This window comes from Schistocerca americana, chromosome X, assembly GCF_021461395.2.
Source record: "Schistocerca americana isolate TAMUIC-IGC-003095 chromosome X, iqSchAmer2.1, whole genome shotgun sequence".
Classification (NCBI taxonomy): domain Eukaryota; kingdom Metazoa; phylum Arthropoda; class Insecta; order Orthoptera; family Acrididae; genus Schistocerca; species Schistocerca americana.
This window is the reverse complement of record NC_060130.1, coordinates 912,832,213-912,904,301: the sequence shown is the minus strand read 5'-3', so window position 1 is coordinate 912,904,301 and position 72,089 is coordinate 912,832,213. Positions and strand designations below refer to the sequence as shown.

At 38.0% G+C, this 72,089-nt stretch overlaps 1 protein-coding gene across 1 annotated transcript; it reads right to left on the bottom strand.

The window, feature by feature from the left end:
- Nucleotides 1–13,661: 13,661 nt before the first annotated feature.
- On the bottom strand, nt 13,662–49,881 carry LOC124555496 (RING finger protein 11). The gene is made up of 4 exons (XM_047129421.1): nt 49,717–49,881; nt 49,471–49,621; nt 37,453–37,604; nt 13,662–14,395 (listed from the first exon to the last, which is right to left on the bottom strand). The coding sequence occupies exons 2-4, from the start codon at nt 49,582–49,584 to the stop codon at nt 14,221–14,223; spliced, it is 441 nt and encodes a 146-aa protein (XP_046985377.1). The 5' UTR covers nt 49,585–49,621; nt 49,717–49,881; the 3' UTR covers nt 13,662–14,220.
- Between the last annotated feature and the right edge of the window lie 22,208 nt (nt 49,882–72,089).

Here is a 72,089-nt window from a genome sequence, read left to right as displayed (position 1 = left end):
CTGGACGAAACGTAAGGAGCAGAAAAGTTCTTGAGTCTTGCCGACTCAGCGGAGCAGCGCCTCTGAGGAAGTCCAGCGCAGTCCTGGACGAAACGTAAGGAGCAGAAAAGTTCTTGAGTCTTGCCGACTCAGCGGAGCAGCGCCTCTGAGGAAGTCCAGCGCAGTCCTGGACGAAACGTAAGGAGCAGAAAAGTTCTTGGTCCACGACCTCACATCCCGGAAAGTATATCAACAGCCATGTCAACCGGTCGTGAAAGCCTTCATTCTACAATAGATGTATAAAATTTGGAGGCATTACTATTCAGCATACCCTTGTAATAATGTATGAATCAGTTGATTCTCTTAAAGTCTCAGTGGAGTAGAAAGACGTGGCCACAAATGAATCCTTTGGCCTCCTTTAAGCCGTACTTTATTAGTCGCTATGTCTTTATGATTACTGGCAAAATATAAAAAATTGTGTGTTGCTGGATAATGGATACCTTCCTGGACCATTATGAGTGGTTGTAAGTCTTTATGAAGATTGTTCTATTTCTTGTACTGGTTCTGAGAAGTTTTTTGTTAGTTCTATAGAGAGATATAATCTGAATGAAAAATTTCATTTCATAATAAATACACTGAGAAGCTGTCATTAATGTACAGTAGTAAGTTCTTTGACTAGGCCTTTACAAAATGTTCATGAATTCACACTACAAATGATTTGTCTTAGATGCTTTTCCACCTACAAAAATCTTGATTGTTTTGATCTGTTACCCAAAAATATGAGACTGCTGGAGCAGATCCAAGAAGGGTCATGATCCCACCCAAGTTGTTTTTGTAGAACCCTTTATATTTTTACACATAATGTGTGCCCAGAAAAACTGAACAGTAGTTTTTTTTTTTTAATTATTTGTTCATCTACGTAAGATTTTCTTAAAGTAACTTAGAGACTATGGGAAAAGTTTGTGCTCTTTTTTGTTCGAAATTTATCAATTTGGAGCAAACTTGCTGTCATACGTTTCATAACCACAACACACAAAAAATATCACAGCACAAGCAAAATTATATGGGATCATCATCATCACCAGCACCTTCTCTAATTGTGATTCAGTGATAGTTCATAATCATTTCTTTCACTTTTTCCACAATTTATTTGGTTGATAATGTACTGGGGAGAGGGGCGGGCATCTTCATGGCCATCAAAATGCTTATACCACTCATAAACCCACGGCTTACTCAAAACAGACTCACAAAAGCAGTATCTAACATTAGAAAAACTTTGATGCACTTCATTCCATTCTTACAGAAAAATTTAGTACAATTTCTATGAAACATTTTTATCCAAAAATAAACCATCTTCTCTACTACAAAATCACACGTAACTTTTTTCGACGACTGACAACAGACTAAATACTAGATATGGCTAACATTGTACAGATACTTTTTCAGACATGTTTACCAACTCAACAAAGAAGAAACTGAGCTACTTGGGCTAAAATGCTATAATAGGTTGACTGGGTTTCAAAGAGAATAAACCAGGACTCTAGTGTCTATACCTAACTTCATCACTACACTTATGCTTGCCTTTCTTGGCACTTATCGTGATATTTAGAAATCGATAATAGGGCTATGACAATGCAGCAGCTGAAAAACCCATAGCAAGAATGTATCTCCATTTTGTGAATTGTAAAGGAAAATGTAGGTACACTACACACAAAAAATCCTTTTCTTCAGAAATAAGAAAAACTGATATATACTTCTTTTATTGTGATAGTCTGAGTATACTGTCTGCAGTGTTTAGTCACTTACTAGGGACCTAGGTGCAATTTGTTAATCCTAAAAAGTATGTAATATTACTAACCAGTAATCAGACACAAATGATGCATACATGAAAACCAATATTCAATGATCGCTGCCAACACTTACTGCATCACTCACATTCTTCACCAAATTAACTTCCATATGGCGGCAGTCCCAATATGGGAGACAGTTTTAGTGATGCTCCTTTATATCTTCTTAGGTTTTGGTTTTACTTGTCTCAAGGGCCATAAAGAAGAAGGTCTACATGTTAGAGGTGGGGGTAAGTAACACCTGCTTTTCTTTTCAACATATCTCTTATTCTTTCTTTATACATAAGACGAGTTAAAGGAAATGCGGTAGTCCTATATACGTATTGTGAAAACCAACACCACATTTCTATAAGGTTCTGCTTTTAGGAAACTTGTTTTTCACAAATATTTAAATAAACGAGAAATATTATTGCACACATACTGGAACAATTATTTGTCCCCAAAAGATTTTCTAGGGACACCACTGACATTTATATGAAAACCAGAACTGTCCTGACAAAACGGGAACATCTCATTAGCCTATGCAACAAGCGAAACTGCAAAATTTCCGTTACTTCTGGACACACCTTAACTAAGTCTCAAAAATGAGTTCACAGTCAGAACCCGCAAATCACAGGTAATTCAGTAATCTTCGGCTACACATTGGTGCCAACATTTCTGGGACAGTGCCCATACATTCGAGACTACATTTTCAGTTGAATTCGTAGAGGACCTATGTAAACAGGTCTTACGCAGACATCTTGGACATGCATTGCAACTTTGGGCGTGAATAATTATACTCTGTCATTGCAGAACAGAAAAGAAAATCATTTAAAAGATGATGATGGGCTACAACACTTCACACATGTCAAAATCAGTAAATATTAAATAAGGCATAAGAATGCAGACAAAACATACAACCTCAATATACTTCAGCAGTTGGTGCCCCTCAACTACTTGAGTCTTTTGACCTCTTCTGAGGCGTTAAGTTCATATTAAATACTTCTTCTTCTTCAATTCGACTGTGGTGCAATCGATGCCGAATTTTAGCTGGATGCATTTCCATGCAGAGTGGCTTTGTGGTTCCTCGCAGCAGTGAGATTCCATAAATGTATTTCTTGCTGGTAAAGCTTCAAAACCTCACAAACTTGTCTGTTACTCCACTGCTCCTGAGACATTTTGATTTCAAAATCCCAACTTAGAAGTACAAGTGAAAAACAAATGAATTCAGATTTCGAAACAACAACCAAACCAGAAAACGTTGGTACCAATGCTTGGTCGACGTGTCCCTATTAGCCCCAACAGCCTTTTATGTTTGGTTGAAATACCGACAAGCAACGGAGTAGTACCAATATAGCCAATGTTGGTCTCAACATGTGGACCCATCCTTAGGCAAGACAGAAAGGGCAATTCAAAGAGTATAAAAAAGCCTGCCTTCCCAAAGGTAGGAGAAAATGTCTAAAAGAAACAGCATTCCCTCATTTACAGAGTCTTACCTGCAAAACCATGTTCACAACATTGCATAAATTATGACATCGTCAAAGCTGAATTAATTTGGTGTTATTATAATTCTTAATTAATTGTATCACACTTGTACCAGTACTTCTAAAATTTTTTGATGTATGCTTTTTCTGAATTGCAATTTCTTGGAAATTGTGCTAAATCAATGCAGTATTCACTGATGCAAACAAATTATTATTATTCATATTCTTATTATTATTATTACATTAAAATATTTTATGGATCTACCACTATAAGCCTGTATGACATAATGGAATGAAAGTAAGCACAGAATGACACCCTTTGTATTGCAAACAAAGATTTGTTTATGCATATCTGCAGTTCTGTTTATGCTGCTCCCAATGAAATTTATTATGAAGTCTTCATAACGGGAATTTAGTGTTGTCAACCTTTTCTGTTTGCATGTACTCATATTTTATGTATATGTTGGGAGGAAATCTTTTCCAGATTCTGAACTGCATAATGGGAGGGGATCTTTTTCCAAAGTTTAATGAAAGTGAGCTGGTCAATAACCATTTACAAATGCCCATTAACTTTTGTTAACAGCTCTTTCCACAACTGCATTTGATTTGCTGTTTACATAATGTTTGTATAATTTGCAAAGAAAACAAACTTAGCACCTACTACTGTTACTGTTGGAGGGTTTTGACACACACAATTAAAAGGGCCACAAGATGGAAACTTGTGGCACACCACATTCAATTAGTTTTCCTTTACATTAAGACTGGAACTTCTCACACCCTTTCTTTGCTGTTAGACACATCTTCAACCATGTCACATAATTTCCTGCCAACCTACAATATTCTGATTTACTTATAAAGATGTTGTAATTTATGCAGTCAAATACTTTTGACAGACCACAGAATACACCAAAATACTAAGTAACTGTCTAAGAATTACGTACGTTCTCAGTGTATGTACAAACAGCCATTTCTAGTACCAAAGCCTTTAGGAATCCAAACTGTGATTTCCACACCACAGTTTTCCAATCGTATAGTTCAGTGACAGATTACACAGTGTGAACCTGAACTTTAACACAAAATTTCGAAGATTGATCGTGGATATTTTCAGTGTATTTTGGCATAAGGGACCCACAGTCTCCCATGGCTCTTTGCATAGTAATTGGATTTTATTTGATTCATAACCACATGTACCTTTGTATCTGTATTGCACTGAAAACATCTGCACAACACTGCAAGTGTTGACAAAAGTGCTGTGTGTTTTGTTTGGAAACAAATGTGTTGTATTCACTCATGGCAACTGCTTTTGACAACAGTAAAGCCCAGTTTACTCTTTGGCCTCAAGTTCGCTTTCAGTTTTGCTCCATTCTATCTCAGGTTTGTTTTTCCGGCAGTGTTAATTGTACATTGACAACGACACACAGCAAAATAGGTTCACTGATGAAGAGATGGCAGGTATGTACTGTGTGTATGGGCTCATTCAATGCAATGAAAGAGTATCACAATAACACTATGTTGAGCTGTTGCGGCAATGACAGCAATAATGTCATGGTAAATTTCTAATCTGAAGGCTGTTACATTATTCAGATGGAGATGAAATCAATGAAATGCAGTGACATGGAATTCCACTAGTGAAATCTGTTCTGAAATGTCGAACAAGCAGTATATTGAATGTGTCGTGATACACAAAAATTTGAGCAGCCACACCAAAATCCCTATCTGGATCTTCTGCTCATCATGAGCATTTGCCTTAATCCTCTGAGCACACCCTCGCACCAAGAATCAAATTCTCAAAACCAGAAGTACTAGTGGCCTGTGCTTTAACAATCATTGCATCTTCATGCAACTAAAATATCTCCCAATTTAGATTTAAAAAAAGATACTATACCATCCACAAGTCGTGATTTTGTGTGTGTGTGTGTGTGTGGGGGGGGGGGGGGGGCGCTTTTGGAGGGTGCTCAACATCACGGGCGTTAGCGTCCGCACTAGAAATCTCTCACCGTGTCTTTGTGCCATAGTAACTTACATGCTTTCCTGTGTAAATTATGGTATCATTGCGTTATTGATATTAAGCTGAAATAATTTATTTACAGATTTTGTGAACACACTGCCCCTGTTCGACTTGTTTCCTGGCCTGGAATTTTAAAATCAGCAGTCCTATGGAAAGAGAAGTATACTTGTATTAAAATTAATTACAAATGATACTGAGTGATGTGCAGCATCCTAAGAAAGTGTTTATAAACAGATCAAGTAACCCCCTAACTCAAAACATAAAAACATTAGTTTCTGGTGAGCCATACCATGTCGATAGGTTGTCGTATGTTTTCCGCATGCCATCTTTGTCTCTAATGGAGGGCGTGCTGTTTTGACATAAGCAAGTGGCAGTGCGAGGAGTGAGCCATACAATGGCTGGCGGCAGAGCAGGGAGGGCCCTTCAAGTATGATGTGCTGTGATTTTGAGTCTTGTAAGTTCTCTGTTGGACAAACGGACTTCGGTATTCCAATCGGGGTCGCGTGTCTGAGAATAAGTTTTCATCTCGCTGGCTTCCGAAGATGTGAGATGGCCACAGCTATTCCTATTGCAGAAGTCTGTGGCTGTGGCGCTTTGGTTAAGAGGGAAGTGTGCCATCTTAGAACTATGGTGAGGTACCTTACTTCTGCTGAGGTAATTTGGCGACAGCATGAGGTTCACAAAATTTTCTTTCCTATTGTCTCTCCCAGTGTGCCGCCATTTGCTTATGCGCCTTACCCGTCTTCACAGTTATTATAACCATTAAAATACCGGCTCAATCTTCCCCCTTGCTTAAGCCCCAGTCATGAGTATGCTGAGTTGGAGTTCAAGAGGCCTGCACGTGTTTGTACTAACTGCTTATTATACAAACATAAATTTGTGATTTTCTGTATTTAAAGACATACTGCACTTTTACCTTCCTATATGATAACTTTGTGGACTGTGGTTTAAGTTGCCTCTTTTATTGCTGTGAGTGACTTCGATGCTTGCTAGTTAACTTGTTAATTTTGGTAGAAAAGGATTCATGCCAATTTCTTTGTATTTAAGGTACTTTCTGCTAATGTAATCGAAGTTCGTTTGGCAACTGTGTGCATCCATTCAAATCTCATTGATTTTCTGCCCCGCATGGTGACCTCTTGTTACTTTTGTACCACTGGGCATTGTTTTGAAACTGAATTGCAGTTGACAGGTGAAACTGTGTGTGTGTGTGTGTGTGTGTGTGTGTGTGTGTTTTCAGTAATAAGGCCGTGATTGCGTTTTTGTTATAATACTGGAGGGCTTAGTTTTGGCCCCTTTTTGTATGTGGGTGTGTAATTACACTCGTAAACATATTGTGTTCAGTTCCATGATTGAGAGGCTAAAGATCATTTATGATTAGATTACTTGTTGAATTTAAAGATCCTTTTTCTTGCCACGTACTACCAGCAGTTACTAGCACCGTGCGCAGAATTGTCTCAATTATCTGGGAGGTGTCTATATCAGTTTTACGCTGAATAACTACCTGGGGGCAGCCAGTTGGATTCTGAGGCCATAGGTTGCATTGTCTCTTGATCAACAGTACTCATGTGGACCCAAAAGAAATTGCTTGTTTTATGTATTTTTTGAAGAGAGAGAGAGAGAGAGAGAGAGAGAGAGAGAGAGAGAGAGAGAGAGAGAGAGAGAGAGAGTGTGTGTGTGTGTGTGTGTGTGTGTGTGTGTGTGTGTGTGTGTTTTGGTAACTGAGTGTAAATTTTAAAGTCATTGTTTTAGTAAGTTTTCATTCCTTTGTCCAGCAATGTTGTGAAACATTCTGTGATACCAAGCAATTGTAAATCAGTAAACAGGCTGTCAGAAAATATGTTAAGGTGAATTGCTTAATTGCTTGTGACACAAATTCTTCTTGCTGTAGCTGTTGTTTTGAAGCATCATTCTTCCGTCACATAAGCATGTAAAAAAAGAAAAGAAAAAAAATTCTCTGTGTCCTAATAATTACATAGTATCTCATTATAGGAATTGAAGCTAAGCGATAAGTGATTAATTCTCAAGGAACTACAACAAATTTCTTTTCCTCTGTGTATTGGGTTGCTGAAAATATAGTCCCATAGCTTACCTAATTTATATGGCCCCTCTACATTCTAGCACAGTAACGGCTGGACACTGACACAGTTTTAATATCAGAGAATTGAATTTCGTGGAATCATAGTCCCAGTGTATTATCTGCTACACGCAATTCTTTTTTAAATTGGGTGTTGATGCTTCTTTTAATAGTGTCTATGAACATTTAACCACATGAGAAAAAGATTTTGTATACTCCTGCTGTGGAAGGCAGTGGGTGTTTGACTTTTGCAGTACTCAAATATTCATGCACCTTTCTTGTTTTAATAAACAGTGACTCTTATTAGCACTCTGTACAAATGATCAGTTATTGTATTTGTGAATGAGAACGAAACTTCCCCTTCCACTGCAACTAGCTCTGCAAGTGAAGAGGTTAATGAAATTAAAGAAATTATTCAGATATTTAGGGGAGGCAAAAATTTAATGTCATAGTGGACTAAAATTTTATAGTATCAAATTGAAAGTAAGGAAAAATATTATGAAACATATATGGGGAAAGCAGTGAAAGAGGAGAACCCTTCATTGAATTTAATTCAGAGCATAATTTAATCATTACTAAAATTTCATTTAAAAATCATGAAAGAAGGCTGTACCGCAGAAGAGACATGGATGCACAGGACGGTGTAAAGTAGATTACATAATGGTAAGACAGAGACTTTGAAACTAGATTTTAAATTGCTAAACATTTCCAGGGACAGATGTGGACTCTGGTCATAATTTCTCTGCTGTGAACTGCAAATTAAAGGTGAAGGAATTACAAAAAGCAAGAAAACTAAAGAGACATGAACTGAATAATTTGAAACAGCCAATGGTTGCCAAGAGTTTCAAAGGCAGCAATGGGCAATGATTGACTGAAGCATAGGTAAAGAACGCAATAGAAAATGAACGAGTAGCCATGAGAGATGAAATAGTGAAGGCATCATAGGATCAAATAGACAAAAAGACAAAGCCCAGTAAACTCTTTGGATAATGCACCAGATATTGAATGTAACAGGTGAAAGGACAAGATATAAAAATGCAGCTAATAAAACAGACACAAGGGAATACACACATCTAAAAAAATGACAGAAGGTTAATGTTTAACATCTCGTCAACAACAAGGTCATTAGATGGACAAACAGCTCGGATTAGGAAAGGGTAGGGAAGGAAATCGGCCATGCCCTTTCAAAGGAACCATGTTGGCTGGCATTTGCCTTAAGCGATTTATCAAAATCACGGAAAACCTAATCTGGATGGCCAGATGCAGATCAAAAAGTGAGGCTACACAAGAATGGCTAAAACACAAATGAAAGGGTGTTCAAGCAAGCATAACTAAGACAAATATAAATACTGCCTACACAAAAATTAAAGGGACTCTTGGAGAAAAGAGAAGCCTCTGTATTAATATAATGCGCTCAGTTGGAAACACAGTACTAAGCAAAGAAGGGAATACTGAAGGGTTGAATGAATATATAGAAAGGCTATGAAAGGTATACAAACTTGAAAGCAGTATTAAGAAAGGGAAGGGGAAACAGATAAAGGTAGGATGGGAGATATGATATTGCCCCTGGAGTAGACAACATTCCCTCAGAGCTGCTGATGTCCTTGGGAGAGCCAAACAAAACTATTCCACCTGATGTGTAAGGCATATGAGACAGCCAAAATACTCTCGCACTTCAGAGAAGAATGGAATAATCCCAATTATAAAGAAGGCACACGCTGATATGTGTGAATAACGGACACAAAATATTTACAGAAGAATGGATAAACTGATAGAAGCCAATCCCAGGAAAGGTCCGCTTGGGTTCCACAGAAATTTAGGAACAAGTGAAGCAATATTGTTCTTTATACTTTCCATAGAAGATAGGTTGAAGAAAGGCAAACCTATATTTATAGCATTTGTACATTTAGAGAAAGTTTTAGTCAGTGTTGACAGGAACACGTCCTTTGAAATTCTGAAGGCAGCAGGGATAAAATACAAGGGGCAATAAGTTATCTACAATTTTTGCAGCAACCACACTACAGTATAATACTGAAGGGTACGAAAAAGAAAGCAGTGGCACATTACGTAGGCAATAAAGGATACTGAAGAAAAATTTGGAGAAGAAATTTGAAGTTTATGGGGTAGAAATAAAAACTTTGCAGTTTGCTGATGACACTGTAATTCTATCAGAGACGGCAAAGGACTTTGAAGAACTGATGAACAGAATGGATGTTGTAAAAAAAGGTTATAAGAGAAATAAAAACAAAAGTGAAACAAGATTAATGGTCTGCAGTCAAATTAACTCAGGTGATGCTGAGGGAGTCAGATTAGGAAATGAGATATTAAAGGTAGAAGATGAATTTTGCTATTTAGGTGACTAAATAACTGATGCTGGCCTGACTAGAGGGGCCATAAAATGGAGACAGGCTATAGCATGTAAAGCATTTCTGAAAATGAGGACTTTGCTAACACTTAATATGAATTTAAATCTTAGGAAGTCTTTCTGAAGGTGTTTGTCCAGAGTGTAAAAATGTGAGTGATCAACTGTTATGAAAAGAAGAGAATTGAAGCTTTTGAAATATGGTACTAACCAAGAATGCTGAAGGTTAGATAGACAGATTGAATAACTAATGAAAAGATAGTGAACCAAATTGGGGAAAAATGACATGTACAATACAACTTAACAGAAATAAGGGATTGATTGATAGGGCACATCCTGATGCAAGACAGATTTGTTAGTTTGGTAACTGAGGGAAGTATGGGGGTAAAACTGTAAGAGACCAAGGGATGAATATAGTGGGTAGGTTTAGACAGATGTATGTTGCCGTAGTTACTCTGATACGAAGAGGCCTGCACACGATAGAGTAGTGTGAGAGCTGCATCAAATCAGTCGTTGAACTGAAGACGACGACGACGACGACGACGACGACGACCACCACCACCACCACCACCACCACCACCAACAACAACAAGAAGTGTTTGCATGAGCATGAACACCATACTAAAGAATACAGGAACAATAGTCACCCAGAAAACATGAAATAGCAGTAGCAGATCATGCATTGGGACCAAGGAAACACCAAATTCCATTCTCCAATACTAAAGATTTACATGAAACAATTATTATTATACTAGGATATACAGAGATACTAAAGAAACTCAAATACACAAACAACTCTAGCAGAAAAGGAGGAGGACTGAAATTAGCAAGTGAAGTGCCGTAGTGCTACGCAAAGCAAACAGCTGTACAAACACAATAGCACAAATGGCATGAATCTGCAATCTTCGAAACTGGTACGCAATTGCTAGTTTTAACATATTATGTCTTTATAGTCTCTGAGATCATCATCTGCAATGGGGAACAAAACATTAGGCACAGAAACATGTCAGAAAATGGCCTAATGCCCATAAAACCAATGATAAAAAGAACCATGAGTTCGAATGTTTCCCTAAAACATACAGTAGCAGATGATACTGAATCAACACTTCTGAAGACATGGACTAGAACGTAATACCATGGGGCGCTGATACAAGAGCAGTAATTGTGTTATTCAAACTACTATGCTCAGAATGAATATGATGAGTCCATATTTTTATTTTAATTGAAGTGGCCTATCATTCTGGGTCAGGTCATTAGTGAACATTGGAGATATATACGAATTGTGTGAACAAACACAAACCACACAATATATAGACTTCAGCTCTAGTTGCATAAAAAGAGTATTTGAAATTCACACGTGGCACTATTATGAAAAGGATAGTTACTCACCAAATACACCATATAGCGGAGAAGCTGAGTCCCAGATAGGCACAACGAAAAGACTGTCAAACAAAGCTTTCGGCCAAACAGGCCTTCATAAGAATTAGGCAAAACACACACACACACACACACACACACACACACACACACACACACACACACACACACAGAGAGAGAGAGAGAGAGAGAGAGAGAGAGAGAGAGCGAGCCTCAGACTCTGGTTGCCAAGGCCAGACTGGCCACAGACTGTGGTCTCGTGTGTGTGTGTGTGTGTGTGTGTCTTGCCTAATTCTTATGAAGGCCTGTTTGGCCAAATGCGTTGTTTGACAGTAAAATTATAAAGAATGTAGCAACCAGTTGCAGAAACATAATTTATTTATCTTGTTGCAAATTGATTTTGACTGGTATCAGTCATCATTGGTGCATTTTTCTAACCGATACATGCCATAAGTAGAAGTACTGTCCTTGGCAGATTTCTATCATGAAGTGACATGGTTTTTTGTTGTGTCTATCTATGACTCAGCACCTCCACTATATTGCGAGTAGCAACTATCATTTTCATAATACTGTCATCATACCATCCTGGATTTTTTTCAGAGTTTCAAATTGAGAACATCATTGATTAGCTACAAGAGGACCGTAACATGACAGTTGAGTAACGTAATTTGCATCATTCTGATTGCACAGGAGTAAGGCAAATTTTCTTATGCTTGCTTGCTTGTCATAAACTAGGGCAATTACCATGTTTCATTGAAACCAGTTGTGAATTACTTACAAAATCTTTCTACGCTACTAGTTCTGCAGTGTGAATATTGCAATAATTAAACAGTTGGGGACTGCCCTCCATCCAAGGAAAAAAGGGACATGAAAACCAACTCATGCATGTTGGTGTCAGTTGTCCAAGAAGGTGCTCACACTTGTCACACTGGTTCTGGATGACAGGAGTATAAAAATGCATGCCTCTGCCGGTAGCAATCAAAGCTTATCTCACAATCACTACAGCATGAATTAGCACCAATGTTACATGTACAATGTCAACTAAGAATATCAGTAAATATTAGATAGAAGCTGTGCTAAAAACAATGGTACTGTTCACCAGGATTCCTCTCACAGGCCATTATCATGCAGCATGTCTCTAATCATGTAATGGAAGAGATGTAACTGGAGGGATGAACAACTCCAAGTTGTGCTTTGGGTGTGAGCAGAGTTTGCCTTGTAACTGATGGCCATTTGTGAGTGTGGTGGTGTTCAATCAAGCAATAACATACATGACCAGTGTGCTTTTGTGAATAAAATTGTTGGACCATTGTTTCACTATGTCATTTCTACTAGTGTGTATCAGATGGAATTTTTATTTATCCTTGCCAAGAGGAGTTATCAGCTAGTCCAACTATATGGGGCACTTATCTACAGCAGGAATTGGAACATCAGGTCCATTAACACAATATGACACTGGTAAGACAAGATCTACTGAAAGAGCCATACAGATTTCTCTGTGTGGAATATAAGAAAAAAGTACTGCAGACTGACACTGAACTATTGACTCACCATTTACTCTTTGGAAACAAAACTGTAAAAATAAAAAATGGTCTCAAGACCTCTTTTTTTTTTCAAAGTCATTATCATAATGTAATTTAAGCTATGTGTCATTTTTTCTCAAGATTATAAAATTATGACTTCATCCTGAATCCACTTCTCAGGTACCAATAAAGTCAAATGAAAAATTAAAGTACTCTGCCTCAATTACAGAAGCTTCAGTGTAACAGTCTTCCTTCTAACAGATCAATCATTGTGACAAAGAAATTGTGTGAACTGAGATTTCAATTAATTTGTAAAGCACTCTGTTGCTTGGATACAGTGGAAAGGTATGGCGGTCCTCACCATTAAAGTTAGTTTGAACACTCCAGTTCACTACTAGACCCGGTCCTACTGAAGGTGGTATGCCCTCACTTTCCACCAGTCTTTGGACTGATTTATCCAGCCAGTTAGTGAGGGAGCTACTGTCGAGTACAGCTTGACGGATCTCAGCTGATTTATTTTTGTTCCTGCATTTAAATATAATGACTTGACACACACTTTCCATAAACAGAGAAGGCTACTGTAACCACAATCACTATTCTGCAGAGACTTATGTAACATTTTTCCCTTTCAGTTAATAGTGGCTAGCAGTCACTTGATGGAGACTGTTGAGAACTGAAATTGATTTTTCACAAAACAAAAATACATACATACCATTTGTTCCCCAATAATGCAATATGACAAAACCGTTTCATACTGGTGGTGATATGCATGGTATTAGCAGTTTAGTTGCGACTACAAAGATCATTGTCATGCTATGTAAGTGACAGTAATAGTATTCTTTCTCCTTCTTTCCATTACATATGCTAGATTACTCACCTTTTTCAATAATCTGTAATAACAAATGTTGCTAAAAGAAGATTTTACAGCACAATGTCACCATTTCAACTAAATGACAAATATACACCAATACTTATTCAAGATATATAAAACACCAATCTTTTTCTTTTTTGGTAAAATAATTCATTTAATTTCCCCATTCCATTGTGTGTGTGTGTGTGTGTGTGTGTGTGTGTGTGTGTGTGTGTGTGTGTGTGTTTGTGTGATGTTTTTACAAATAACTTTTTAACATACACATAAAAATTGATATTTTGTCCAAGCATAAAACTGTATTAGAACCTCCTGTTATTTCACTAAATGTACCAGACATAATTCTGTATTTTTCTGATTTCACATATAAGTTACCGATTTTTTTACTTATAACCATAAAATGTGAAAATATAATTATTATTGTTATGATTATTATGATTATTCATATTTATCATTATTAATTATGTATAAGCCAACTATTGATCTGAAGGAAAGCAACAGAATACTTGTGTATAAAGACATTATCAGTACCCTGATTATTAACTTTCTTAGCACTACCTCATATTCACATCACAGCACAGTTCTAAATTTCAAATCTGCTTTATGCTTGTAAAAACAATAAAACAGTCAGTCTTGTGGAGTCACCTCTTCATCAGAGGTGCAGCATCCCTAAAGAGTTCCAAGACAGAGCACTGCTCTGAGCAAGAGAAACGTAAATATTAATTATTCGTTTCGTAACTTGTCAGTAATGCTGCATCCACAGGCTCCATACATGAAGGACACGTGAAACTCCTCATTAACCAATCGTCAATGCACTGAACATGATAAATATGCATACATGGCAGGTATCGTACTGGGTCATTCACATTAAATTCCACCATACAGATCACACATCTGAAATAAAAAATAATAATAATAATAAATAAATAAATAAATAAAAATGCAACAAACATTCCAAAATTATATAACTTTCTTGAAATTTGGATACAATTAGATGAATTTAATATAATGCAGTGTAAATAATCCCCCTCCCATATACTTCACAGCATTTCATGTGGAATACCTAACAAAGGTTTCAACTGCTGCCAAGTCCCTCCCAGACATGATTCCCATTAGTTCAATAGCTAAGACACCTTTCAAGCTGAAACACATTTGTTTCCTTAAAGCAAAGAATTTTCAAAGGAAATGTTAGTAAGGGAAAATGCATAGATTCTTTACTTATAACCCTTCAAATAATACGAGTGTCCATGCACTGGAACATTCACACTTTGAAGTCTAACAAAGGACTTGCAAAATGAGTGCTTGCAGCACCAAGAAAGTTTTAATTTATGTAAGTAGACACGATGTGTAGATTACAACTTGCAGAATAGCTGTATTATTACCATTTATCTCGTACTTCACAAACATGTTCATGTTGTTCACATTCATGATACAACAGAATTTTTTAGGCTTTTTGTAAAGTCTGTGAGCATGTAGATCTCTGCAAGATACACGATACAAGAAAAGGGATTGCTGGTCACAGCATAAAACTTATGCACACAAATACTACGCAGTCTTCTGACAAACTACATTACAGCGACACAATTTTGTTACCATACAAGACTTCAGAATAACATTCTGTCGTAAGTTGCACAGCTATTTTTATTTTGCTTTACCAGTTTTGACAAATTAATTTGTCATCTTCAGAATCCTACAAAATTCGGGTATTATAAATCAACAGAGGGCTATACATGTATGTAAAGTATAAGAAACATATTACAGAAACTAACCTAGTATAGGTATAGCAGATGTCAACTTCTTCACAGATTCATTATACCATGATATGTTCAAAAATGTATGTACTGTATGTGATTACTGTAAAAACAGGTTGATCATTTACAGTAAATGAATCACATCTGTGGACATGTCCAGCTGTTGCACCACGAGCAAGGAGCATATATAAAAAGTGTAACTAAGGTATGTCATTTTGTAGGCTTCTAAAGACGACTCATTTGTTGAAACCAGTGAACCAAAACAAAAATATCTGTGCAACTGACGACTGAATTTTATTCGGAAATATATGCTACATTTGCTGAAAAATAACAGCTATAAATAAAATAATATTGCATAAGAGTACTATGATATCTGCCAGGAGGAGGAACCCAACTATTTGTAAGCAACATGCATCAACAGCGTCAAGAAACTCTTGTTGATAATGCGAACTGAAAAGTTCATGATCATGTAGAACAGTGTGTCTTGATTGCAAAATGTGCAACACTACCTATGGTTATCAAAATGCTGATAACCCCTCAAATATGAGAAGTATGGCATTTAGCCACTCATACAGCTACAATTAAACACAAAATAGGCACATACTGTCCTCACATTAATTTTATATATGTGAGATTCTGAATGAACAATGAGATATTTAGTTCCATCAGCAATAATAATGGAGGGAGCCTTGACGGGCTTCTCTGATCAAAAACTGGCCACAAATGCTGCACAATATCCAAAGGAGGAGACTGGGTGGGCCAGGAAAGACTCTGGAAGTCCATCAAGACATACCTAGAGAAACTTGGCAGTATGTACCGTCAAACGGGGTGATTTCGGACACCGGGGCGAAATCGGACAGTATGGCTTATTTGCTCTTTGCCCCTGCATAAAAACAAAGAGTTACTTATTTTATCGCCCGTGCGCCAGTTATTTTAAGCCCAAGATTGCATTTATCGCTTTCCACAACTTTTATTTTGCGTCACTTGTTACCCTACGTGAATAACTGACGAACAGTCTCAGTGTTAAAAATCCACACATCATCGTAAAGTGGAAACTTTCTATCGTTGAGTCAAGTGGGAAGTTATTGTAACCGTAATTGTCGATGCGCTCCGTAGCTAACAGCATTGTGACAATTTCTGTACAAGTTTGTCGAGTTTCTCATGCTAGGTTATAAAATAACGACGGTTTTTGTAAAACTGTGTACTGTGTGGGGTGATTTCGGACAATGCCAAGAACATATAACAGCAGGAGAGGTGCTACAGTACGGTGTAATTATGACCTGGAACTTTTAGATAAAGCTGTTTGTGATATTCAGAGTGGTAAATTATCGTACAGAAAAGCATGTCATTTGTACGGTATAATCAACCCTAAAAAAAGGGGGGGGGGGGGGGGGGGAGGACAGCCAGTGCTAAATAAAGAAGAAGAAATGTTGAAGCAAGGTATCTTGAGCACATTGGCGATTTCCCTTCAGCGGAGGGGAGGGGGGAGGGGGGGGGGGGTGGCAGGAGAGGACAGCCAGTGCTAAATAAAGAAGAAGAAGAAATGTTGAAGCAAGGTATCTTGAGCACATTGGCGATTTCCCTTCACTAAATTGGGTATAAGATATTTAGTTAAAGGCTACCTTGATAAACCTGGCCGAAAAGAGAAGCAATTTCATAATAATTTGCCAAGAGAAGTATGGATGCATTCATTCCTCAAGCAACAGTCAGAAGATCTTTCCGTTCGCTTAAGCGGAAATATTAAACGAACTCGTGCAGAAGTGGACAAAGAGACTGTTAAGATGTTTTTCTCCAACACCAAGGCAAAGCTGGAAAATCTCCCACCACCTAGCAACATGATCAACTATGATGAAACCATCATTCCGTATCACTTATTCTTAACAAAGGGCTACCTTAAAATGTGTAAAATGTCACCAAAATCAAATAAAAAGCATGTAGAATTAAAAAAATAAAAATTAAAAAAAAAAGGGGGGGGCAGTAATTGTCCGAATTCACCCTCTATATTCTGTAACTTCGGACAGAGATTTAAAAAATACACGTGTCCGAAATCACCTCAACTCATAGGGTGACTTCGAACACTTTATTTAACTGCCTCAGATAAATATACCTACACATACACTTTCTGGTTCTGGGATATTTTATTCGTTACACATATACCTGACTACTTCCATAACAATCAATTTAATCTAACAATATATACCAAAGTTACAATCAAAATAACAACAAAACCGTCCGAAATCACCCCGTTTGACGGTACTGGGGTACTGATGTCTCAAATGAGGACTTCGCTATAATTCAGCCTTTGAGAGAAAGACTATAACTGACAAAATGACATTAAACTTTTGCTACCTACAAGCTTAATGGTAAAAAAGGCAGTACATTGGACAAGTTTCTTTTGAGCTTGTCACACTAAGTTAACTTCTTGACTTATTGCACTACATTATTCTCTTTCTTTATGATGCATGACCTTGGTACTTACTAGCCTTGTAATAATACATCCTTGGTTATGATCAGACATGTATACATCACTACCCAGACATGCTCTTCAGTCTGCGTGTCTTGTGTCACAGATTGCAGATACAGATTGTTTGAATGTCAATAAAGCTCTCACGTCATTTAACGGTAAGTTAGTTTATGACTTTTTGTGCCTGTCTTTAATCTTGAGCAATTCCTGTCACTAAGGTTTGGTTATCGTCCATTATCACCACTGGGTGATGCTGTTTTTCCATGAGGTGTGTATGCCATTACCACCACTGATATTTTTCCTCTCAATACCTTGAATGCACTGGCAACCTGTTGGGCACTTGTTCCAACTAAACACAGTCCGACAATCTGCCTATGTTGAAAGTATGAAAGGACAACCATTTTCCTTCACCCTTCTCTGACCAGATGGTTGGACAAATATTTATTGCCTAACATACCGCAAAATATACTTCCTTTACTAAAAAACAAAGATCACTCTCACTGTTTTATAAATATTATTTATTAAAAAACATGGGTGTTCAAGTTGTTTTGGTAATCAGTTGTATACTTCATAATAGGGCACAAGTAGCTATTACTCCAACACTTTATAGCACTAACTTGTAGGAACACATATCGTGGAAGGAAATATATGTAGTAAATATTCTCTAAGTACAGAGTAGTTATGGTTCTTTTGAAATCATACAGATTTTTATGCCACTGACTTCTTAAATATCATTCGACGTATTCATCCTCTTTCCATTACTCAACCATTTTTGTAGGTATTGGTTGAATATACTTTCATTTTAGTAAACTGAATTCACTGACCAGCTAATGATTTATGCAGTGTATGCCATTACCACCAGGATTGTAAAATTCTGTCACTTCTTCTTGAGCTGCAGTATAAACCATATTCCTATCTGTGTAGCATGCTGGACTCCTTCACAATGCATTCTCTGTGTATTTAAAGGAGAAGGGTGCATCTTTGAAGTAAAAGTACATCATACTTGCAGTTGCATTACTGTTAATACCTTGGTCCTCGGAACACCCAATTAGAAAGAATGGAAGGCATGTATACTTGTGGGACACGCAGTCTCTGTCTATCACTGGCCAAACTTCCAAGAAATTCACTGTGTAAATTTAAATATGACTAACCAGTTCTTAACCTTATATACAAAAAAATAATAATTAATGTCAATTTGTCTGTGTTAATCGTGAATGAGCTCCGTGGCTGTGGATTGAATGAATTTTGAAGAAACACAGCAACCAGCAACTTTTTATATAGCTTTATTTGTGCCAAGACACCTTTTGGACTTGACCATGCATTCAACAGGGGTAATACATTTTGAAAAGATTTTATTGACTTCATTTTGAATGCTGCTGTTGCTCCACCCAAAATGCAGTCTAAAAATCACTGCAGTGGTGAAACATCAATGAACTGGGCCAATCAACATGGCTAGTAGCACAAAATGCATCTGAGCACAAATTAAGCTGTACAAAGCTTTACTTCTTCAAGTAATGAAAACCAGTGTCTCTCTCAGAAGACCTCAATCAGTGTCTCAATGCTGCATCTGATTTCAGTTAGTACAATATGACAAACTTATTACCAAAACCATTCTAGACATATGCCACTTTGACAAAGGGCAGATTATTATTATGCAAAGCCTGTGAATGGGTATCTCGAAAACAGTGAAGCTGGTCGAATGTTCACGTGCTACTGTTGTGAGCACATACGGAAGGAGGTAGGTGCTCCACCGATTTAGAGCAGTGATATGTGCAACAACAGACATTCTTTTCCCTGCTGCTCCCTGCAACATCATTAACCTCACTCAAAACTAAGGAACTTTAGAACTTTTGCAAATGGGTCCGTATATTATAACTAAATTGTGGACTATCAGTCATGAGCTTCGAGCCACAACACAACAAAATTATTCTCGGCAAATCTTAGTACTGATTTCCTGTGTAGAAGGCACTTAGTAGAGCTTCTGCACCCATCAGGCATTCCATACTGCAACGGATAGCACATTTGACTGCAGTGAAAGAGATCAAATGTTTGAATCCCTGAAGGGTCTTATATTTTTAAAAGTTTTACACAAAATACAGACTGAGGCAGTGAAACCGCACAGTTTTGAAAAAATCACCAATAATATATTTACAAAAAGAGTATAATTACTTCAACATGAATCTTAAGTACATGAGTGTAAATTAATGTTAAAAACAATCATTTTTTTAATATGGTGTCAGTAAGGAGGCGTCCTTGGTTTTGCACACATTGTCAAAGATGACGTTCTGTAGCATCTGCAATGTAATGTTGTTAATTTCCTGCCAGATTCGCTCCTTCAGATCATCTTTTGTTCTTGGTGGACTTTCCTCGAAGACTTTGCATTTCAGATAGCCCCAAAGCTGGCTGCTGTGGCCGAGCGGTTCTAGGCGCTTCAGTCTGGAACCGCGCGACTGTTACAGTCACAGGTTCGAATCCTACCTCAGGCATGGATGTGTGTGATGTCCGTAAGTTAGTTAGGTTTAAGTAGTTCTAAGTTCTAGGAGACTGATGACCTCAGATGTTACGTCCCATAGTGTTTAGAGCCCCCCCTCCCTTTTCTTTTATAGCCCTAAAGAAAGAAGTCTGGGGCGGTCAAATCTGGAAACCGGGCAGCCCAAGGGATATCACCATTCTTTCTGATTAGCCATCCTAGAAATGCGAGTTTAAGCAAATTGATTGAGACATTAGCGGTATAGCTTGTTGCACCATCTTGCTGGAAGAATGTTTCTTCATCTGGATCATACTGAACAATTTCAGGCAGACCAAAAGTTGCCAACATGTCAGAATAATGTTCAGAGTTTACCGTTACTGTGTTACCATGCACATCTTTAAAAAAAAAAGTAGGGTCCCACAACTCCACAAGAAGATATTGCACACCAAACTGTTGCTTTTTCAGAATGGAAAGGTTTTTCATGAAAAACACGTGGGTTATTTGCGGACCAATACCGGAAGTTCAGCTTGCTGACGTAGCCACTAAGGTGAAAGTGTGCTTCATCACCCATCCATAAGTTATGCACTCTTTCCCCATTTCTTCCGATAACATTAAGCATCGCTTGGCAAAAGTTTATGCGATGGTTGTAGTTGTTAGGTTTTAGGGTTTGCACTATCTGTATTTTGTATGGATGATAGTGTAGGTCAGTCTTCAAAATCTGTCTCACTGATTGATTGCTGAGACCAAGTTCAGCACTGTGCCACCTTGCTGATTTTTGCGGACTTCGTGCTAATGCATCGTGCACACGATCATTGTTCTCTGGGGTCCGGATTGTTTTTTCATTACCACCTATTTTCTTCGTCGTGCTTACAGTGGCTTCAAAGTTTTTCACCCAAAGAGGATAGTTTTCCTTGATGGCACGGGAGACCGTGGTGGTAGATTAAACTCAATATGGAAAGCGCATTGGACACCAACCACACAATCCGTGTTTTTATAATATGCTTTTACAGCAAACGCACGTTGCGCGCTTGATCAATGCTTCATGACTGCTGAAATTTCCACCTGTCTATATGCTCAAGGTCGTTTCCCGCACTTCCATAACCCCCCACTGCGCCCATCAGCCAGAGTCGAAATCATGCCATTTCACTGCCTCACCCTGTATGAAAATAATGTTAGCATGAACTGATTGAAGTAGTTGTTTCAATCATGGGATGTAACATATATAGTTTCACATTAGTCCAAGTCTGAGAAATGGACAACAGAGGATAAGTGCATTTAATTTGGGACCAAACATCACGTTTTGGAAATCATTACTAGTAGTGCAGATATCATCAGACTTCCACAGTACAACGAGGTGTAGGACTATGTGGATATACAGACAGATACAAAGTGCATACAACACGCAAGTGACACAAATGTAAAGGTTGTGATGTTTGTGAGTGTAAACTAATGTTAGCTTCTGAAGCGGATTTACTTCATCTGTATGTAAGATGATGAAACCTCAAAAGTTTAAACAATATGGATCCTAGCTAAACAGTATGAAGATAAAAACATTGCTTCTAATAAAGTAGAAAGTGTGTGGTTAAATTAACTAGAAAATGTCTTGTTGAACATGATGCGTGTGGACAGCGATTGCAAATGCATGTGCATGTAAACAGCAAGGAAAACACAATAATATCCTGTTTCTGATTCGTGTGGTGAAGTTTTGTAATTGTGATTTTGTTTTCATATGAGAGGACTGTCGAGTCGTTTTACAAATAAGTTAAAATGTTCTTTTGGGTCAGATTCGAACCAGTGGTCTATGAACATTGTCTTATAACATTTAACGGTTTACCATTCTAAAAACTGAGCTACGGAATAATTAAAGTGTAGTTAGGTAAAACGACAATTTTCACCAAGAGTTTACTTTTGCTGAATGACACTATCCTTCGTTGTAACAGCGCGAGAGCATATCTTTGAGATAAGTGAATGTTAACTTCACAGTGCCAGACACTTTTAATTAAGTTAGTGAACTTGTGCGTCAACATGGTGGCAATTCGCTAGTACAGCGCAACCACATTTTACGTATCTTCTTATTATCTTGAACACTCAAAAACAACTTTTCAGGAATTTTTATAGATGTATTTGTACAGTATGATACTACACACTATTTTTGTAACCCATTTCCCCCCAAAACATAAATTTCAAAACAAGACATCACTGTTAATTAGCATTATGATAGTAGGAGCAGTGAGCTAGCCAGTGATGTCACAGGCATCACGACTCGAATGGAGCGTTTTAGCAGGTGTTTAAATTATTTGAATTTCATTTTCATAAGAGAATACTGAAATTCAAAATGGAAAAAAAGCGTGTTAGGAGCATAGAATGACATAATTAATCATTTAAGACAATTTCCAGAAAACAGTCAAATACCCTTATTGCATGGTTGAGAAAAATCCAGGTATGTGAAACACCAACCTAGTGGAAAAAATTGGGTGTTTATGGGTACTGTTGTTTTTTTTTATCTATTTTTTTTCATATTGACAATTAAATAATTCAATTTAAACTCCTATTATAAATTTATTCAAACAGCTAACCCAGTTTTACAGCTACTTTATGCCTCTTTTCTTGCCCTGCCACCACTGCATCCACTGAGAGAATCTTCTCCACCTACAGGTTTGTTTGGTCAAAATTAATAAATACTTTAGGAGAGAAAACATGCGAGAAATTAGCGACGATCTTCACATTTCTGCATGCTTACAAAAACTGGCAAATTGTACTTTACAGTCCTTACATTTTTACATCAACTTGAAAGGTTTTTTTTTCTGGAAGTGTAAATGTTATTTAGCTGTGTTTTTATATTGCAAGAAAAGTTAAAACACAACATTAATAAAATAAATTCTTGTTACAGTAAATAGCTGCCTTCAATAAAGACGATGGCTCTTCTTCATTTGTTTAAGGCTAACTATGTAACATTCTGTATGTTAATTAAATTTAGTTGGTTTTATTGTTTTATTGGCAGATTTTTAAATTTTTGGGAGTGGTTAAAATAAAACAATTCTGACCAATTGTCAGTCACACACAAGTAAGTTTATTCCTATCCTGAAACTGACAGGAACATAACTTGTAAATTACAGTATTGTTCCATTTATCCACAACAATAACAAAGCAATGAAATCAATTTATCATCACTTATGTTTAATAATTTACATTATAAAGAAAGCAGAATAGTATTTTGTCATATAAATTTCATTTACATTCTGGAAGCAACTGTGCACATTGATTATTTGAGAAACATTTTCGGTCAGTTATGGTTTATTGATAAAATTAATTACTCTTGTACCTGGCATTAGCAATGATCCTTAAATGGTTAAAGTAAAAATGGTTAATGTGAGGCTTATTTCTGTAAGGAAAAGAAGAGTTCCACTATATCAATGATGTTCATAGAAGGGAAATTGCATTATCGATACTTAACACTGTAGAACATACACACTTCCGCCATGTATCAAAGAAGTTTACTGTTATACTGACGTAGTAAACGGGTGAAAAATCTCAAGGGGTAAATACTGAGGAATGTCATTTGGACATCCATCTGTTTTAAGAAGAACATTTCTTCATCGTGAATAGGTGTGTCTACATCTTCCAAATGTATGGCTAGGTCCAAATCAAACAAAGCAGATGGCCAATCTCTTACCAGAAAATTTTCAGAATCATTAATCAAATCAAGCTTGGTCATTCCTTCTCCTATGAACTCTCATCATTCTATTTGATAATTTCTTTCTTTTTATTGATATATGAATGGATATACATTGTATACGAGTGGCCCACTATCAGCTGCTAGCTCAATGGATCCAGCAAATGCCACAAAAAATACCTCCCCACAAGTACAGTGCCTCATACACAAAAAGGCTCACAGCATTCATGCTTCCCATGACAAAGCGGAAGAAGTGGTTTCAAATAAGAAATACAGACTTTTCAAGCCCAGTTAAGGCAATTATCCCCTATCACGAGACCTCAACATAAGAACCTGTGGTGGTGTCTTATGTTTTCATATCCCATGGAACCAAAGACTGTCTCATTGTCGTGTTAGTTACATTTAAAATTTCCTTAACAACTTTTAATATTATGCTAGTCACTGAAGGTTTGCTTAATGTTTCTGACTTGTTCCCAGCATTTTCTGCTGATTCAGCTGAAAAAGTAGCTACAGTTGACTAGTGGGTCATCCATGGTGAATGTTAATGTCTTCATTGTAGTGGCTCTTGTACTCTAATAATGTCATTAATAATTAGGGTCATGTAGTTCTTTATACCATAAGGATGGAGTATCCCAATACACCTGGTAACGACAGCCACACTCAATTCAAATAAAATGTTCTCGCCATCTTATTTTCGTCCAGTTTACACATTTACAAGAACATTTACAAGATAATGGACAACTCGAACACACTGAAGTAATGAAGGGAAAGGGTAACAGTACACAAATATATATTAAGTAAGGCATAAATGAAGTTTTGAAAAGAAGACTTCAGCATGTCTGACATTTTAAGTTTGTTTGTTTCATGTTCTATAGATCATTTTGCATGATAAATCACAACGATGTGAACTCAGTCATTTTACATTCACATCACCAATTTATTTATAAATACAGCTACATACTGAACATTTATAAGATTTTTTAAATATACAATATGAGTTAGTAAATCCTACCCACGACCTTTTACACAACAATAATAGAAATTCTTCTAGGGAATAGGAGTTGTCAAGGAGAAACTTTCTCAGTTTGTTTTTCCAATTTAAATTCTCATCAATATGGAACCCTACAAATTTTGAAGTTTCCAACATATTTATTATTTCCTCACACTGTGTCACATCATCATTGGTGTAGTACCCCTAGATGTGCAGAACCGAATATGTTGTATCTTTTTAAAACTGAGGTTGCGACCATTCACAGAAAACCAGTCAATGATACTTCCAAGAACAATGTGTACCATTTCTTCTGTTGTTTTATATATGCTTACAATGATTACAATACTAGCACCATCTGCAAAAAGAACTAATTCTCCTCCTTTTATACTAGATTGAAGGTGGTTTACATACATGAGGAACAGCAATGAACCTAAGCCTGAGCCTTGGGGAGCCCCATACATTATTTCTCTCCAGTCAGAATAAATGTCCTCAGACTACATCTACATCTACATTTATACTCCGCAAGCCACCCAACGGTGTGTGGCGGAGGGCACTTTAAGTGCCACTGTCATTACCTCCCTTTCCTGTTCCAGTCGCGTATGGTTCGCGGGAAGAACGACTGTCTGAAAGCCTCCGTGCGCGCTCTAATCTCTCTAATTTTTCATTCGTGATCTCCTCGGGAGGTATAAGTAGGGGGAAGCAATACATTCGATACCTCATCCAGAAACGCACCCTCTCGAAACCTGGCGAGCAAGCTACACCGCGATGCAGAGCGCCTCTCTTGCAGAGTCTGCCACTTGAGTTCGTTAAACATCTCCGTAACGTTATCACGGTTACCAAATAACCCTGTGACGAAACGCGCCGCTCTTCTTTGGATCTTCTCTATCTCCTCCGTCAACCCGATCTGGTACGGATCCCACACTGATGAGCAATACTCAAGTATAGGTCGAACGAGTGTTTTGTAAGCCACCTCCTTTGTTGATGGACTACATTTTCTAAGCACTCTCCCAATGAATCTCAACCTGGTACCCGCCTTACCAACAATTAATTTTATATGATCATTCCACTTCAAATCGTTCCGCACGCATACTCCCAGATATTTTACAGAAGTAACTGCTACCAGTGTTTGTTCCGCTATCATATAATCATACAATAAAGGATCCTTCTTTCTATGTATTCGCAATACATTACATTTGTCTATGTTAAGGGTCAGTTGCCACTCCCTGCACCAAGTGCATTGGTTTACTTACTAACTGGTTTACTTACTAATTCTTTTGGTTCGATATGACATTATCTATTGGCTGGCTATACGATCAACCACATAAAATGTCAATTTATAGCCGGCTGTGGTGGCCGAGCAGTTCTAGGCACTTCAGTAGGAAACCATGTGGCTACTACGGTCGCAGGTTCGAATCCTGCCTCGGGCAAGGATGTGTGTGATGTCTGTAGGTTAGTTAGGTTTAAGTAGTTGTAAGTTTTGGGGACTGATGGCCTCCGCTGTTAAGTTCCATAGTGCTTTGAGCCATTTGAACCATTTTTTGTCAATTTATCTAGGAGAATACTGTAATTCACACAATCAAATGCCTTAGATAGGTCACAAAAATACCAACCAGCACTATTTTATTATTTAATGCTTTTAAAATTTGGTGAGTAAACATGTAAATGGCATTCTCAGTAGAGTAACCCTTCTGAAATCCAAACTGTGATTTGCTGAGGATATCACTGTTGCTCAGGTGAGATACTATTCTAGAAAATTTTGGAAAATGACATCAGCAGTGGAACAGGTCGGTAGTTATTGACATCTGTCCTATCACATTACATATTTCAGTTAACACCGGGCTTATTATATGGGAACAAATCTTTAGTACTCTATTGAAGACACCATACATACCTGACAAGATTTAATTTTTGAAAGAATTTATAATTTTCTTGATTTCAGAAGGAGATGTTGGTGATACACTTTTAAGACTGAATTTTATGGAGTTACTTTTTTTAACATACTGCTACGATTTCTCTCTTGAACTGTTTGCACTTATACTTCCTGCTATATTTATGAAACGATTATTAAATGAATTTGCTACTTGTGACCCATCATTTATAGCCTTTCCATTTAGTTTAAAATGATGTTATCTTACTCTGTGGTTGGTTTTCATGTATCTTGTTTCCTTACATTCCATACAGCCTTAAGTCTGTTGTCAGAATTACTGATTTCTAGCATATTGTGTATGTTCTTTGATTTTTTAATAATCTTTCTAAGTAATTTTGAGTATTTTTTGTATGTACAACTATTACAGTATCTCTATTTGTTCTTGCCAACATAAGCACTTCCTTTTTCCTTTTAAAATATACTTCAGTGCCTCTAGTGATCCATGGTTTTCCAAATGCCTGTTCAATGTCATTTAGGATTAGCTTATGCAGATAGCTATTTCCAAATAACTGTATAAATTTATCATATAATAAGTTAAATTTCATTCTAACTGTGCATCATGATTTAAGAGAGCATTTTTTACTGGATATGGTTTTTTTTTTCTTTTAGCTTCACCAAAGAAAGCATTGTCAATCACGGTTCTACTATCTTCATCCACCCATGTTGGGAAGTTAATTAATGAGATCAAATTGTAGGATCCAAATAAGGTTTGGAAATCATTTTTCCCATCAGAATCCTTTAGAAAAAAAACTAAACTGAAATCCCCACAGACTACTTATTGCATTATGCTGTCTGACAGATAGCACAGTAAGGAATCCAGATTACTCATAAACAGTTCCAAATTTCCCAATGGGGATCTATATACTGTTACAATTAAAATTGAACTATTTACCTGCATTAATTCACAAGACAAGACTTCTACGTGCTGATCACTACAAAATCTATGTGCCTCCATGTTTTTGAACTTGTGTTCTGTATTAATATATGTAACAACTCCTCATTTTATTGCTTTAATTCTACATGAGTAAGTGTAATCTTTTATACGTAACTTGTCTAACCCTGTGGTTAGAGCTCTCTAAATTTTCCAAACAGAAAAGAAACTCTTCTATCTTATTACTCAATGCTCTAATATTTTGATGAAATAAGTTAACCTTACTTTTCTGTGCCTTCTTAAGCATTATGTGGGGCTCTTGTGTTATTCTGATGTCTTTCAAAACTGGCTGTCTGAATCCAGAATCAAACCTAAAAAGGGCACCTCCCTGACACTTACAACCACTGGGATTTTGCTTTGTTTGGTGGTGGCTCCATGTATATTATTGGCAAGAAGCTAACCCAACCTATCTTTCCCTCTCCTATTCAGGTGTACACCATGTCTAGTATATCCCAACCCCCCCCCCCCCCCCCCCCTAATTGTCGCAACAGGCATTGCACTCAATGTAATGTAAATAGACTCAACAAATTTTACGAGTAGATATAACAAACAGAAAGCTTTTCTTTCTGTCAGAATGGTTTCATGTAGTAGAAAGATGCATTTACAAAGTCTAATCAAACACAGATTTTTTTACTGCAGTAGCATCATTTAACAGTAGAATACTTTAGCCCAAGTCAATGGTTCCTAAATTTTTGGACTAATTTCTGTTGTGTTTCTTGCAACAATATTTAAGCTCTACAGAGTTTTAAGAGTTCTGTGCACCAGGTTCACTAATTTCTGTTGTGTTTCTTGCAACAACATTTAAGCTCTACAGAGTTTTAGGAGTTCTGTGCACCATGTTCACCGAAATAAGCAAACTACAGTCACATCTGGGGAGGGAGCACCAGATTTTATTCTTTCCTTGTCTCAAAACTGGCTTGCAGTATTTTTTGCAATGACTCCTTATTTTAAGTCAGAGTATTTTCTTTTGCTTTTGCTCACACTGTCTCCTATGCACTGAAAGCTTTGTTTCCATTGGCCCACTTGGTTACCTGTAGTTCTTTCATTTTAATTTTCCATAATCTCATTAAGTATTATCTTTTTCCTTATATTTTGCTTCTCTGGCACTTTTCTCCTCCCTAGACATGATTTATTTCTTTTCATAGTATATAAGCATTCTTTGCTTCTCTTATTACTCTTAGATGACCGGCATTTCTCCAACCTACCTTGTTTCCTAAAGACTATTTTATTTCTTTTCTTTTCTACCTGTTCTTTGCCATATTTATCTTCCCATCAATGTTATCTTTTCTTTGTTTTGGTCAGCAATTCGTTCCTCATATACTTATGGCCTCAAATTTATGCCCATTTTCACATAACACAACTCTGGTTTATTATACGGGGCGTTCAAAAAGAAACGAGCTGGAAGCATAATTACAGAAACCAGTACCTGTATATCAGAGGTATTGACCCTGGCTGTTGAGACACTCGTCTCACTGTGACACAAGGCAGTGAATGGCTGTCTCATAAAATTCCCGAGGCTGCAATGTGAACCAGTTCCACACTTACAGCTGGACGTCGTCGTCCAAGGTGAATCGTTTGCCACTATGCTGACATTCTTCTTTGACCAAAATGACCCCCTTCTGATTCACTTCCTGCAGCATGGGACAACAGTGAATACCCAACATTACTCACAAACCTTGACCACCCTTCGCCAAGTGATCAAATCAAAACGACCAGGCAATCTCACATGTGGGGTCATTCTGCTCCAAAACAATACAAAGCCTCATACGGCCAACACAGTCACAGCACTCCTGCAGACATTCAAATGAAAGGTTCTTGGCCACCCTCCATGCAGTCCGTTTCTCTCTCCCTGTGATTACACCATTTTTGGTCCCCTTAAAAGGGCTCTGAGGGGCAAACAATTCCCCTCAGAAGACAATGTCCAGCTGTACGTGTGGAACTGGTTAACATCGCAGTCCCAGTAATTTTATGAGACAGCCATTCACTGTCTTGTGTCACAGTGGAACAAGTGTCTTAACAGCCAGGGTCAATACTTCTAACATACAGGTACTGGTTTCTGTAATTATGCCTCCAGCTTGTTTCTTTTTGAATGCCCCTTATATATCGCATGGCGGCAAGAACAGTGACAAAACCCAAAACCTGAGAAAAATCAACTTAAAGAATTCTATAAAACTCACAGTGAAATTGCGTAAGCTTTCCTTTTGATTTCAAGTAAGAATTTTTGATAGTTAATTCCATATTTTACACAACAGTAATATGGATACATAATCAATTTTTCTCAAGTATTGCATTTCTGAGTTGTGTCACTGTTCTTGTCACGGTGCAATCTGTAAGTCTTCTGGTAGGCCTCATCCAAGATGTGGAGGAAGCCTCGCATGCGGCTATCAAGTGTGCCGAGTGCAGCTGTCGGAATGTTGTGGCTCACATCAACACCAATGATGCCTGTCGCTTGGGTTCCGACGTCATCCTCAGTTCATATGGGTGGCTAGTGGAAATGATAAAGTCCGCTGGCCTCATGCAAGGGATGCAAGCAGAGCTCGCAATTCGCAGCCTTGTTCCCAGAATTAATTGGGGTCCCATGGTTTACAGCCGAGTGAAGGGTCTCAACCAAACGATTTATTGACTCTGTGATGGTCTTGGCTGCAGATTTCTGGACCTGCATTATCGGGTGGAGAGTTGTAAGACTCCTCTTGATAGGTCAGGGGTGCACTACACAAAAGAAGCAGCTCTCGCTAGTTGACACTCAGATAGTGAAATCAGACCACATTCAGAAAGTCAAAATTTTATCAGTAAATCTTTAAAGTATTTGTAATAAGGTTCCCAAATTTACTGCCCTCTAGGAAATTTGTCTCACTCAAATTATTCTCAGGACCGAGAGGTGGCTGAAACCTGAAGTGGAAAGCTCCAAAATATTTTGCAAGTCATGGAACATATATCGGAAAGACAGATTAGATGCCACGGGAGGGGGGAGTGTCCATTGCAGTCAACAAAACTATGGTCTCTTGTGAGGTCGATTTTGAGTGTGACTTTGAAGTTATCTGGATGTGTATAATGTACAATTGGTCTACGTGAAATAAGTTAATTGTTGGATGTTTTTATCAGCCACTCAGTTCCGCCATAAAAGTTACCCGATGATGCCATGAAAGTTTTACAGACAGTCAAAGAAAAACTATGATCAGTAGCATGGACAATGCAATATTAATTGCAGACAAGTTTAACCAACCGAGAATGGACTGGGACATCTATAGATTCATTGAAGTATGGACAGGCAGTCTTGTGAAGTGCTTCTGAACATGTTTTCCAAAAACCATCTTCAGCAGCTAGTTCGACAGCCCACACACAATGGAAATATTTAGAAATGTAACAACAAACAGGCCTGACATTATCAGTGGTGTCAGTATAGAAACAGGGACCAGCGACCATGATATCTTGGCGACCATGGTTACTAAGGTTAATAAATCAATCAAGCAGTCTAGGAAAGTACCATACAAAGGATCATACAAACATACTATCATTTGACCATTGCACAGACTCCCATATGGAAGACATAGTAATAGACATCTCTAGTACAAGAAAAGCAACTAAAAGAGTTGACAACAAATAAGTCACCAGGTCTGGATGGAATCCCAATGCAGTTTTACAAAGAGTACTTTATGGCATTGGTCCCTTACTTAGCTCACATATATCATGAATCTCTTGCCTAGCACAAAGTCCCAAGTGGCTGGAAAAAAGTGCAGGTAACCTCTGTATATAAGAAGGATAAAAGAAGTGACCTGAAAAATTACAGATCGATATCCTTGAGGTCAGTTTGCTTTTCTTGAATATATTCTCAGTTTGAATATAATAAAGTTCCTCGGGACAGAAAAGCTTCTGTTCACAAATCAGCACTGTTTTAGAAAGAACCACTCATGCAAAACTCAGCTTGCCCTTTTCTCGTATGATATCGTGTGAACAATGAATGAAGGACAAAAGGCAGATTCCATATTCCTAGATCTCAAAAAGTGTTTGAACCGGTGCCCCAATGCGACTTAACAAAGGTATGAGCATATGGGTTAGGTTTCTCCAGATATGCATGTGGCTCAAAGGAAGCCTCTAAGTAATGGGACACAGCATGTTGTCCTCAACTGCGAGTGCTCATCAGAGACAAGGGTATCAACAGGAGTGCCCCAGGGAAATGTGATTGGACTGTTATTATTTCCTATATACATCAATGATCTGATGGCCATAGTGAGGAGTAATCTGCAGCTGTTTGCTATTGATTCTGTGGAGTATGAGAAGGTGTCATAGTTGAGTGACCGTAGGAGGATACAAGGTGACTTACATAATATTTCTAGTTGGTGTGATGAATGGCACTGGTTCCAAGGATAGAAAAACTTAAGTTAATGCAGATGAATAGGAAAAACAATGTCTGTACTGTTTGAGTAGTAGTGTGATATTGGACACAGTCATGTTGATTAAATATCTGGTGTAACACTGCAAAGCATTATGAAATAGAATGAGCATGTAAGGACTGTAGTGAGGAAGGCAAATTGCCGACTTCACTTTATTGGGAGAATTTCAGGATTCATCTGTAAAGGCAACCACATACCGAACACTAGTGCAACCCATTCTTGAGTACTGCTCAGGTGCTTGGGATCCCACCAGGTCAGATTAAAGGAAGACACTGAAACAATTCAGAGACAGGTTGCTGGATTTGTTAGCAGTAGGTTCAATCAATGCTCAAGTATTACAGAAATGCTTCGGGAACTCAAATGGGAATACCTGAGTGAAGGCTACGTTCTTTTCGAGGAACACTATCGAGAAACATGATGTTAGGAAGAATTCTGCTTACAGGTGATAAAACTAATGTTTATTAAAACACAGCCGGTTTTGCAGCCTAAACCTGCATCATCAAGTGCAACACAGTTGAAAGATCATAGGCGTATCCATCACACCTCGCCAAAATTTACTTTTCAGTGAATATTGTAAATACTATGCTGAGCAGAAAATAATAAAGAGAAGATGTGCTCCATTCATTTAGGACAAAATACTGTTAGGTGAAACTTGTGGTTACAGAGCCATGTTTCAAAATTGGCCAGCCACAGTGTGATGGCAGGACAACCTGGTGTTGGGCAAACTAAAAGCGGCCCACACGAACAACAAAAAGACACACTCTTGAGTCTCTCTCTGTCGTTTGTGCAGGGTGCTTTTACTAGTGTCTCTCTTTGTTGTTTGTGTGGACTGGTTGTAATTTCTTCAACACCAGGTTATCCTGCCATCACTGATGCAGGAAAATTTTAAAACATGGCTCCATAACCGTAAGCTGCACCTACAAACAGCATTTTGTCCTAAATGAATGAGCACATCTTCGTTGCCTTTCAGTCATCATTGTATTGACGACATTCACTGAATAGTAAATTTTAACTAGGACCAATGTTTGTGTCTGTAATCTTTTTATGTTTTTGCACTTGATGATGCAGCTTTAGGCGGCAAAACCAGACGGTGTTTTAATAAATAACAATTCTACCAGCTGTTAGTGGATTTCTTCCTAACATGCCCTTCAACAGCTACAGATGTCTGGAATATAAAAAGTTTGTGCTCTGAGAAACTTTAGAGAACTGGCATTTGAAGCTGAATGTAGAATGACCCTACTGCAGCCAATGTTCATTTCGCATAAGGACAATGAACATAATGCAAGGGAAATTAGGATTCATACCAAGGCATATGGATGGTCGTTTTTCCCCTCACTCTATTTGCGAGTGGAACAGGAAAGGAAATTTTTTAATTCCAGTCTTTGATCACAATATGAATTGTTTAGACGATGACTGGTTTCAGTCCGTAATGACCATCCTCAGATCTTTTTTACACCATGTCCTAAAGTGATAAGGCCATAATGGCATCTTCAAACAAAATGACTAATACTGGCACAAAGTGCCCAACATCACACACCGTACAGTTGCTTGCAAAGTATGTATGTAGATGTACATTATACGTCTCACTTTCTTTTCAGCCATTTGCCCATCACTACTTCTTAAACCAATTTTCTCCATTTTCCTTGACTGTAATACAACTCTGAACCCCACCTCCATTAACCCTGCACATACAAGATTCTTTACCCTGACACACCTTACTACATTTTGATCCAAACAATTTCCATGGTAGCCCACCAGAATACAATGACTCTGTTACTCTCAGAAAGACAGTTTTGCACTGGGAAATCAAAGTCATATGAATCATTTCTGGGTGCATGAGTACGGTCCAACCAGATATGAGCGGCAATCGCCTGCAGCTAACCTGACTCTGCATGTCGCGTATTTTTGCTCCTGTGGAATGAGTCATCTAGGGTGAGAGGGTGGCACGAGTAGTGGGCAAGCTCACTGTCACCTAAAATCTGTGTCCCAGGCACAGTAGCATCCATGGAGAGGACACTCCATCCAAGTGAGAAGAACACGGATAGCAGCAGTTATCAGTCATAAACTCGCTCTAATGGGTGTAGGAGCAGCCGCCACGGGTCGCTATTGACAATGGGAGGAGCCATCGTGGGTCTACTGGCCAGTAACTGCATGCTTCACGCTGAGCAGCCTGCAGTCGGTTAGGGACTGGCCCGGCCTGGTGTCAATTGTTCCACTGGGTGTATGGAACAATAGCACTGCTAGAAGTTTTCATCATAATATTCGGCACCGCTACTACAAAAGTAAAAAAATAAAAAATAAAATAAAAAGTGAAGATATTTCATTTCGCATTAGTACATGGAACATCCGCACTATGCTGCAAGGCTTCCTGGACACCTGTGGAAGCTCGCAAGAGCTACACAAAATGGCTGCTATTGACTTAGAGCTAGTCAGACTCAGCACTGCAGGAAACCAGGCTAACAGAAGAATGCTCAATATGGGAAAAAACTACACTTTCTTCTGGAAGGGCAAAGATGTTGCTAGCCCCATACAGCACGGAATCGCTTTTCCTGTCTGCAATGACTTGCTGTGTTGTACCAAAAACCCGATTGGGATCGCAGAACACATTCTCACTGCATTTCACAACAAATAGTGGACCACTGGCACTGATATCTGTATATGCACCAACACGTAACTCAGCTGCAGAAGCCAAAGATCAGTTTTATGAACAACTCAGTGATGTACAAGGAGTGCACTCCGGGGACCGTCTATGCATCCTTGGCGATTTCAACACTAGTATTGGTAGTGATTTTGCCACTGGGCCTGACTGCTTAGGCAAACACAGAGTGGGTACGATTAATGAAAATAGTCTACGGTTGCTTGAATTCTGTGCAAAATATCAGTTGTGTGTCGCCAATACATACTTTAAAGGCAAACTGGACCACAAGGTTTCCTGGATGCACTTCCACTCAAAACATTGGCACCAATTAGATCCTGTTCTAACTAAAACGAAAGATCTGTATTACTTTCTTCATACACATTCTTTCCTCAGTGCAGACTGTGACAAGGATCATGCACTAGTAGCAACAAAAGTGCACTTCGTGACTAAAATGTTTCACTCTGCCAGGACACCTTGCAAAACAAAAATTAATCTTTGCCTAACAAGAAACACTGCTGCAGTAGAGGTATTTAGTGACAAGGCATGAAAAGAGGTGTATCTCTGGGACCCAGACGCTCCTATTTCTGAAGACTGCCAGAAGATAAAATCATTTCTTACCGTTAAGGCTGGAAATGTGATCGGTAATCTGGAAGCAAAATCCCAGGATTGGTTCATCGAGAACACAGATGTCCTGAAACCTCTCCTTGAAGCTAAGCATCAGGCCACTGTCATCTGGCATAAAAACCCATGCAATTCTACATGCAGGGAGCTAAGCAAAGCAAAGGCAGCTGTTCAATGCACTGTCCGTAACTATGTCAACTCCTATTGGGAGCAACTTTGCACTGGTATACATGAGTGTTTCAATGCTGGCAACATTGGTGGTGTGTGCTCGGGCATTCAAAGAAGAGTGTACCACTCAAGGAAATAGATGAAAAAGTCATTACAGATCAAAATTGTCGATTGCACCTTTGGGTAGAACGTTACTCCAGCCTCTACTCACATCCCATCAACATTAGTCCAAACACAATGGATGAAATTCCTCAGATGACACCTTACCATGACTTGAATTTCATGCCTACTATGGAGGAGCTTCAAAGAACAATTACACAGCTCAAATATAGGAAGAGCCCTGGCAAAGACAACATCTGCACAGAAATTGTAAAACTTAAGCCATTTTCTGCTGCTTTTCAACCTCTTACTGAAATGTTGGGCTGAGGGTACCATGCCACAAGACATGCACGATGCCAACATTGTTACTTTATACAAAGGTAAAGGTGATCGCGACGATTGCAACTGTCACCGTGGAATCTCATTTCTGAGTATACCTGGAAAAACATTTGCCGATGTGGTTTTGGGCAGACTTCAGAAGCTTGCCGAGCGCATATACTTTTTTCGCGTAAGTCCAGAGTAACACAGACATGTCACAGTAGAATATATTATGGCTTCTGTAATGAAGCAACAGCCATGTTGAGGTTTTGCCCTTTGGTTTCATGGTCACTGTAAACTGTTTTGTAATGACACACCATAACTTGAAATCTGAAGACTACCATCTGCCTGCTCAATACAGAATATACATAACCTTTTCTACACAGTGCTGTTCCAAAGCTACATTTCTCATTCAAAATGTAGTCTTCATTGTACAGAAACTGGCAAGGAAGCAATGTTATCAGCTATTAAATATTGTTACACATTCTCATTGTATTCTCAGTGTGTGTGTGTGTGTGTGTGTGTGTGTGTGTGTGTGTGTGTGTGTGTGTGTGTGTGTGTGTGTGTGTTTCTAATGAATACAACAATTCTACAACAAATAGGGGCCATATTAATGAGAATTTGAATGGAAAACACATTTTGGAATGTCTAAAACAACTTAGTTCAGCCACATTTGCTCTTAGAATCGTTGCAGATCTTGGGAGAGAGAAATCAGTAATTTGACGTATATTGCATATTTTTCAATATAGTCATATGGAATAATGTTTTGAGGTAACTCATCTTTGAGAAGGAATGTCTTCACTGCACAAAAATGTGCTGTAACAATAATATGTGGTGCTCACCCATTATGATCTTGTACACACATGTTTAAGGAGTTGGGCATTCTGAATACTGCTTCACAATATATTTATAACCGCATGAAGTTTGTTGTAAATAATCCACTACAGTTCAAAAGGAACAATGATGCACTTAATTACAATACCATAAGGAAAAATGATATTCATTACTCAACATTAATGTTGTCTTTAGTACAAAAAGGTGTGTATAATGCTGCAAAAATAAATTTTTTCACTTACCCAGTGATACAAAATGTTTGACGGACAGCAAAGTAAAATTTGAAAACAAACTGAGAAAATTTCTCCTTGACAACAACTCCAATTCCGTAGAAGAATTTCTGTTACTGTAATGCGTAAAAGGTGGTGGGTTGGAATTGCTAACACACATCTCTTTTATCTCTTTGAAATAACAAATGAATAAATAAACTTATAAATGTTCAGAATGAAACTGTATGTGCAAATTAATTTGTGATATCATTACACTCTATCGTGCAAAATGATCCGTGGAACATACAGCAATACCTAACTAATAACTAACCAACCACACTTTTGGTTTGCATAATAACCGAATCATCAGTGCTCAATAAGCTATTGTTAATAATGATTTATTAATGAAGTTGTTACTAATAAAAATCTTAAACTGTAACAGTTTGTGACTAAAACTACAACTTACTCTCTGTTCTTTTTACAACCATCGTATGTTCCAGTAGGTAAATGTTGAATTAATCCAATTCTTTTAGCAATTTTGACCTGCTCCTCTTCCGTAAGTTGGGTCACTGGCCTACTTACATTTGGAGATGGGTAATATACAGGAGTAGGCTCTTGCTATATAAAAATAGTTTTGTACATTTTAGTAAGGAAATAAAATATAAATCTACCTTAAATTAATATGCACAGTAACACAAAAGCATTTGTATGCAACAGAAATAATATTATTGTCACAAACTACAGGCACATTAGCTGAGAAATCAAATCCACATTGAGATTATTTAGCTGCAACTTCCTGGACGTCAGTTCACAGCTACATGAGTCAATTACTTTGTGAATTCTTCATGTCTTCAAGTTCAGTTATATACTACCTCCAAGGTATTAAATAATCGAACTTTTTTTTCTTTGATTTTATAAAAAACATGATGGACATGTTGGAGCATAAAAAAGCTCCAAACATTAATTACACAACTAAAATCATATGTAAAAGATGTACTTTAAATTAAAATGACTGTTACTAGAAGTCTGTTTCCCAAGGAGCAACAAGAACAACAATGTGAAATGCAGGAAGTAAATACTGAAATCACAACTTATCCAAACAGAAAGATGTTCACATCCCACCTTATACAAAAAAAGATATGCAGTTTGTAGCATGCAGCTTTTTTGTGATCTTCTAGTCACCGATATATGGCACAGGTCATGAATAAATAACTTAAGTAGAACCTAACAGTTTCATTGTTAAATATAATATCTGTTTAGCTGAAGAATATGGAATGAAATACTTATTCTTTACATTTTGTATTCAAATTGCTATATAAAGTATTCTTCTTCATGTTCATAGTGGAACACATCCCAATAAAGTATGAAACAACTAGTTACACTCCTCACGAAACGCAGACGCAGAAGAGGATGAACACTCACGGTTTTCACTAATAACCGAAATTGCTGATACAGAAGTTACAACAAATTATAGTGTTAGGATAAATAACACATCAGTAGTTCAGACAGACAATCTAACACAGGTTACGTCAGAACTATTGATATTGTTTCACTGCAAAATTTTAACAGTTCTTCATATTGTGTTCTATCTTTGCAAATGTGTAATTCCTCAGAAACAGCAAATGAATATGTTGTTTCAAAATTTTTTATGCATGTCACACCTATTCAGAATGTATTGGAAGGGAAATTTAACATCATAGACAACTCTCTCTACACAATTGTCTATTGAAGTTTGGGTCACTGTAAAGACAGAATCTGCTTATAAACCAATGTTATTGGTCAAAGCTGCTAACACTTTTATTGGAAGGGGGGAGGGGGACAGATACAATATAATTACTACAGACCGAAAAGAACTTCACTATACATACTGTAACATATTTCCAGGACATCCAACCCATATCTAATTACGTAGCTAAATAATCACTACAAGAAATCCTATACAATAAATGTAGCACATTTATTATTTACAGGCAGGAGAACAGTGCAACCTATTAGCTTAGAAAGTGTTTTGACTTATTTACACTGTCGACTGAAGTAAGTAACTGCTGTTGCTGCAGTTGTTCTTTTGTTCCCAATGAATGGAACTCTGACAACCTAATTTAACAGTTATTTTCATAATGGACCTTGTTGCAAATTAAAGGCACACCAAAAGGAAGGTAAATGAAATGATATTCAGCGAGGACAGAAAGTTGTCAGTATCAACTAAACACTTACACAAATAAAAAATAAAACTGGCAAATAAAAAATAAAACTGGACTCGTGGCTAGATGAACAGAACACACAGGTAAAATATAACACTGAATCAGCAATGTAAAAAAAAGTGAGAATGTATAAAATACAAAGTTACTCTAAGAAGACAATGACAATAATAATAAAAAATGGTTTCATAGACACAAATTTGAAATAATGGATCCAAAAGATTGCACATACAAGGTGAGAGGTTGGAGGGGGGTGTTCAACATGATGTGAAAGAATAACTAAATGTCATGCATGTCATTACACCATAACACTATGAAAAGGTTAACAGCTGTAACAGCACAGATTACAAACAGCCATGCAGATTATGTAAATTTGTGGCACAAAAATAAATTTATCCCTAATACATCTCAACAGACTGTGTAAGATGGACAAGGAATGTAAACGGAACACAAAATTTGTGAATTGAGGACTGTGGTTTTAAAACGGATTTAATACAATGCCAAGCAAATATGTATTCAGCTGCACATAACTTTGTGCTGAATAGCAGTTCTACAGTTACGGGTAGTCAATGAGGCCTACAATCACTTGCAATAAATACAGTAAGATCCTATTCAGACATATGCACTGTACCTGTTGTCATGCCAATCTTCATGAAGCATACCAGTAACGCATTATACAAACAAGACAATGTAAACAGTATACATTTTTCAGCTCATACCAATGAAAAAAGGAAAAATCATAAACAGTGGATCTGCTAATCAAAATAGATTCAATTACTAGTGCCATAAGAAAAATTGTCAACAATGGGGGGACAGATATTATACTGTTAACATCTTGCATATTTCCATTTACTTATGTCCTCTGGGATAATATTTGGGGAAGGGGGTTTCATCCTCTGTGAAAGAAGTATTCATGTCCAAATGAGAATAAATGAAATAACATGTAGGCTTTCAAATGCTAAATACTTAAATCTGTTAAATGAGTTTGGAATGCCAAAGGCCTCTTGGACATCAAGCCTCAGAGTTTATATATTTCTGGTCTTCATTTTCTTAATTCTAAACGCACTTACCATTCAGTAACAAATCCCTTCAAACATTTTGTTTCCCATGCTAAGCTACTGGTTTTGTCATATTTTTGCTCGCTATTTTTAACAATTTTTCTTATTCCTTTTTACAATCCTCTTTTGTTCTTAATGTTCACTTTCCACCACTGTTTCTTCTTACACTGAGGTGACAAAAATCATTGGATACCTCCTAACATCATGTCAGACCACATTTTGCCCAGCATAGTGCAGCAACTCGACATGACATGTACCCATCAAGTCGTCAAAAGTCACCAGCAGAAATAGTAAGCCATGCTGCCTCTATAGCCATCCGTAATTGCGAAAGTGTTGCCAGTGCAGGATGTTGTGTATGAACTGACCACTTGATTATGTCCCATAAATGTTTGATGGAATTCAAGTCGGGCAGTCTGAGTGACAAATCATTAGCTCGAACTGTCCAGAATGTTCTTCAAACCAATAAAGAACAATTGCAATCTGGTGACATGGTGCACTGTCATCCATAAAAAATTCATTGTTGTTTGGGAACATGAAGACTTTGAATGGCTGCAAATGGTCTCCAAGTAGCTGGACATAAGCATTTCCAGCCAATGATTGGTTCAGCTGGACCAGAGGACTCAGTCCATTCCATGTAAACACAGCCCACACGAGCCACTACCAGATTGCACAGTGCCTTGTTGACGACTTGGGTCCATGGCTATACGAAGTCTGCACCACACACTAATCCTACCATCAACGCTGACCACCTGAAATTAGGATGCATCATACCAGGCCACAGTTTTCCAATAACCTAGAATCATTAGCTCAGGAAGAGTGCTACAAGTAATGTCATACTGTCAGCAAAAGCACTTGCACTGCTCATCTTCTGCTGCAGCCAAACAATGTCAAATTTCATGGCTGTCCGAGTGGATACATTCACCATATGTCCCACATTGATTTCTGTGGTTATTTCATGCAGTGGTGCTTGTTCATTAGCTCTGACAACTCTGCACAAATACCGGTGCTCTCTGTCATTAAGTGAAGACTGTCGGACAATGCGCTGCCAGTGGTGAGAGGTAATGCCTGAAATTTGGTACTCTTGGCACACTCTTGACAATGTGGATCTCAGAATATTGAATTCCCTAATGATTTCCGAAATGAAATATCCCACACGCCTAGCTCCAACTACCATTCTGGATTCAAAGTCTGTTAATTCCCATTTTCTGCCATAATCCTGTTGGAAACGTTTCCACATGAATGACTTGAGTACATATGACAGCTCTGCCAATGCACTAACCTTTTATACCTTGTGTATGCTATACTACTACCATCTGCGTACGTGCATACCACTATCCGATGACTTTGCCACCTCAGTGTATATCCCATACCCACTGTCTGATTCAGATCTATGGGCACATTTCTATTAGCATTATGTTCGTATCATTATTAGTTCTGCTCCCTTGTTGTTTGGGGAACTTTTCAGGGTCACAAGGCAGGTCAAGAAACTGGAGTAGTGCTATTCACCACACTGGTTAACATTACTCAATTTTCCCACAAAAAAGAAAGTGGGTTGAAAAAAAGAAGAGAAGAGTAATTAGAAACAGAGATCAACGGAAAATGCAATACAGCCGCAGAAGTAAAAATACACATGATGTACACATGTAAACTGTATACTCATTTAAGTGCTGCTTGAGTTACTAGCTTGCTGCTTAGGAATGGGACTAATTAATGTAAACTGGTCAAGGACATGAACACAAAACAAAACAGATTCTTACAGAATTTATCTGTGCCACAGTGTGCAACAAATTCATCCATTAAAAGGTTTGAAACAAATGGTTCAAAAGCCACATATCCTGCAATGTTTCACCAAGCATACCAATATGGACTGTTAATAGCATGGAGAGGGAGGGGGGGAAGGAGATATATTTGACATAGCTACATATTAGTTACGTAGCTCAAGACAATAATGGAAGTGGTCACCATGCTGCCATTTTTTTCAGTGAGAAAATGCACTGTAATTGCAAAACACTCATTCCACATCATAGTGAAAGACTTCAATAAGATTCATGCATGAGGGTTGAAAACAAGCCATTAACTTTCAAGAAGATTTTATTTACATTTTGAAGTAATGAAGTTTTTCCATTAAGCTTGATTGCATTACTTGTTTCATCAGCAAAATTAACTATTGCTGCTTTTTGGCTATATGACGGCAGGTCATTTATTTATAATAATAACAAGTGTGGAGCCAGAATTGATCTCTGTGGTGCAACTGTAGTGATTATTCCCCATTCTGAAGATGGTGAATATATTGGGGAACTGGATGTCTTGTTTACTGTGTATACATTTTACATTTTTGTCCTAAGCCATTCTTCTTAAGAAGCTTCTCTGAATTAATGTTTCAAAGAGCTCTTTTTCAATTTGGCAAGCATATTGTATAAAACTTTATTGTGCTTTCAACAGTATATGTAAGTATGGAAGAAGTGGGAACTCCGTGATACATAATAACCAACCAGGTTCATGAATATTGCTGCAATTGACCATAGGACTGACTGCTACTCACATAAGCTTCAATTGAATGAATGCAATGCGGTGTTTCTTGGAGGTGATTTCTACAAGTTCTTCAATTTATGCTGTTATTTATGAAAGAAAAATATCCAGTATAAATGTAATGTGCCTGGAAATTTGGCATCTACACATGTCATAATATTTTCAGAGTTCCACTTGCTGAATTATGAAGTGGGAACTGAGTTCTCCAGCTTGTACGTAATTCTTGACAGACCTTAACTTATATTGCACAGTTTTCTTCCATCACTGTCTAATCTTTGCTTTTGTCCCTTCTTTATTTCATTTCTTTTATTTTACTTCTAGATTATCTTTCTCCCATTACTTTTCATTGTTCATTCATTCATTCATTTATTTATTTCTTAGTTTCTTTTTCCTACTGCATCCTCCTCTGTGTTAAAGCAGCCTGCTTGATTTGCCTTTTCTGTTCTGATAGCTGCCAGACAACAAAACTGTTTTCTCATCAAACTTGTTTTACTAATATCTCAATATTTCATTTGTCTACTTTTGATTTGTGTTCTTTGACTTCTCTGCTTGTGTATGTAACATGCTCCATTGTAACAGGGCTGGAACTATTGCCTGAGTACTTCACATTTCTCCCTCTTCCCCAGAGGGAAGAAAAGTGATGAGTAACTTACTACATATATTTGTTTTTCCTATGAATAATAGTTTCATGTTTACAATGCACAAAAACTAGTCATATGGCATGGGAAATAGTCAAACTGAAACACTGGATCTTAAGCAGCTCCTGACTCCCCTTCAGAATCTATATTGAAATATAGATCCCAAAAAATGTGAAAAATGAAATCACAAAATGCTACACAGTCACAATAAGATATTGCAGTACTTCAGGGAATATTTATTTCATTACAAAATCTGTCACAGAGCACAAATGTTTATCAATCAGGTTATTAATTTCGGTCAATGACCTAAAAATAAGCATATAGATGAAGCTGAGTAGATGCAATAGACTACAAGTATCGTGTCATTACATATACAGGGTGGCCAGAAACGCTTGTAAGCGCATTGCACAGTAGGCTGTGCTGAGCAATAATTTTTGAGTAAAAATTCTATGTGTTGCACCTTTCCCAAGTTAATTAGCATTGAAGTTAGCCAATCAGACCATTGTGTGCTCAATTTCAAACAGCCCACCACAGAAGGTGTCACCAGTCACAATCTTTGTTTTGTTTCCTAAAACCTAACAACAGAGCAACACAAAAATTGGACATGGGCTGTCTCGTGCACTATCATCTATGCTATAAGAACAAGTGACACTAATTGCAGTGCAATGTATCACATTTTTTCCTTAACTACTATATCTATCCTGCAACACCAGTACACTCTCTTCTGACCACCCAGTATTGATGGTGCAGCCATACTCACAAGCTTCATCATAACATTACAATTTTGAGTACCATGAACACTATTGTAATGTAGATGCTGACACTTTCAACTTTTAAGTTGCAATGTTGTTCACAGTACTCAAAATTGTAACTTTATGATGAAGCATGTATGGCTAATTATCATGACTGTACCATCTATATATGTAATGACATGATGTGTGTAGTATACTTCATCTATTCAGCTACCTTTGTATGCTTACTTTTTGGCCATCAACAGACTGAAATTAATAAACTAGTTGATAAATGTTTGTTGTCTGTGACTGGATATATAATAAAATAAAAATGAAACCAGGTGTTGGAGAAAGTTGTAGCATAAAAATATATGATATTCATTGGAAACCTTCCTCTGCCACATTTGTGTTAAATATATTGTCTCCTGGAAATGGTATTATTTTCTTCATCTTGTCTTTTCACTTTACTGTTCTATTTGTTGGCATCACTTGCACGTTTTCCTCATTTGTTCTGCTAGCGAGATGATTCACTGACATTACTTGCCTCATTTGTTCTGCTAGCGAGATGATTCACTGACATTACTTGAATGCTCCATCAATCATACCTCACTTTTATGTAAAAGATGCCATTTATTTTAAATATAACACATTTTCTCAGTGAAATAAAGCTACATGTTACCCATGTAACTCACTGACTCTTGTTATATATAAAAAAAACAAAAACAAAGATGAGGTGACTTACCGAACAAAAGCGCTGGCAGGTCGATAGACACACAAACAAACACAAAAACACACACACAAAATTCAAGCTTTCGCAACAAACTGTTGCCTCATCAGGAAAGAGGGAAGGAGAGGGGAAGACGAAAGGAAGTGGGTTTTAAGGGAGAGGGTAAGGAGTCATTCCAATCCCGGGAGCGGAAAGACTTACCTTAGGGGGAAAAAAGGACAGGTATACACTCGCACACACGCACATATCCATCCACACATACAGACACAAGCAGACATATTATTGTGTCTGTATGTGTGGATGGATATGTGCGTGTGTGCGAGTGTATACCTGTCCTTTTTTCCCCCTAAGGTAAGTCTTTCCGCTCCCGGGATTGGAATGACTCCTTACCCTCTCCCTTAAAACCCACTTCCTTTCGTCTTCCCCTCTCCTTCCCTCTTTCCTGATGAGGCAACAGTTTGTTGCGAAAGCTTGAATTTTGTGTGTGTGTTTTTGTGTTTGTTTGTGTGTCTATCGACCTGCCAGCGCTTTTGTTCGGTAAGTCACCTCATCTTTGTTTTTGTTTTTTTTTATATATAATTTTTCCCACGTGGAATGTTTCCTTCCATTATACTGACTCTTGTTATATTTACATTACTCTTAATGTAAGTTTCAAAATGGTTCAAATGGCTCTGAGCACTATGGGACTCAACTGCTGTGGTCATAAGTCCCCTAGAACTTAGAACTACTTAAACCTAACTAACCTAAGGACAGCACACAACACCCAGCCATCACGAGGCAGAGAAAATCCCTGACCCCGCCGGGAATCGAACCCGGGAACCCGGGCGTGGGAAACGAGAACGCTACCGCACGACCACGAGATGCGGGCTTAATGTAAGTTTCACTGGCAGTATTTTACTGCAGGACATTTTACTTTACGTTTCGTCTAATACACCATTAGTGACAGTACTGGCTGGCCAAATGGTTATCACATTTCTCTACTGGCCTTTTAAGTCTGCTTTTAAACCAGAGCCACTCTTTTTGTTTGACATAATGCCTTAAAGGTCATTGCAAGGTTCAGTGAAACTTGTTCCAATTCTACAGCCAAGATTTTTATGCTTTCACAATTGTAAGCATCTATCAAAGAACATCAAATTATCATACAACTCCCTGGTGAGCGTAAGCAGGTTATAGCAGTACGTCACTGTTTATTCATTATACACAGATTTATTTTAAAGTGCTGTCTTAGAGTGAGTACATAAACAAAATTTCATTGACTGATAAGATGACACTTCTAAATTTTCACTGTTTTCATCCATTCACAGTCTATATTTTGACTGAACAGAGATGAAATCATGTATGTAGAGTTTAACGCATGCCACCTTTCTCATATGTGTATGATGAGTTGTGTACAAAATTGTTAATAAAAAGTATTGTCAATGTATGACCACGGCAACTCCTGTATCACAGTGAGATGATCCTTAGATGAATAAAAACAAATAAATGAACAGGTGTTTTATTAGTTTCTCATGTGCCATTGCAATAGTGTGTCAAATATGCACAGCTTTTAAGTACTGTAAATGATATGACCCTCTTTGAAATTTCTGATCTTAGAAATCTGTGGCACAATTTGATTAAAATAAGGGATTAGTTATAGGACACATTCCGAGACATCAAAGTATCAGCAATTTAGTATCGGAGGGAAGTGTGGGGGGGTAAAAATTGTAGAGTGAGACCAAGGGATGAATACAGCAGGCAGGGTCAGATAGATGTAGGTTGCAGCAGTTACTTAGAGATGAAGAGGCTTGCACAGGATAGAGTAGCATGGACAGCTGCATCAAAACACTCTCTGGACTGAAGGCAATAACAACAACAACAACAACAACAACAAGAAACAATTACTTCCTAACATATGCCAAGCATCCCAACTTCATAAGGCATTCTACACCAGACAGAAAATTATCCAAGTTTTTGGGTGGTCCGCAATACTGAACTACCTGTGATAGCAACAGCAGTAGCAACACCGTTGAAGAACTGTACAACCTTCAGCATTTCCTCAACAAAAAAAAGTAGGCTGACACCACCAAGTGACTCAGACAGCAGTCTCAGCAAGTACAAACTGTTTGAATAGCAGTATAGAAAAGAAAAATAAGAAATAATCTCAGTATCCTACAGCAAACAAGAAAAGACTCTGACAGCTAAAGTAGTTTTTGTACTAAAGGCACTTCCGGAAGGAAGTGATATACCAAACCACATTACAAACATAAGTCAGATAATGTCAAACACTTGAGTTTTACATAGAGTAAAGAAATAATCCAGGCAGGGGTCGTACATTGATATAGTTGTAAATACTGTGAACAATACATTCCGCACTAAGTAATAAATAAGATTAGAAACCACTCTTTTTTTTCCCTTAAACTTGGCTGGCAATTTTTATAGGTCATCAGAACAGAAAGCTCATGAGGATGAATATACAAAAAAGGATGATGATGATGCTTGGTTTGTGGGGCACTCAACTACGTGGTTATCAGCGCGTGTACAAATTCCCAACCATTGATCAGTCCAATCTCGCCACTTTCAGTCATCTCGAGGCAGGTGAAACAAAAAAGGAAGACAATGGTTCAACAGTCCATCAATAACAAGATAATTAGAGATGAGTGAAAGCTGCTGACTAAGGAAAGGAACATGAATCAAACATGTCCTTTACAAAGGAACCATCCACACACTTTCCATAAGCAACTTGAGGGAATCATGAAATACCTAGAACTAGATGGATAGACAGGGAATTGAATGCCATTTCTCCAGAATGATATGCCAGTGTTTTTACCAGTGTAACATCTTGCTTCCTAAGATTGAAAAGGACACTACTAAAAGACAGGAAACAAGTGAGTGAGTGATAGTGAAGTAACATTACAGGATGTATATTAAGGTCTCTGAGAAAAATAGGGTGGCAAGAAATCATCCAGCAATTCTCTACAAATGTGAAACGTCAATGTGTACCTTATTCCCTCCAAGTTTTCCATGGCATTCAACCTGTAATGTAGTTTTCGTTAACTGCAAGCTCATAATTTTCTCAAAGCAATTATAAATATAGGGTTTATCATCTCTTACCACTACTGCCTGAAAGTCTCACTATTTCTTATGCACTGGAGAGACCACATATTGCAGTAGGCCCTACTATGTTAATGTAAAATAATTTCTCAAAATCAAAACACAACACACTGTCATTGACAAGAAAGTTTTGTTTGAAAATGGTAGTGCTTTCCCAAGCAGACACCAGTTCTTGCAACTAGTAACAGGAGAGTGCTTGGCATGATAGAGAAGAGCACGTTAAAGTTTAATGTGGGTACTGAACAACACTGTTATTCAGAATTTTTCCATAAATACTTGATAATGTAAGGAAAAAAATGTTGGAGAAATAGGGCTTAACACTTCAACATTTAGACACCTGAGTGGGACTTTCTGACTTTCAAAACCAAGTAATCCAGCCCAAAATGTGTGTCAAGATAGACTTCATATTAGGCTAAAGTTGAAGAGACAGTGTATCCTTTGATACTGGTAGATGCAATCCAGATAGTCTGACTGGCATGAGGAAAACATTGTTTGTGTCAGCAGTCATAGCACTATCATGTAATCAGTATATTTTAAAGTACTCTGAAAGTCATACTCAACTTTAATTAACTAATGCAGTTACTTTGTTAATGGTTAAATAGTACATATAAATATGGTTTCTCTATCAGCTTAACACAGAATCCAACCTATGACTATCCTATGGTCTATTTTAATCTATGTACATAACAAAGAGAGCTGGAATAATGACCGAACAGGAACTGTGCCCCATACACATAAAACTTACTAGTGTCTATGCTCTATGTTGAAGATCTATGTTCCAATATACAACGTAAAGTAGTATACTGTACACGCATTCTACATAAAAAAATGTGGATAAATGAATTAGTTTCTACTTTGAAAGTGACATGACAACCGACAAATCAGACTGTTACAGCTTTTTGTATGTTTCACAACATTTATCCATTGTGGTAAAATTTTGTTATAAATAGTGCAACCTATCAGAAGTAACAAACTTCCGCGATAAAATCTTTTTGTGTCGCATAGCAAAACATGTAACTGAAAGCAGGTCTATCCTTAACTGTACAAACCAAGAAATCAGCAACAATTTTAAAATTTTGCAACAGTTTATTCTCACACTTTTTCATCTTGTCATGATTACGGAGGCAGACCCGGTCGGTGGAAAATTCTGCATCTATTAACTACACCTCATCAGATGAGATTCCGAAAAATTTTAACAGATTTTGCAGATGCTGTAGCCAAAACCATGGATGAATTCCAATCGGTTTGGCACCCCCAGTGAGCATTACCGTACGTCGTCATAAATTCGCAAGTACAAATTAAAAAATATATAGACGGGTTTCTGCTATTGTAGACTTTTCTACCAAAACACCTAATCCAGAAACAAGAAAACGAGACATTAAAAACGATGTCCAAGAAAGAAAAAGGACGAAACAATAAGAATAAAACAGTTTATACTTGACACAGGCTGAAAGGAGACCACATTACCATTAATAATATACACAAATGTGCAAATTATTTCGCAGCTACGCACCTGGTACGGAGGTGGTGGACCAAGCTGATCTGACGAAGTTGAATCCCTGTTTGTTTCCGATCCCCTTAAAAGCGAAATGTCGTCTGCAGTTGTTCCTTTGAGACAGTTTCCCATGTTCACTAATTTATTTATATCACATCGGCTAACGATTCTGCCAACAAAAAATATGTATCACTTTCTACCTGCTAGTATGAGTTGTCAAATCGTCTCAGTTCATAACAAAGGAAACTCCGAAAGAACAAGTACCTAACGGGAAATTTTAAAATTGTGATGGAATCAATTACGATCACACATGCTTTTTTTCAATTTTGAGAATCACGGCCAAATGATTCCTCTGGAAAAGGAATTTACCAAAACAATCCGCGGCCGTGTCATTCTAAACAAAACTTGAAAAAACAACTGCATTTTAAGCCAAAGATGCTACTAGCGCAATAGTAGCGTAATATGGATTCCAAAGTAACAATGCTACGTAACCATGATTATGTGATAACCACAAAAACTACATGGCGACGTTTTGTTTGTGTAAAACCATCCATAATTTTCTGCTTTGTGTAATACGCGATGTGGTGACGAATTTATGAAACCTATCACAGCTCATACGGTAGTTTACTATGGTTCGCCATCAGATTTGGCATATGCCCCGTCAGTCCATAGAAATCCGATTTACATATGAGGGAACGGAATGGAGCGTCACGTCAAAATATTCCACAAAGTATTTCAAAAGGCAGTATTTACACAGGCTACTAACAGCATGGGACGGTACAGAACGGAACGGGACATCGCCGTCAAGGTTTCTCGGGAAGGAAGTTTTGCATGCTGACTTTGGTGAGTGGAACGGGTCGTCGTCGGCTACCATCAGAAGTTAACCTATTTTCACCGCGCACATTCATTTATAAAACGGATTTTGTGCTTCTGCGTCTCCTTAGTCTTTATGTTATTATTTTGCTTTCTTTTTGTGACAAATTGCACATGTTCCATGACAACTTGGTTCTTTTTTCCATTAAGTATGAAACGACATGATATCATCCTGAATAACAAAGACTGCAGTGACCAGTTTTCAGTGTTTGTTTTCTTTGCTTAGCATTTGAGGTATTTTTTGAGTTTTGCTTTTGTGTTTTCCGCGCTAGGTGCTGCCCTATGAATATGATTCTGCAATTTCGAGTGGTATCTAAATATATGGTGTTATTTTGTACGAGTGGTCAATAGAGCGTTTAAAATTAGTTGCGACTTTTGACTTTGATTCAAAGGGGGGGGGGGGGGGACGCCCTGGCCGGGGTAACACCAATGGCGAGCCGGCTTTCCCTACCACGACGCCAGCACTTCGGCTGGTAAAGCGGCCCTGTTGCCATGCCGCGGATAAACAGTACCATGTGGTGTCGCACATTAGATGCGTCGAGGTTCGTCAGCTCTTCTTGTAAAGTAGAATTTTTCTGGAGTTGAAGTGCTCTGCAGTCGTCAGGTGCTGTGAACAAGTGATTAGTGTTGGAGCTCCACTAATAATAACAGTGCAGCACACTGAATACGAGATTTACAATACAAGTGGTCTTCCAAAAACATATTCACAGACTTTGAAGATAATGTTCTGCTGCAAAATATTCCTCCCAATTCGATAACAGTAATGGAGAATGCGCCATACCACTCTGTCGGGATTTATACAGCTACAACACTGCAGTGAAGGAATACGGATATTTGGCTCTGGGTGCAAAGAAATATGCCTTGCAAAATAAGGCGAAGTTAATCGAACTTGTAGTGCTGTACAAGCCACAAATTCCACGCTACCAGGTCGACAAACTGGTTGACGCTGAAGGACATAGTATAAATCAGACATTCTCAGTATCACGCTCGTTTAAATCCAGATGAGAATATATGGGCCTAGATGAACAGTAATGTGACAAAAAAACTACAAGAATTTTACACTCAGTGAGATTGAAAGCTAACAATAGAAGCAATTGCGAATGTTACGCCAGAGGACAGGTATCGAGTTGTTGGCCATATCAAGAGGTGGAGGTGACAGATTTATGAAGGAATATGACAAGTTTTGAGTAATACATAACTTATTTTGTTGTCATGTTTAAAGCTGCTTCTTTCGTCAAAACACAGCAGAGTTTGCAAATATTCATGCCACTAATATTCTAGTGCAGTTGAAACTCGGCAAAATCCTGAAACAGTGTATTATTACACTAGCAACTGCCATCAGGAAACATCAATAGTTCACGAAAAAGCCCATTCTCGGAATAAAAATAAACATGTAATAATCTGTTGCCTAGACTTCCACAGGCAATTAGCAATGTCTTGGCAGCACATACTAATTTATCACTGGCAGATAAATCAGGAGCAACTGCTGTATATTTGGAGCACAAAGACTGCTGCATTGTGCAGGGCTGTGGTCCCTGAATCAGGCCTCAGCAGTGAAGAAAGACAGTGCAGCCCCAACACAAAATTTTGCTTGCCACTATGTGCGAGAGAATTGCATGCCACAGTGGCAGCACAGCGATGGGAGCAATGTACACACATGAAGCTAAACAAAAGTCACCTGAGTGCAGAGACTCAAATAATAATTCTTGGTGTTGGTACCATTAGCACTTCGGAAAAACAGTATGTCAGTGTAACAGTCTGTGCACTCACTCAAACTCCTTCAGCGGGGCAATGCGGTACATACCCAGGTATGTCCCATGAGATTTGTGCTGGGTCATTGTTCAATGTTTCACATACAGTTATGGGACAGAACGACATATCCCAGAGGTATAATGGTGTGCATGGGGCTGTTTACAGGCCGACGGAGGTGTCAACTTTTGTATTTCAAGGAAGTCTACAAGAGGACAAAGCACAGCCTTCATGGACGAGTTTAAGAACTATTGTTTTGAACAGCTCCAATCTGCAGATAGAATACAGCTACAGAAAAAGATCGGATTTGTGTGTTCCATGGATGTGCAGTCATTTTTGGCGAACACTCGTTCTCACTGCAGCATTTTATTGGAAAGATCTTTCACAGGAAAAACAGTTCTAAGCAGCCAGTTCTGCTAATAGCAGCAAATAATTCCAGAATAGAAATTTCTAGAAGGAAGGTTTTTTTCACTAGATTTATGACTAAAGCTTCCATTCAAGTGGTCTTTTACTGTATCAAATGTGACACAGCTATTTGAGGGGCTGACTATCTGCAATTCTTCAAATTACATCCCAACATTTTGGCAAATGCCTTCTCAAAGCAGCACAGTTAGCTAAAGTTACTAATGGATGACGCTGTGTTGCAGGACTTCCTTGAAATTACAGAGGCTTGATTTGCAAGCATGACACACAAGACTATATTTGGATATCTCCTAAACCTCAGGTGGTGGATCATCCTTGCAGACTCATAACAGAAAAATATGCCATGGCAAAAGAAGACATCAGCAGACAAATTTGTGAAGGCATTGTGACTCCATCTGATGGCAAATAGGCATTGCCCATACATCTAAATAAAAAACGGACAGAAGTTGCCCATGTGTGGGGACTATAGAGTTCTTAGCTCCCACACCATTCCCAACAAATATCCATTGCCTCAGGTGGCGGACTGCAGCAACACTGTAGAAGGGACAGTGTAGTAGACTGCCACAAAGCATATGCACAGACACCTATGGCGAAGGGGGCAGAGAGAAGACTGCTGCTGCTTCTCTTTTTGGATTGGTTCATTTCAACTTCATGCTCTTTGGGCTGAAGAATGTCATACAATCCCAGCAAATGTTTATCCACCAGGTTCTAAGAGGCCTACCTTTTTTTATTGTGTTGCATAGACAACATTTTCGTTTCTTCGGCTGCCCCTGAACAACATGATTCGGATCTACAAAGGCTATTCCAGGACTTAAGGATTTTGGGACGGTGGTGAACACTGAGAAATTTGTTTTCAGCAAAGACAGTGTAGGTTTCTGGGTACCACCGTTTCAGCGGGAGGTCTGTCTCCAATCCCTAACAGGATCCAGATTATTTGTAAACTTCCTGTTCCTAGATCTCTCGATTAATTATGAGTTTTTAGAAACATTAAATTTTTACTAGCGCCATCTTCCACAAGCAGCTGCGAAACAGGGACTGTTGACAGGAATTCTCATAGACAAATTCACCTCAGGGAACAAAAAGGTACCTGGGACTGAGAGAAATGTTGGAGGTCTTCTACGAAGTAAAAGATGCCACGGCCAATACAATACTATTACATCATCCTATTCATAACGTCAAATTCGCTGTTATGGTCGATGTGAATCAGTATTTACTCTGCTATTCACAATAAAGTGCCTGGCAGAGGGTTCAATGAACCACCTCCAAGCTGTCTCTCTACCGTTCCACTCTCGAATACGGGAAAAACGAGCGCTTGAATTTTTCTGTGCGAGCCCTGATTTCTCTTATTTTATCGTGATGATCATTTCTCCCTATGTAGGTGGGTGCCAAAAGAATATTTTCGCCATCGGTGGAGAAAACTAGTGAATGAAATTTCATGAGAAGATCCCATTGCAACGAACAATGATTGCCACTCCAATCCACATATTATTATGTCTGTGGCACTATCTCTCTTATTTTGTGATGATAAAAAACGAGCTGCCCTTCTCTGAACTTTTTCGATGTCATCTGTCAGGCCCACCTAATGCAGATTCCACACCGCACAGCAATACACCAGGACAGGGCCAACAAGTGTGGTGTAAACAGTCTCTTTAGTAGTCCTGTTGCACCTTCTAAGTTTTCTGCCAGTGAATGGTATTCTTTGGTTTGCACTACCCTCAATATTATCTATGTGATCGTTCCAATTTAGGTTATTTGTAATTGTAACCTGTAAGTATTTTGTTGAATTTACAGCCTTCAGATTCGTGTGACTTATCGCGTAATCGAAATTTAGCGGATTTCTTTTACTACTCACGTGAATAACTTCACACTTTTCTTTATTCAGGGTCAATTACCACTTTTCGCACCATACAGCTATCTTATCTAAATCATTTTGCAATTCGTTTTGGTCATCAGATGACTTTACAAGTCGGTATATGACAGCATCATCTGCAAACAATCTAATAGGGCTATTCAGATTGTCTCCTATGTCGTTAATATAGATCAGGAACAATAGAGGGCCTATAGCACTTCCTTGAGGAATGCTGGATATTACTTCTGTTTTACTTTTCCTGTATTACTATGAACTGTGACCTTTCTGACAGGAAATCACTAATCCAGTTGCACAACTAAGGTGATATTCCATAGGCATGCAGTTAGGTTAGAAGGCGCTTGTGAGGAACGGTATCGAAAGCTTTCTGGAAATCTAAAAATATGGAATCAATTTTACATTTCCTGTCGATGTCACTCATTACTTAATGAGTATAAAGAGCTAGTTGTGTTTCGGAAGAACGATATTTTCTGAATCTGTGCTATGTGTCAATAAATCGTTTTCTTCGAGGTACTTCATAATGTTCGAACAGAGTATATGTTCCAAAACCCTACCGCAATCGACATTAGCGATATGGGCCTGTAATTCAGCGGATTACTCCTACTTCCCGTTTTGGGTACTGGTGTAACTTGAGCAATTTTCCAGTCTTTAGATACAGGTCTTAGCGTGGGTGAGCGGTTGTATATAACTGCTAAATAGGGAGCTATTGTATCAGCATACTCTGAAAGGAACCTGACTGGTATATAATCTGGACCAGAGGCCTTGCCTTTATTAAGTGATTTAAGCTGCTTTGCTACACCGATGATATTTGCCAATCTTGGGGATTTTGCGTTCTTTTAAATTTGGCATGCATTTTTCGTTGCTTCTGCAACAGCGATCTGACCCGTTTTGGATACCATGGGCGATCAATACCATCACTTATTAATTTATGTGGTATCTATTCCTCAGTTAACGAAACTGAACCATTTTACAAACATTAATGACATGGGAATTCATCCAAAAAAGAAAAAAAGCAGAGCAATGTTGCAAATGTATGGACAGTGTAGTTACAGGTATATTAAAATATTGTTGTAATTAACTATCATGTATATACATATATGTTTGAACACCACTATACTGAAAATCCCTCATTCAGCATGTTCCTTTGCAACGCTTGCACCAGTAGGTTGCTGTGTACTTGAAGAGACTGTAACTGAATTAAGAAGAGAAATAGAAGAACAACCATTTTTCTATAACAGCAGATAGGTGACACAGTACACTATTCATCTCAATTAATACTTAGTTGTTTAAGGTGATCTTCTTTGTAAAAAGACCCTCTCTAATAACTGGTTTCTGAATTTTCTTTTAAACTTCATACACAAGATGAGACTGAAAAATGTTTTAATTACTTTTAAAATTTCTCTGCATTTTGGTCTACAAATTAGCTTTCTCTATAATTAATGTAGCCTTTGTAGGGTATTTTTAGTTGTTTAGTCTAAAGATGGTAATCACTTCTATTTCCTGTATTGTAACAATATTTGTCTCTGTTTACAGATGGAATCGTTATTGTCCACTTTCACCCTATTCCTATGAACTTATTTCAAACATGAGTGTACGAGCACACTAAGACCATCATTAATAACTTGTTCCTAGTTCCCACAAATTACTGTGAAGTAAATAAATCGTCTGTCTGATCACAATGGTCAAATGACAACCTTAAAACTTGCCAGCTCTAAAAGCAGTAAATGATCACACCTAAGTTAAGCATGTTGGAATAATAAATAAGGAATCTACTAGTTTGTTTAGAAATGGTTTCACCAGGAACAATGGAAGAAAGTGTACCAGACTGACAAAGCAGATGATAAATTTAATTCACTCTTGAAATTATTTTTTTAAACATTTTGAAGCCTGCTCCCTCCGAAGACAGATTAAAATCAGACCAACTTGTAATGGAAGGAAAGAGTTGTTAACAGCTGATATTAAAATAAAATATTTTTAAAGAGGGATCAGTATACAGGGCTAGTACAAACCTAGCAGTGACATTGCATTACAGTAACTACTCTAAAATCCTAACTTGTGCAATCAGGAAGGAAACCTGCATGAATTATGCAAAAAAGTTAGAAACTCAAAGAATAAAGTAATAAAAAGTGAGACAAACAGGAACATAAAAACAGAACAAGCAGTGACACCACTATCATCTGTTAACTGAACAGACAAGAATAATCTAACAGCGTCAGACTTCTGTGGTGTCACCGCCAGACACTACACTTGCTAGGTGGTAGCCTTTAAATCGGCCGCGGTCCGTTAGTATACGTCGGACCCGCGTGTCGCCACTATCAGTAATTGCAGACCGAGCGCCGCCAAACGGCAGGTCTAGAGAGACTTCCTAGCACTCGCCCCAGTTGTACAACCGACTTTGCTAGCGATGGTTCACTGACAAAATATGCTCTCATTTGCCGAGACGATAGTTAGCATAGCCTTCAGCTATGTCATTTGCTACGACCTAGCAAGGCGCCATTACCAGTTACTATTGATACTGTGAATCATGTACCGTCAAGAGCGACGTTCACCATTAATGGATTAAAGTTAAGTATTCCACCAACTACGTCCGTTTTTTCTAAATTCTAATTTCCTTGTCCTGTTCCAGACCTCACGCCAGCCTGTGTGAGTTAAAACGCGTACCTTTCGGCTTCCTCTAGTAACACAGTGTTGGCTCTCCTGCCAACCACAACAACTTCAGTAAATTTTTTCTCACTGCAGCTGAAGAAAAAGGGAACTATAATAACCTGTTACACACAGAACCTATAAAGCTACCTAACTGAATGCAAATTACATCAAAATACTCTGGATATGAAGCTGTATCAAATCAAATTTTAAGATCATGTGCAGACTTAATCAGTCACATATTGTGCAAACTGTGTAACCAGTCAATGAAAACTTTGGTAGTTCTCGGTATTCTAAAATATGCAGTAGTGATGTTAATGCACAAAAGTGAGACAGGAAAGTAATACACAATTATCGACCCATCTCTCTGCTGCTAGTCTTCCAAACGGCATTTGAGAGAATAATGTATGATAGAATTCATAGCTGCAATACAGAAGGTGGCTTGCTGACACCTACACAGTTTGGCTTTCACAAGGAATTTTCCATAAAGAGAGCTATATTTAGCCTAATGGATGGAATTCGAAGTGGACTATATTTCAGATGGTATACAAGTCTCTCAGCTCTCTTATTTGGACTGTGTTATAAGTTTTGATCTTGAATCAGATACTGAAAATAAAATACACAAATTCCAAGCTGTCTGTCATACAACCAGCAGAACATTGGGACATAAAGTACAAACAGAGACCATCATAAAATTCTATAAAGTGATGGAGGTTCTAAACAAGAAAATAAAATGGGAACAGCAGACATGAAGATATTGGAACAGAATTAAATATTGTCAACATGGGTGAAAAAATTCGAATATTGTGTGAAAATTGGAGACACCATCTCATGAAAATGGCAGGTTACAGAACTCACCAGAAGATCCTCAACCACAAGCTGGATTGGAAAAGAGATATTGGAGGACCTTAAAAAAGATGGGAATGGTTTTGTTTGAGAGCTCAGAACAGGCAACAGCCTAATCCTTGAAAGGATGATGATGGTGATGGTGATGATGATGATGATGACGATAATGATACAATGGAATTTCTTTTGTGACCTTGCCAAGGTATTTGACTGCATAAACCGGAAGACATTACTAAAAAACTTTCACACTACAGCATTAAAGACAAATCTTTGGTTTGGTTAGAAGTTAGATGAAACAAAGTGTTGTCTTAATGGAGCAAATTTAAAAATAAACTCAGACTGGGGAAATGTAAAGGATTGAGTCCCTTAGATTTCAGTTCCTGTGCCACTGAATTTGTGCATCTACATTAATGATTTACCAATTATGATTAATTACAGAACAAAAATATTTATGTTTTCTGGTATCACAAGTATTCTGTCAAAGAGCCAAACTCACGGTGGAGGGTGCACCCCTGACAGTTACTATCCAAGCATTCAAATGGTTCACAGCAAATAAGCTAATTATAAATTTTTCAAAACCTAATATTATACAGTTTCAGAGAGCAAATAAATAGCTCTGAGTTCCTGAAATTGATATTAATTACCAGAAAATTAATGAAATCATACATACAAAATTCTAGGAAACCAGATGGACAATCAGATTAGATTGAATGAGGAAATTGATCAGCTGCTTAAGAAACTTAGTGCAGTACACTTTGCACTGAGAACCATTTCTTACTTTGTTGATAGATGAATCAGTCCGCAGCTCATGGTCTAGTGGCTATCGTTGCTGTCTCTGGATCACGGAGCCCCGGGTTTGATGCCCGGCTGGGTCAATGATTTTCTCCACCCGGGGACTGGGTGTTTGTGTTGTCCTCATTATCTCATCATCATTCGGGAATTGCTGAGACTGGAAATGGGAAGATTTGGAACTTTTACAGAAGCTAATAATCACAATGTTAAGCGCCCCAGAAACCATCATCATCACAGATGAATCATATTGTTATATTTTTTATGTCTCTATTCTATAGTCTCCTGTGGTGTAATCTTCTGGGTAAATGGTGCAAGAATTGAGAATGTTTTCAGACTTCAAAAGCAAGCAGTAATATAATATATCAGGCCTCTTTAGAACATCCTGTAGCGACCTCTTCAAGTCTCTCATTTACTATTACAGGACAATAGATGTACTCACTGATGAAGTTTGTAGCCAAGAACAGGGAGTTCTCTCAGACTAATTGTGGTACTCACAACCATGATACAAGACAAGCAAAAAATGTCCACTAACGCTCTGCAACTCACACAAAAGTACACACAAGAGTTACTGAGTCAGGTACAAAAATATACAATAATCTTCCCATAATAAATTGAAATTAATAATGTAAATGTATTCAAAGACTACTAGGAAAATGCCTTGCAGATCAATTATTTTTAAAAAAATTAATGAATTCATAATATACCTTAGTTAAAAAATAGAGGAAACCACTTAAGTAAAAATATACTTTTGACAGGAAAAAACGTGATACTTTCACTATGTAAGGAATGGAAAACATTATATTTTCGTTTAAACTGTGATGATAAAATGTAAGTTTTGTAAGGGCTACATGATGGGACAAGCCATCTCAATAACATACCTGTGCTAGCTGGCGCCATCTCGGAATGCTGACGAACTGCAGTGTTGGTGTGCACCTGCTGCAAAGCTCCTCCACAGACAACGTAGAGTCCCATCACTGGCCGCTCAACAAGGCAAGGCTGATTTCAACTTGTGTGATTTGGATGCTGAATAACTATTTTAAGGAATAAATTGTTGAAGGTTAATTACTCAGTGTTCAAATATTTCTGTACCTCAAGGACCCAAGGCCTGCACGATACTGACAAACACCATGGGAGGTCCTCAGCTGAGGATACAAAACCTGTAACCCCCTATCCAAGTGATGTCAGCATGGGGATCAATTATGGAACCTTACAGTCCTGAGGAGGTGCAACGATGTGAGAAATTCCAAGATGACAAAGCAGCAGAGCAGCATGGACATCATCTGATAACATGGGGACATCCAACGCTGGAATTGAGGTAGGTCTACTCAGATTTGGCTAAAATATGAAAGTCAGTGATGGGTTTGTAAAACTTTTTCCTGTACTTCCGTGATCCCAGTCGCAGAATCTAATTTGAGTAACACGGTTGGTTTCCAAATCGCTATAAACGATTTGCGAAACAAGAGTCAGGTTAAAAACGGACAGAAGCGAGCACAGTGTTTCACATGATTTGTCAACTGATATGCAGTGCTGGCCTAATAAAGAACTCATTGTTGACATCAGTACCAGTGTTTAGCAGGAAACCCGACGAAGATGTAAAAATATTCTTTCGGAAACGTGAAGCAGCTACCTTGTTGGGTTCATGGACTGATTCAGATAAGTCAGCAGTTGCTAAATCAAGAATTCAGGGAACCGCACAAGATTTCATTAGCATGGAGCACACTTGTGCGAAATCAAAAGAGTTTACAGCGACAGTTGTTCAGTGATTCAAACAAAAAAATGGTATCAGATTCCACAGAGGGCAACTTCATAGTTTGTGGGTGCGATAGGACGAATCAATTGAGCGGTTGTCGCCAGAATTCGAGACATTAACTTTCAAACATACGAGCTAGTAGAAGATGAGATTGAGAATGGCATTCAGCTGTTCAAGGCTTCAGACACATTCATCCACAGGCTGTATGGAGAGGTAGTAAGCAAAGCAGCGAAACAGGATGGATGTAAGGCCTTTCAGGTAGCAGTACACCCATCTGTTGGCTTCCTGGAAGCATTAAGACGGCCGAATGATATTTGAAGAGAAGAGTGTCGTGTATTCAACATAAATGTAGAATTTTACAGATGTAAGAAACCTAATCAGAAGTGTAAAGACTGTAAGAAGAAACGAATTTGCTACAATTGTGGGATACATATTGAGGGATTGCTGCAATAAAAGAAAAGAAGATGCGAGCATCAGATAACTTGGCAGATCACTAAACGAGTATAGGGATGTATGTGCCCTGCCCAAGCCAGAGATTCATGTTAGCCCCAATGAAAATCAGATCGACAATATCTTTGTGATGGGTGCCGTATATCATGGATGATGAATGAAACTACTTACTGACACAGGAGCACAGACCTCACTAATGTGGTATTGCATTGATAAAAGGGATAAGTTGCGGTTGCCACAGTTAAGGGTGCACAGGTTAAATGTCGAGAAGTTATGCAAACCTGGGGGGGGGGGGGGGGGGGGTTAACTAAGAATTATGTGTAGGCCAAGAAAATTATACAGAGGAGGTGAAAGTATTAGACTGGGGTAGGAGCAAAAGTTGGTAGCGTTTTTGTTTTGTGTGTTGGTATTCCGAGTTTATTTATCGACTCCCATTATTTACTTGTGGTTCACTGTTGCTATTTGAGTTTACTTATTGCCATTTTATCATTTGGAGATAGTGAGTGGAGCTGTGGACGCTATAATATGGCGTGCCAAGTTGAGAAATCGGAACATTTTCAACATATTCTTCTGTTTGAGTTCAATGAAGATGTGACAGCAGCCAAGCCACCCGAAACATTTGCGCCGTGTATGGGGATGATGCTACTGGCGAGAGCACGACGAGAAAATGGTTTTCTCGTTACAAGGAGGATCGTTTTGACATTAGTGGATCTCCATGTTCAGGAAGCCTTTGGAATTTTATGAAGATAGTTTAAACACATTAATCCACAATAATCCAGGTCAATGTACTCGATAACTGGCAAATGTGATGAACTGTGATCATTCCACCATCTGCGACATTTGCAAGCAAGGAAAAATGTTCAAAAATCGAGTATATGGGTACTGCACGCTCTACACCAAAATCATAAATGTCAGCGGGTGGCCATATGTGCATCTGTGCTTGCTCATCATCAACTGATTCGTGAACAACACTGACCGTTCCTATCTTGTATCGTTATTGGTGATGAGAAATAGTGTCTTAATGCTAACACAAGGAAAAGAAAGGAGTGGCTGAGCCCAAACAAAGCAGCAACTCCTCATATAAAGACCTGAATGCACCCACAAAAGATAATGACATGCATATGATAGAACAGTGACTACAATTTGCTTCCCTGAGCCAGCCGGGGTGGCCAAGCGGTTCTAGGCGCTACAGTCTGGAACCGCGCGACCGCTACGGTCGCAGGTTCGAATCCTGCCTCGGGCATGGATGTGTGTGATGTCCTTAGGTTAGTTAGGTTTAAATAGTTCTAAGTTCTAGGGGACTGATGACCACAGCAGTTAAGTCCCATAGTGCTCAGAGCCATTTTTTTGATTCCCTGAGGGGTAACCATCACTGCTGACATTTATTGTCAACAACTGACACGCCTGGCAGACGCAGTCCAAGAAAAACGAGCAGGAAGACTGCGTGAAGTGATGCTACTCCATGATAACCCCTGCCTGTATTCTTCTACACTGACAAAACGCGCTATACAGGAGCTGGGCTGGGAACTCATTCTGCACCCACCTTATTCATCTGATCTTGCATCCCAAAATTTTCATGTTTTCCGCTCTCTGTCGAACAGCCTGCAAGGCATTTTCTTTCTGGATGAAGATGCACTGCGAACATGGCTCGATGAAGACTATTTTGGCAAAAACTAAGGTACTATTACAAGAACTGTCAGAGGCTCGTGAAATATTCGAAAGAGCAGGATTGGACATTGTTGGACCCTTACCTAAGACTAAAAACGGGAATAAATAAATACTGACTATGATGGATCATTTCACCAGATATCTTCTCATGAGACCAATACCTGATCAGAGTGCTGAGACAGTGGCTAAAATTTTTGTTAAGGAGTAGGTTCTAAAGTTTGGATCAACATTAAGCATAATCAGAGATCAAGTAGTGGATATTTGGGAGTGGATTGCTTAAACTGACTTGCATGCTGATGTGAATAATGCAGCTAAGGACTATACCGGCACACCCTGAAAGAAATGGGCCCACTGAGTGGGTTCACAGAACACGCATTAAAAATATGTAAGCAGCAGACATGGTAATTGGGAAGTGTGTCTACTGTGTACCATGAGTGTTTACAATGCAAAAATGCTCATGTCAACTGGACTAAGTCCATATGAAACTGTATATGGAAGGAGGATGCATTTACCCTTGGACTTTGTCTGACTGACCACTAGAATCAGCAATGAGCATGTAAAGGAATAATCCCACAAGCTAAAGGAAGCGTGGAGGGAAGTGAAACACTGGAACCATCAATCCTTTCTTCAGAAAGCGAAAAAATACGATCGCCAAGCAGTCGCACCACAGTATCGACTTTGAAATCTTTTCTACTTGAGCTACAAATTGTTAAAGAAGAGTCAGGTCAAAAAGTTTAAGAAGGTATGGAAAGGACCATACTCGATCTTGGAGGTGTCGTCACCAGTCACTCTTAAGCTCCAACTCCCTTTTCCTTGAACTGTCGTTTATGTCAATCATGTAAAGTCATTTCTGGGAACTTATTGTTGCTCTGTAAGAATACAATGAGGCGCAACCGAGGGGCAGACTGGATGTTGCTACATCCAGGAAGTTCAAATGGTTCAAAAGGCTCTACGCACTATGGGACTTAACATCTGAGGTCGTCAGTCCGCTAGACTTAGAACTACTTAAAACCTAGCTAACCTAAGGACATTACACACATCCATGCCCAAGGCAGGATTCGAACCTGCGACCGTAGCAGCAGCGCAGTTCCAGGCTGGAGTGCCTAGAACCACTCGGCCACAGTGGCTGGCCATCCAGGAAGTGAGTACCGTAATGTGGAAGTCCATATTTGGTGGCCGTGGTATCGCCATACACTGGACGATCCAGTTCCAGACACCAAAACAATCTTGCAGACGTGTAATGTGAGTGAGTGCATATGTAAATGTGTCGGCCAATTATAGATTGCAACTATTATACAAATATTATGTACAAAAATTTTAAAATTACTAACACATTTTACAGAGAGGAAGACACTCGCAAGTTTACATGGAGTGCATAAGGATTAAATCCTGGGATAGACTATACACTAATCAATGATAAAATGAGACTCTTATGCAAGATCTATGTGTTTGTAGAGGAAGCGACTACGTAGCGACTACTTCCTTTTAGCCAGTAAGATAAGGATACTATCAAGCTGGAAGAAGACAAAGAAACGCCAAAGAAGTCACAACATGAGTTGCTCAAAGTACATCTCCTGTGGGAATACCGAGCAAGGTGGCGCAGTGGTTAGCACACTGGACTCGTATTCGGGAGGACGACGGTTCAATCCCATCTCCGGCCATCCTCATTTAGGTTTTCCGTGATTTCCCTAAATCCTTTCAGGCAAATGCTGGGATGGTTCCTTTGAAAGGGCAAGGCCGATTTCCTTCCCAGCTTGCACTCTCTCTCTAATGACCTCGCTGTCGATGGGATGTTAAACACTAATCTCCTCCTCCTCCTGTGGGAATATACTATTAGTAAACTTTATCATTACAGACTACAAGGAAAGTTCTTTTCACTACCAGTCACTTAAGACATCGATACAGAGCGGACTAATATCAACATCTGCATCATTAAGGCAGCATCAGGAACACAGAAATTAAATAACCCAGCAAAGAAAAACAAATGGCTTATTTGAAGTTTGTAAGACAAAAACATCAGAAAGCTGGCAAACATACAAAACCAAAAGGAATGCAGTGAAAAAATAGTGCACAAAGCACATCAAGAGATGTGGGACTCATTCATAAATTTCTTAGCACATGATGTACATGGTAGACAGCAATGTGCATTCAAGGTAATGGATACCAGGTCACAAGTTTTGTGAAACCAAGTGATAGCCTTAGCCAGGTGACAGAAAGCTTAGGTCAGCTATGCAGGGACTTTGAGAAGGATGATCAGGTAATTACAGTTGGGGGAGCAGATAACAGCCTGGCTATGAATCCAAGATACAGTATTAGGAGTGACCTGGATAAAATAGCAGCAGAAACAGCACACAAATGTGGGATTTGTGGAGGTCTTTCAGCGCCATGATCGGCCCTGGTAAGCACTGCTGTAAGGCATGTTAACATTGAGCTGAACAGGATGCTCCAGACACCGGCAAAATCTCACATAAGTGTTGTTCCAGTAAATGCTATTTGTAGGTGGGGATACACTACACATGGCCTGCACCTGAATAGGATGGGGAAAAATAAGTTAGCTTCTCTATCAGCAGAAACTGTAAGAGGGTCCACAGTCACAAAAGGGGTGATCGCTGTGGTTAATGGGTCCAGGAAGACAGGTTTTTTAGGTTAAAGCCAAAGTCCAGACAGATGACAATCAAGATATACAGAATAAAAGAAACTTCATGTACAGTAAATAGGGGTAAAGCTAAGGGCAGTTTCAACTTACGTCATCAAAATATCAGGGGAATAAAAAATACAGTAGATGAGCTATTAGTGTGTTTAGATGAACTCAAAAATAAGAATGCGATTGATATACTCTGTCTGTCCGGACACCGTGTAACTGTGGGCATGGATAGGGTTAGTATAAATGGGTATAATTTAGCATCTTACACTTATACATCTAGGATGGATAAAGGAGGAGTTGCCATTTTCATAAAACAAGGGTATAAACGCAAGACTCTAGAAGCAAGCAAATTTTGTGTTGATCAGCACTTTGAGGTTTGTGCACCTGAACTTCAGCTAGATGACATTAGCAACAGTGTACAGGTCCCCATTAGGAGACCGGGAGCTGTTCTTAAAAATTTTGACTCCCTATTATGCTGCCTGTCAGACAAAAGGAAGAAGTTATTAATCTGTGGCTATTTCAGGGTAAACTTTCTAAGTAATTCTGATAGGAAAAGTGAACTAGACATGTTATTAACAACATAAAACTCTGAATCAGTGATCAATTTCCCTACACGTATAGCTCAAGACAGTAGCACGCTAATAGATAATGTATTTGTACAGAAACAAACACATGCTTTCCCTATGGTAAACGGATTGTCAGACCATGATGCACAACTGATTAACTTACAAAACCTAACAGGGTGTACAGTTCGGAAACCATTAACTAAAAGTGTGAGGTCGCTCAACCCAGTATCTATAGAGCATTTCAGAGAAAGCTTAAGAAATGTTAATTGGGGTGATGTAAATAATGAGCCAAATGCTAATGATAAATTTTCTTGAAAAATTGATATCCCTTTTTGAACATTGTTTCCCAGAGAAAACTACTAAATGTAACACCACACACTTTTCAAAGAAACCTTGGATTACTCCAGGTATTAAAGTGTCTCCAGAAAGGCAAAGAAAACTGTATGATACAGCAAGAACTAGTAAAGATCCAGAAGTAGTTACACACTATAAAAATTATTGTAACATACTGAGAAAAGTTGTATGGAAATCAAGAAATATGTATGTCAGAGAAGAAATTAACAACTCTGGCGGTAAAATCAAATCAATATGGAATGTTGTTAGAAGGAGACAGGAAAAGTAACCACTGGGGTAGGTAGTATTACTATTAAAGAGAATGAGACAATCCTAACCAACAGTACACAAGTAGCTAATGTATTTAACAACCATTTCTTAAGTGTAGGAGAAAATATTGGTGAGAACAGTTCAAAAGAAAAAGCCAGGCAGTACATGGAAGAGTCTGTTTTGAAAAAAATTAGTCAGATTAAGTTTCACCTAACAACCTCTTGTGAAATAAGCAAAATTATTAAATCTTTGAAAAAATAAATGTTCTGTTGGAGTAGATGACATCTCTAATAAGATAATTAAAACAATTTGGAGCAATAACAGCTGATGTGCTGAGTCACATATGCAATGCATCACTAACTCAAGGTATTTTCCCACACAGGTTAAAATATGCCATTGTCAGGCCTCTCTATAAAAAGAGGGATGCCACAAATGTCAATAATTATCCACCAGTATCCTTGCTTACAGCATTTTCAAAAATCTTCAAGAAAACAATGTACTCAAGAGTGGTTGGCCTTCAAAACAGTAATGGGATACTTAGTAAATCACAGTTCAGATTTCAAAAATGCTGTTCCACTGAGACAGCAATATACACATTCACTGTCCACGTAATAGAGTCTTTAAATAGTAAAATGTCACCAACAGGAATTTTCTGTGACTTGTCCAAGGCATTTGATTTTATGAACCATGACATTATGTTACAGAAATTACAATTCTATGGTAGAAATGGAATAGCATATGAGTGGTTTAAGTCATACCTACAGAACAGGAAGCAAAAAGTTTCCTATATGGGTCAAGTGATTTAAATAAGTTTGCCACTTCATCTAATGGGTGAAATTACATTAGGTGTTCCACAGGGTTCAATCAAGGGTCCACTTCTGTTCTTGATATATGTGAACGACCTCCCTCCCTATCTGAAACAGGAAGCTGAACGGACACTGTTTGCTGATGATACAAGCATAATTATTAATCCAGTAAAAGAAACTCCAAATGAAAATGATACAAATAAGGTCTTTGGAAAAGTCATTTATTGGTTTTCTACAAATGGGCTTGCTCTAAACTTTGAAAAAACACAGTACATCCAATTTTCTGCTGTAAAAAGTACAGTTGCTTCAATAAATATAACACATCAACAGAAGTCAGTACACAGGGTAGAGCATACTAAGTTATTGAGTGTACATATAGATGCGAATCTTAGTTGGAAAATTAATATTTTGGATCTTCTAAAGCGATTAGGTACAGTAACTTTTGCAATCAGAATAATCGCCAATTTTGAGGATATAGAAATTAGTAAGCTGATATACTTTGCATACTTTCACTCTCTGATGCCATACAGAATAATATTTTGGGGTAACTCAACATTTAGACAAAAAGTATTCACTGTTGAAAAGAAAGTGGTTAGAATAATGTGTGGGGTTCATAGTGACACATCTTGTAGGCATCTTTTTAAAAGATTGGGAATTCTTACAACGGCCTCACAGTACATTTACTCAATAATGAAATTTGTTCTCAACAACATGGACCAGTTTAAAAACAACAGTGACATTCATGATTATAATAGCAGAAAAAAGAAAGACTTACACTATCCTTTACTCAACCTATATTTGGCACAGAAAGGGGTAAAATATGCTGCTATAAAAAATTTCGACAAATTACCAGATGAAATAATATGTCTGACAGACAGCAGTAATAGCTTCAAAAATAAGTTGAAATCATATCTCCTTGACAACTCCTTCTATACCATAGATGAATTATTGAATAGGAATAAATAAATCTGTAAATATAGTGTATGCATTTTGTGCCATTTAAGGGAATGGGGCTAATAACAGAAATATTAATGTTTAACTCTGTATTGTATATATATGTATATTATTAAATCTTGTTTCATATGTGCATCTCTTGTGCACCTGACACGTTACACATCATAGCGGCTACCGTACCATGTGATTGATCAATAGAACACGCAACTACCTAACTAACTAAGAAATCATTATTCAGGCTTGTGGCGTACACAGAAGGCCGAAGGTGACACTGGCGAAAGCATGTACAATGAAATAGTAATTCCAATTACTATGGACAAACTACAAGAAGCTTAGAAGAACAGGAAAGCTATTGGAATAGATGAAATAAATGCAGAGCTAACTAAATATGGAGGTTTACCACTACATAAAAGAATTTTACAATTAATAAATGAAAGTTGTACAACTTCAAGATCGCAAACCTTTGGTATATAGCAGAAGTAATCTCTCTTTTGAAAAAAGGGAAACGCAATGACTGTAACAACTATAGTGGCATCGGTCTTCTAAACACTAGCTACAAACTATTTTCAAAGATAATCAATAACCACATGAAGAATATCACAGAAGCTATAATTTCCGAAGAACAAAATGGATTTATATCAGGTCGTTCATGCACAGACAACAAGTTTGTGATACAAAAAATATACAAAAACGCAGAGAATTTAATACAGAAACCCATATGGCCTTTATCAACTATGAGAAGGCTTTTGACCATGTGAGCTATGACAGTCTATGGAAAATTATGTCTGAATGTGGATATCCTTATCACCTAATAGAGGTAGTGAAAAGTTTTTACAGAGTTATGCACATATTTTCCAGAACATCCCGAGAACCAAAGATTATTATACATGTAAATTTGTTTACTTTCCATGGAGAATATAGAAATGTTTATGTCATTGTTGACAAGTTAGTGAGTTGTTTGAGTCGTTTCCCAATCTTGAGAAGAGTTAGATTCCTGTATTGTATGTACACTGCACAACTTCCTTAACACTGAGCTTTGTTTTTCTGGTTTAACATGAATTCATGTGTGCTATCGTATTAATAAAAGCAGATTATCTGACTCATTCATACAGTTTCAGTTAACATCATTACCATCATTTTTCCAAAATTAAATCCACTACAACTTCTGATGAAAACTTTGTGAAATTGTCTGGAATTTAAAAAAAACAAATTGGGCCAAGTGGTTAATAAATTAAAAATTTTACGAAATTACTTCTTTGCTTCTCTGGATGTTCTGGAAAACTACTGCAGATACACGTCCGGGACATGTTTTATTAGATTCACCAGATCAATAACAACCAAATAAATGGAAATCATGTTTTACTTTAACCTTATACAGTTTTGAGATGGCTTCATATCAATGAATTTGCGAAATTTCAGGCAAAATCTTTTATTAGCCGTAACTCCATAACTAAATATTTGTGGACCTATGTTTATTTGAACTTTTTTCTTCAGTTTTACTTGTAGAATAACATATTAAAATATTTGCATCTCTTTGTCAACCACCCTGTATATTCCAAACATAGCCTTGTGTCCCATAAATCGTTTAAATAAACAATACTCCACACATTGCCTTGTCTGCTAGAAATTATTAAAATAATACTCCATAAACTGCAATCGATTTCCCACCACATTCTTTAAAGAAATAAATAAACTACATTCAATACATTACCTTGTATCCAATATATTGTTTCAATAAACAGTAATTGACACATTGCCTTGTCTACCAGAAATTGTTTTAATAACTTTTCATACACTGCAATCGATTTCCTCCCAAACAGCCAATAACTGGGTTTTTCCCCACCGATTCCCAGGTGGGGGTAGCGGTCTGGGGCTGGGATATTTACCAGAGGGGGAGGAGTTAATTAATTTATTGACTTAATTAATTACTCAATCAAAGTGATATAATGGGAGGGGGCTACTCGAATAACACAGGCCTGAAAGTGTGCTTGCATGGGCAAGGGGGAGGGGGACGTTTGGAAATTTCCAGAGGCGTGGGGGAGGTGGAGAGGGATGGAGAGGGATGGGATGCTTTCTCAGAAGGAGAGATTATCCCCAGGGAGTCATAAGTCAATCCTCAGGGAATCCTAAACCACTTAGCAAAAGAATAGGTTAAGGATATAAATCAGTCACGTTTGCCCCTGAATATATGCTTGCACCCGAATGTAAGCACCTGAACTAACAAAATGCATTGACACTACTGTTGCTCCACTACTGCCATTCACTCCTGTCACCTATGGCCCGTGGTGTACCACAGTTGCCACAGCACTGGTTTTGGATAGCACCAGATTGCCATGCACTGTATTTTAACCATGGTGGCACAGGAACAGTTTACAGACTTAGCCATTTCGGAAATAATTCCACCCATGACCTGAAAGCAAATAATTAGGCCCTTTTGAACGTCAGATAAAATGCTCTGTTTCCGCATTACAATAATGAGTGCACTGTTTTCCACCCCCCCCCCCCTTTACACGCCTTATATAGCCCCCACCACTAGCATTGCCACCTGCCATCTGTAGATGATTATTGCATGTTGACGCTGAACATGGCAGTGGTCAAATGCATGTGACTGGAACGTGTATATCCTACAAGAAAAGATTACAAATATTCAGCCGCATGTTTCACTTGACAATCTGGTATATCACACAAGTGCATGTTGTGTGAATACTGACATACAGCACTAGTAAGATTATTTTGCCTTGTTAACATTTTTGCATAAATATTGTCGTTCAACTGTCAGGAATATTTTTTCCTTGGGTTATACAGTTACTATGGTAGTTTATTATTTACCATGGATTTTTTGGTTGTGGATTTATCACTCAATATCAGTAGTTTTTTAAATAGAGATTCTGATGTAGAGGATATAAGACAGCTATTAGATTGAAACATGAACTGTAGAGGAATCACATTCTTCTGCCGGTACCACCTAAAGGGTCAATAATGAACGTGTTTCCCTTTATGTGAAGCTACTAAACGACCACCATAACAGGAAGACTATTAACGGTGCTCACAAGCAATCAAACAAGAATGATGCACATAAAAGCATCAAAGCAAATTTTAAAAAACCTACAGTGCAAAAGGAAAAGAAAGAACATTTTCCTCACTGCAGAAAAAAAGAAAGTTAATGGAAATTTAGATTCTTCACATGAAATAAAACGACTACCGACACCATACTACTTTTTCAAATATTTCTTCAAGGATGAATTGTTACAAAAATTAATAGACGAAAATATGTTGTATATTTCCCAGAAAGATCTAGCTAAAGTCCTACACATAACAAAGTCTGAGATTGAGGGCGTACAATGATATCTGTTTACTGACATCTGTCACCGATAGTACTAACGTATGTGAATTTTGGAAAGACATAATTAGAAATAACATTGTGATGAACACAATGTCGTGGAACATATTTAAAAGAATTGGGCAAGTCTACATTTTAATGACAACTTAAAGCAACTGAAACTTCCTCGCAGATTAAAACTATTTGCGGGAATGAGATTCAAACTCAGTACGTTCGCCATTTGTGGGCAAGTGTTCTATCGACTGAGCTACACAAATACGTCTCAGAACCCGCCCTCACAGCCTTACTCCCCCCAGTAACTCATCTTCTACCTCCCAAACTTCACAAAAGCTCTCCTGTGAAACTGGAACTTTTATCAAATACTTAAAGGTGAAACAGGTCATAATAATATGCATAAAATCAGATCGATTGTTGAAGCTCTGCTAACAAGCTTTAAGCAGTTCCAATGGATGAAAATTTGACACTTGAAGAACAAATGTATGCAACAAAAAAATCAGGCATCATCTGTGGCAGTGTGTTTAGAATAAGCCTCACAAACGGAGTTACATGTGATTTTGTACTTGGTTCCACATCAGGATCTGGCTACAGATTTGAGATCTGCACTGGCCAAGAGAATAATCCTGTTCGATTACCTACAGAGCAGATTTCAGCGCAAGAGCGAAT

Bases quoted from the DNA above. Each gene is read 5' to 3' on its own strand.
- LOC124555496 (XM_047129421.1), bottom strand. From the start codon at position 49,584: ATGGGAAACTGTCTCAAAGGAACAACTGCAGACGACATTTCGCTTTTA. The intron at 37,605-49,470 runs GTGCGTAGCTGC...ATTTTTATATAG, and splicing joins GTCCACCACCTCCGTACCAG to CAAGAGCCTACTCCTGTATA. The intron at 14,396-37,452 runs GTAAGTTGTAGT...TTTTTATTTCAG, and splicing joins GGTTGTAAAAAGAACAGAGA to ATGTGTGATCTGTATGGTGG.